The sequence below is a fragment of the Lathyrus oleraceus genome, chromosome 3, assembly GCF_024323335.1.
Source record: "Lathyrus oleraceus cultivar Zhongwan6 chromosome 3, CAAS_Psat_ZW6_1.0, whole genome shotgun sequence".
Taxonomy (NCBI): Eukaryota; Viridiplantae; Streptophyta; class Magnoliopsida; order Fabales; family Fabaceae; genus Lathyrus; species Lathyrus oleraceus.
The window spans coordinates 168,026,781-168,098,869 of record NC_066581.1 but is presented as its reverse complement, the minus strand read 5'-3'; the positions used below and the strand labels follow the sequence as shown (position 1 = coordinate 168,098,869).

The following is a 72,089-nucleotide window of genomic DNA, read 5'->3' as shown; positions in this document are numbered from 1 at the left end:
ATAGGACTAATCAATTGTGCACTGTAGCCAATCGATTGACATCAGCAAAATTCATCTTTTTTCTTCACAGAATCGTGAACCAATCCATTGGTTCTGCAACTTTTCTGCAACCAATCGATTGACACCTGCATAATCTCCAAAAATACCTCTTCTAAACACTCTTCCTTCCAAATTTAATTATACCCAACCATTCTAAAACATATATTATCATGAATTCATGTGATTAACCTCCATAATTTCAACAGCAAAACACATAAACATCAAGCACTCAAAGATAAAAACTTCAACAACAACAACATGGTACCAACACATAACATCAATGAGAAGTATGAACAACAATAATTTCATCATAGATTCACACAAATCCTAACTCCAAAAACATAGATTATATTCCCCCAAAGGCTAATTCCTATCTAGAACTCACCTCATATGGAGAGGATGATGAAGTTGGTGAAGAGGATGGTGGGTAATGATGAAGATGAGATGATGGTGGTGATGATGAAGATGACACCAATCTTCTTGTTACTCCATGAGTTTCTTCTTCTTCTTCCCTTTATTTATCCACCTTTCTCTTCTCTCTTCTCTTCCTATTTTCTTTCTTTTCTTTCTGATAACTCTCTTTCTCTCTTAACTACTATCTCTCTTTTCCTTCATTCTTATCCACTTCTTCTTTTCCTTCTACCGCACAATATTATATACATATATACATAATATCTAAATATATAATATAATATTATATAATGGTACAAAATATTCTTAAGTGATATTTTTATCTTCTAGTACCAATTGACCAATTATTAATGTTACCAAAATATTCCTTCTTATACTTATTAATAATGATCCTTCTATTTTAATAAGGATTTATCTCTTCAGAGTCCACTAGTTACCCTATTGGTCCCAACTGACAACTTTTAGAGCACATAGGAGCTCAAATTGTTCCAATTGACAAGAGATAGAGTACATAGGAACTCAGTTGGTTTAATTAACAACCAATTGAGTATTTAAGGGTATATGAGATATTACATTATATGTATGTGATCAGTTTGGTTATAGTTGATTAAGTCCTTGTTGATAAGGCGAAATCACTTTAGCGGGTGGAGTAGAAGTTGCTTAGATAACAGCGAACCAAAATAAAAATAACGGTTTCATCTTTTTTTATTCTTTGTTTTACTGTTTGTTGTTATAGGTTGAAAAATCATTCATTTTTAGAAACCCAATTTAAACCCCCATTTCTTGTGTTTCTTGCCACCTTCATAAGATAGGGATTAGCAGAAAGAAAATATACTCTTAGATAACATGTATAGCACATCTCTTTTAATATTAAAGTGTTACATATATTTAACATAAGACATGACTTCTACCATAAAGAGTTGTCTAAAGTTGACATAAGAAAGTGTTTTTACATAAAAATAATCTTGAAAGTTGGCATAAGAAATAGCTCTCACATAGAAGTGTTGTCCAAAGTTGACATAAGTAAGATATTTCCCATAAAAATATTTTCTAAAGTTATATGAAAGAGATCTTTCACATATAAATATCATTTAAAGAGGTATAAGGCAACATTTCTACATGATTAAGAATTGATGTTTATATTTACAGCACACCAGAATAAACAATGCTTAAAAGTGTTGTCTAAATAGAACATAAGACAATAGTTCCACATAAAAACATCGTCTAAAGAGGATATATGATAACACTTTTACATGATAAAAAATGTTGATTTAACTTACACCAACGCCAAAATAAACGACAATAAAAAGCATTGTCTAAAGTATAAAAACAAAACATTGTTTTAAGTATTTTTAAACGAATGTTATGTATTTTTTTGTTCCAAAAGATCCATCAGAAAAATTTACACACTAAATATTGAGAAGTGGGTGGTTGAGGGTTTAAACACTTTATAATTCAGCAGATAATTATTTTTACATATTTTAATATATGAAAAGTACTTACATGATTAGATTATATGTATACGTTTTTAGCAAACAAACATAATTATGTGTTTGTAAATTATTTTTAAATCTTGTGATAGTGTTTTATAAAGGTGTGATATTTTTTTTAATCTGAAAATAGGTGTGATGATGTTATTAATACAAAAATAGGCATGTACAATGTCATATATTTGTATACATTTTCTTGAACAACTAATAACCTTGCAAGATAGCATATATTATACTATATTATCTATAAATAGTTATATAATTGTTCAAAATCTACTTAATACAAATTTAAAAAGTCTCAAACTTAATACAGACAAGAATTCAATTTTAATATTGATCAACTGGCACCAAGTCATGTTAGATTAACTATATTATTCATAATTTGTATATTATAAAAGAAGCAAAATCAACATTCATATGCACAAAACTTTATCACCGTAGCAAATAAAATATCTTTACTATGAGGTTTATATGTCAAAGGGTGATATCTTTATCATTAGTGTTGGCGTTTTTATTCACCTCATCTTGTGCAATTTATACCGAGGGTGAATTTGAAAATAAAAATATAAAATCAGCTACTTTTATTTCTGAAATGTTTGAAATAGGTCCCGGAAAAGTTGCGGCTAAAACTTTTTTTGATGTTGAGTTTCCAAAGGGCCATGTTGGAATAAAGAGCTTTGATGCTGAATTAGTTGATGAAGAAGGGAATTCTGTCCCATTATATGAAGCATACCTACATCATTGGTTTGCGATTAAATACCATGCGAAAGATTGGAATATGTTAAAAATAGTTCCTAAGAATCCATTAGAAGGTGCTATTTATATTAGAAATGAAGGAACATGTAATAGTTACATTCTTCCTGCTTATTGGGGTTTGGGAGGTGAATCACGAGGAACAAAATCAAATATACCAGATCCTTATGCTGTAGAACAAGGAAACCCTTCGTATGTTCCAATTGGATATGAAGAAAAGTGGCTCCTCAATCTCATGGTTATTGACACACGTGGCACAAAACATAGAAAACATTGCACAGAATGTAGGTGTAACCGTTTTAATTTGCCAAAGAATTTTTATAATGTCACACTTGGCATTGATGGAAAACCGTTGAGCTCAAATTATAAAGGAGGAATTTTTTGTTGCCAAGATAATTTACAATGCAAATTAAAAAAGGATTTTGAAGCACCTACAAGAAAACTTGCCCTAAGATACAAAATAACATGGGTTGATTGGAGCCAACAACAAATTCCTGTTAGATTTTATATACTTGATTCAACCGATCGAGTTAGAAAAAATGGTTCCCAAATAATTCACGATTGCCAGGTAAATAATTATTTTTTTTCTTTCATATTTTCAACAAATTTCCATTTGTAATATTTAATTATATATTTAATATTTTTTTTAAGAAATGACAATAAAAAAGAAAAAATACTCTTACATCAATAAAAAAACAATTTGTAAATATTTTGTTTAATTTCTATTAAGTAAAAAAGTTATATATTAGTATTAACTATTTTTATTCAATTATATTACAGTCAGAGTTTACAATTCCACCAAATAATGGTAAAAAACACTCTCATCCTCATATTGAGAAAGCAAACATTCCAATTGAAAAAGGTGGTTATCTTATATATGGCACTTCTCATATGCATACAGGTGTAATTAATGCAACATTATATGGACAGGTAATGTTCTCCATATATAATACTACCGCTTTCTTATTTCAATGTAATCTTTATGGTTACGTATTCAAGTTTTAATAAACTATGAGTAGTTGACATGTTTCTTAAGTGATACATTTTATTCCCTTTATATTATTGTAATTTATATACTCTAAATCATCTTAAATCACTTCTAAATATTATAGCATTTTTATTAATTTAGGATGGAAGAATTTTGTATACTTCGAAACCAACATATGGAGATGGAAAGGAACCAGGTAATGAGAAAGGTTATGTTGTGGGAATGTCAGGAAGTTATCCCAAACCAGGTTCAATCAAGATAAAAGATGGAGAAACTCTGACAGTAGAAACAAGATATAAAAGTGGATTTCTCACCGGAGCTATGGGACACATGTATATCTATTTGGCAGATCGATTAGCATAAATTATATATGCACCTTCTCAAACATAAACAATCTATATTGTACACGATATCAATTGATTATGATATTGAAATAAATAATTTAAAAATTTTAAAAATTATTAATTGAATTATTTTTCAACAAATCCTTTACTAAATAATCAAATATAATGTTGTTGAAGCATGAAGTTATTAGATAAAATTTAATTATATTAGTTAGTTATTACTACTATAACATAATAACATTTTTTAATATCACCCGCTTACATCCAACACTTTATAAACTTATTATTAATCTTATCTCTCTTCTGTTTTAAACTTGAGTTTTTTTAATACACTCGTTTATCTAAGTTATTCGTGTAAAAAATAACTTTTAAAACCAGAACTATTATGTTTTTATAAACTTATTTCAATTACTTTTAATGCATGTGAGGTTTTAGTTTACCAATAGGAATTTAAATTAGTGGTAAAATACTGACCTTCTAAATTTAAGTAAGAGTCTTAATGCCGATAAGACCAAATAATTTCCACTTTACCAATAATATTTATAAGAGAAAATCATAGATTTATCACAAATTGATTATTTGACTAAAATAATTTATAAAAAAATTTAATCCCTAAATTTAATAATTAGACGACAATACACGGACTCGGAGAGTAATTCATAGTTACTCTATTTAATAACTCATTATAAACAATAACTTTATTAAATTCAACAATTAATTAAATTGAGAGACAGAAAGGAACTTTTTAAGATGAAGATTAAGAAGCTTAAAGAAAACATGTTTGAATATGTTGAAGGAAAGCAAAAAGAGAGTTATGCTGTTTTTATTGAAAATATGAGATAAGTGAGTCGTTCAGTCGTGTGTGAACGAGAGTGTTGTATTTATATATAAATTGAAAAGAATTAGAAACATAGTAGACTCATAAATGCATATAAACATTATGAACAACATAGTCAACATTAAAAAAATAATCTATTAACTTATAGTCAAATTGGTTTCTTTCATAACAAATCCAAGTTATCATTTCCTTTTAGATATCAAAATATTTTCTTAACGATATAATATCTAGTCTTGAGGCATTGAGATAAAGAAGTGGTTCTATTATACCTATCCATATCTTTTGATCTACCTGAACTAGTCTCATCCACAACATGAAAAATAAAGGATTAGCTACCATATATTTGCTACCAATTACTTTCATGGCTAATCTCAATTTAAAAATCAATTAATTAACTTAAATTACCCAAACTAATTATATTTTTTGACAACTAATAACAAATTGATTAAGCCCATCGTCCTCCTCACTATCCAATTATCATCCTCTCTCCGTGTCTCATGGATCTTGCGCCCTCTCTTTCACATTCACTCTTCGAATTTCTGAACTATCTCTAATCTCAAGCCCTAAATCAAAACCCTAGAGCTTATTTTTCATCTTCTTCGTGTTTATTTGAGCGTCGATGTTGATGAATTAGGATTTGATTTTTATAGTTTTCTTTTCTCTTCTACTTCAATTTTTTATTTTAATTTTAGTTTTCCTTTTTCTCGTTACATATCTTCTAAAAGTAATTTAATCTTTAATTTATGAAATCATATAGAATCAGCTTGTTGCATTTATGTAATTTTGTTCAATTTCATATTCTAGAGTAATTATTGACTTCAGTATATTATTACATTTGGCTTTTAAACTTTATCTAATTTTGATTTATTTATTTTGAAATTTCCATATTTAGATTGTTGCATTTATTCAATTTCATTGAATTTTATTTGAATTTTATTTCCAAAAATGTTGAAGTCAGAGTGATTGAATTTGACAATTATTGAAGAATCACCTGTAATCTATTGATCTGATTTTGATTTTACTTGATTTCTAAAGTTGTCTAGTGTACCTCTCTATAAAACGTTTTACATGATAACTTATTTTATTAAACAAAAAATTTATTAAGGCAAATGATACTGCTGATATTATTCCCGATTACAACAAGCTAAATTTACAATTCCAATATAATTTAATGAATAACTAAATAAGTATATCTTACAAGAGTTGAATTTAATTTAAATGAATAACTAAATATGTATATCTTATAATAGAACTCTGCAATTTTCTTAACTAGAATTGGAATACAAATTTCATCAATGTCATTGACAACATATTTCTTCTATATACTAGTTAAAACCTTACAATATTAGTAATATATTGTTACATTAAATTTTATGATACACTATTTACATTTGAATTTCTATTTTGCTTCATACCTACTTTTCTTTTGTTTATTCCTCAAATTTGGAAAGTCTTTACAATTTGCAGAACATACTTTCACAAAGGTGTATGTTTTTATTAGTGGATATCTTTTTGTGATTTTACTTAATAAATTTTTTGCGTTGAGATGTATTGAATTACATCAATGGGTCGATTGACTCAAATGGTAACTCAACCCAATAGTTTAGATCTCAAAATATTATGGAGAAAAATATGAATTTGACCAATTTATCTATATTTGGTCCGGTTTGGGTCGACTGACTTGAAATACTGGTCTGGTTTTTCATTCAAACCACTTCACTTAGTTAATCGAATTTGTTTCTAAAATCTAAATTAGTTCCAATATTGTTATTTTGTTTTAGGAAAAAAAAAGATCCCAAATATAATTGATTAAGATATTCTTGCATGGAAGCTATCGAATAATCATTACTTAGAGCTTCATATATGGGTGATGGTTCAATATGGAATAATCAATTTGAATGATGATGTGGTTTTCATTATTTTTCTTGTTTTATAAATTTCGATCTTTTGGATGAAATGACTTGTACTTTCATTGATTAATTGGAATAAATCCATTGACATTTTGTGGCTCACCAAAAACTTCTTGTCAAAAAGTCTTCTTCACCATAGGCATTATTGCCTTATGTATTTTCTCCCGATGATTATTGCTTTGGCTTTCTAATATCTAGATTTTTGAAAATGTTTCAACTTGCTTTAATGTATTATTGTTAAGCACTTTATCATTAAACATAACATATTAAATTATTCTTCAAAAATTAAGGAATCTTTGTTTTAAACTTTGTATGCTCTTTGGTGTTTAGAGTCTCCCCACAATATGCACTTTTGCCATTTTAAACCAAATTTATTATGGTGTTCCTTAAGGTTAACATATAACAGGTACATTCAAATTAATGAAAATATAAAATGTTGGTTTTTATATTTCTATAATTCATAAGAACTCCTATTCAATAAAGGTCTTATATAAATGATATTCGAAATATAATATGTTGTGTTTATAACTTTTTTACATATGTATTAAGTTTCATTTTTCTCATTGATCCCGATTCTTTCCATCTATAGAAAATGTTTATTTTATATTTATACAAGTCTATTTTTGTTGTAGAGTATGATAAGAGGATAAATCATGGTAAATGTTATTTTTTCACTTTTTTCTAAAGGTTTGTTTTGAAATCTCCACATGATTATTTCTAATGGTTGCAATTTTCAAATCTTTTTCGACTTTAGAAATCAACCTTTCACACTCTCCTTTTTTTCTCTTAAATTTGACATATAAACTTTTCTATTAATGTTTGTATGACATATGAATTACACATGTTATTTATTAAAGTTAGTATTATAAATGACATCGAGTGTGATTTGATTTTAAATGAACCATCAACAAATATTATTCTTTAAAATGGATGGAAAAAAATACACAACATTAACTAAATAAAATTAAATTCACAAATTTTATTTTAATCTAATAAATTAAACCAAAGCGTGTAAATTCAAATTAAAAAGAAAATTATATTAAAAAACAATGTTAATTAATAAGTCAATATAATTTCTTATAAAACATCATTTTTTATGTAACTCCTTATTTCTTTCTCTTTAAGTTGATGTTGTTCTTCGACTATTTGCAAAAAGAATTGAACCCAAAGTTATCGGATATTATTAATAACATATTTGTCAAATGATGGTGGATAAGCATATATCTACAAATCTAAACAATAAAATAAATTAAATGAAAACATGTTAAAACATGAAGTGATATGATTTACATATTAAACAATTAAATCTTTTGTTATTATCTCATGTAATCCTTGAAACCTACCCGTTTGGACAATGTCAAAGATATTTTTCAAAACATAAGAACCACAAGTCCAACTATTATCTTGTTGATGTGCCTACAACTTAAATGAATAAAAAACATATAATCATATATATATATATATATATATATATATATATATTATATATAATATATAATATATAATATATATATATATATATATATAATATATATATATATATATATATTATATATATATGTGTGTGTGTGGGTGTGTGTGTGTGATATCAATAAATTTAAGAAAATTTAGTTATCTTGATAGATATAAAATTATATTTCTTTTATTCCTAATACAACCTCTTAGGATGTTATACCTCACACCACAAATTTCGCCGGACTAATCAAAATCACAAAAACCTTTACGTGATCATAACAAAGGTACAACACGATTATTTTTTAAATCCATAGTGTGTAGCCATTATAATGCTACAAATAAAGTATCTTATATTAAACAAATTTATTTATTTTAAAAGTAACATACATTAGACATTTGTTTTTCTAAAAATTTGTTATAATTTGATTTCATATTTATAAGTTTGTTTTTCTTAGTTGGTTTAGGAATATATTTATTTTTTTCAAATAAGGTACACAATTTAATTTTGCTCTCACATTTAATATTTTAATATCAAATATTGTTTTCTAAAAAAGAAAAGCACTATAGAAGACTCGCCATCGAATTTTATTTAATTTCCTTATAAAAGAGAGAAGAGATAAAATAGTCAATAAAACCCTCTAAAAGAAAAAGAAAAGGATAAGGATTGGTCTCGCAACCAAATATGGGTTCAAAAGTCGATTACGCAAGGGGAAGGTATTAGCACCCCTCACGTCCATGGTACTCCATGGGAACCATTTAAGTTGTTTGCATGTTGGCATCATCTAAATCTAACTGCATCATCACTTTAACTTGGAACCTCTTGCATCGTGCTTCCCATTTCTGCCATTGTTGACCTTCGAAGCTTCAATTGGAAATGTAGCTACGAGTTAAATCCTTGATCAAACAAGTTTCAAGTCTCTTCATATTGTTTCACTAATCAAAAGCCATCTATTATCTTTCATTATATTTTGTATTAGTCATTTAATTTTACTTTGAACACTTAGGGTTTTTTGTGTTCTTGAGCAAAATTCTCCCTGCTCATAGCCAATCAATAGCTCGGATGCAGGGAGATATGAATGATAATGTGTTACGAAGCTAACTCCATGCTCGTATGTTCCTAAAAAATATGAGTTCATGGATCTACAAAATCGAGCTGAAGGTTGAATTGAAGTTGATGATGCGAGTGCTATGGTGCCAAATTCGAAACTCATTAACGGATCATTCTAACCTAATCGGGATTCTAGGTTAAAACACACACAAAGTCATATAAATCGACCGATTAATGTTAATCTAATGCATACACATCATGGTATAAGTTATAATACATCCAAGGTGGTTTAGAAACACAGAAGGAGTGGTTTTAGGCAAAACACCATTGAACCAATCGATTGAGCTAAGAGCCAATCGATTGCATGAAGTTTCTGTAAAGTATTTTTCACAAAATTGATAGGACTAATCAATTGTGCACTGTAGCCAATCGATTGACATCAGCAAAATTCATCTTTTTTCTTCACAGAATCGTGAACCAATCGATTGGTTCTGCAACTTTTCTGCAACCAATCGATTGACACCTGCATAATCTCCAAAAATACCTCATCTAAACACTCTTCCTTCCAAATTTAATTATACCCAACCATCCTAAAACATATATTATCATGAATTCATGTGATTAACCTCCATAATTTCAACAGCAAAACACATAAACATCAAGCACTCAAAGATGACAACTTCAACAACAACAACATGGTACCAACACATAGCATCAATGAGAAGTATAAACAACAATAATTTCATCATAGATTCACACAAATCCTAACTCCCAAAACATAGATTATAATCCCCCAAAGGCTAATTCCTATCTAGAACTCACCTCATATGGAGAGGATGATGAAGTCGGTGAAGAGGATGGTGGGTAATGATGAAGATGAGATGATGGTGGTGATGATGAAGATGACACCAATATTCTTGTAACTCCATGAGTTTCTTCTTCTTCTTCCCATTATTTCTCCTCCTTTCTCTTCTCTCTTCTCTTCCTATTTTCTTTCTTTTCTTTCTGATAACTCTCTTTCTCTCTTAACTACTATCTCTCTTTTCCTTCATTCTTATCCACTTCTTCTTTTCCTTCTACCGCACAATATTATATACATATATACATAATATCTAAATATATAATATAATATTATGTAATGGTACAAAATATTCTCAAGTGATATTTTTATCTTCTAGTACCAATTGACCAATTATTAATGTTACCAAAATATTCCTTCTTATACTTATTAATAATGATCCTTCTATTTTAATAAGGATTTATCTCTTCAGAGTCCACTAGTTACCCTATTGGTCCCAACTGACAACTTTTAAAGCACATAGGAGCTCAAATTGTTCCAATTGACAAGAGATAGAGTACATAGGAACTCAGTTGGTTAACTAACAACCAATTGAGTATTTAAGGGTATATGAGATATTACATTATATGTATGTGATCAGTTTGGTTATAGTTGATTAAGTCCTTGTTGATAAGGCGAAATCACTTTGGCGGGTGGAGTAGAAGTTGCTTAGATAACAGCGAACCAAAATAAAAATAACGGTTTCATCTTTTTTTATTCTTTGTTTTACTGTTTGTTGTTATAGGTTGAAAAATCATTCATTTTTAGAAACCCAATTTAAACCCCCATTTCTTGTGTTTCTTGCCACCTACATAAGATAGGGATTAGCAGAAGGAAAATATACTCTTAGATAACATGTATAGCACATCTCTTTTACTATTAAAGTGTTACATATATTTAACATAAGACATGACTTCTACCATAAAGAGTTGTCTAAAGTTGACATAAGAAAGTGTTTTTACATAAAAATAATCTTGAAAGTTGGCATAAGAAATAGCTCTCACATAGAAGTGTTGTCCAAAGTTGACATAAGTAAGATATTTCCCATAAAATATTTTCTAAAGTTATATGAAAGAGATCTTTCACATATAAATATCATTTAAAGAGGTATAAGGCAACATTTCTACATGATTAAGAATTGATGTTTATATATACAGCACACCAGAATAAACAATGCTTAAAAGTGTTGTCTAAATAGAACATAAGACAATAGTTCCACATAAAAACATCGTCTAAAGAGGACATATGATAACACTTTTACATGATAAAAAATGTTGATTTAACTTACACCAACGCCAAAATAAACGACAATAAAAAGCATTGTCTAAAGTATAAAAACAAAACATTGTTTTAAGTATATTTAAACGTATGTTATGTATTTTTTTGTTCTAAAAGATCCATCAGAAAAATTTACACACTAAATATTGATAAGTGGGTGGTTGAGGGTTTAAACACTTTATAATTCAGCAGATAATTATTTTTACATATTTTAATATATGAAAAGTACTTACATGATTAGATTATATGTATATTTTTTTAGCAAACAAACATAATTATGTGTTTGTAAATTATTTTTAAATCTTGTGATAGTGTTTTATAAAGGTGTGATATTTTTTTTAATCTGAAAATAGGTGTGATGATGTTATTAATACAAAAATAGGTATGTACAATGTCATATATTTGTATACATTTTCTTGAACAACTAATAACCCTGCAATATAGCATATATTATACTATATTATCTATAAATAGTTATATAATTGTTCAAAATCTACTTAATACAAATTTAAAAAGTCTCAAACTTAATACAGACAAGAATTCAATTTTAATATTGATCAACTGGCACCAAGTCATGTTAGATTAACCATATTATTCATAATTTGTATATTATAAAAGAAGCAAAATCAACATTCATATGCACAAAACTTTATCACCGTAGCAAATAAAATATCTTTACTATGAGGTTTATATGTCAAAGGGTGATATCTTTATCATTAGTGTTGGCGTTTTTATTCACCTCATCTTGTGCAATTTATACCGAGGGTGAATTTGAAAATAAAAATATAAAATCAGCTACTTTTATTTCTGAAATGTTTGAAATAGGTCCCGGAAAAGTTGCGGCTAAAACTTTTTTTGATGTTGAGTTTCCAAAGGGCCATGTTGGAATAAAGAGCTTTGATGCTGAATTAGTTGATGAAGAAGGGAATTCTGTCCCATTATATGAAGCATACCTACTGTAGCACCTCAAATTTGCACCTCCCATTTGTACATTCATTTCATTTTTTTAGGTCACTAACATCACATTAACATTGCATTAACATTGCATTCACATTGCATAGTCCATTGCATTGCATCAGTCAAAACTGATCAGGGGAATCCATCAGTGCAAGAGAGGAAGGGTTCTTCTACGAAATAAAGGCTCTGCGGGTGTTCTAGAGAGCTTACCCGATCCAAGGTTCATTTTGATGCAATTTGGCCAAGTGTTGAAGGCTCAAAGTCCACAGTGCATGACCAAGTCATCTGAGGACCATAAGAGTCAACTGTAAGTCAACTGAGGGCTAGGAAGTGGAGAGATGGTTTGAGACGCTTCCTGCATGTCCCACAGAAGGTCATTTGTCATTACAAACACTTATCTGGTTAGAAATCATTGCGTTCGTTTCTCGAATCAATCTTGGAAATTCAAGTTGAGTTGGATGATCCTAGTTGATTACTGGAGAGTTGATTTGGTTGTGGAAATTTAGTCGTGGTCGCATTGAGCCCGTTCATTTCTTTTTATTAAGCCCATAATTTTAGCCTATTAACCATTTTTCAAATAATTCCATTTCATTATCCAAATCATAATCATAATCCAATTAGTTTAATTTTAATACAATCCAATTTGACCATGATCCATGTTAATACCCATCAAGTCCTTTTTCATTTTTTATACCCATTTAAACCATTTCATTGTTTTAACCAATTATCCAACACTTTTCCTATTCATTTAGAAAATCCATTCATAAACCAATCCAAGTTCTTTCTTATTTACTAATCCAAATATCCCTTTATCCATTTTAAACCATATCCAATTAGGAAACAATTATCCATTTTTCATAATCTATTTCGCTAACTCCATTTCCATAATCAATTTCCATCGAACCATGCAAGAAGTCGCCAATAGCATTCATTCATAACATTCATTTCATCCATAATTAACCAAATTCCAAACACTGCCATATTACATACATTCCAAAACCATTATCAAAATTCTACAAGCAAATTCAAATAACCATTCTTACTAATGACAGTAGCATTACATATTCATTCTATTTTATCCTAATTCTTCAAATTACACTGAAACAGTACCATGGGAATTAAGTCAATGCCATCCCAACCGTTACATAATGCAATCCTTGATATGTTATCCAAACAGTGGTTTACATGAGCCAAGGAATTGAAAAAAGGAAAGCATAAGCTGCCAGTGCTGCCGAGAGAACCGCAAGCTGCCACAGGATAAGCTGAAAGCTCTTTGTCCGGAATGCCGACCACCTCAATAACAGAGCTTCAGAACTGAGCTAAACGCCGCAATTCCGACAACCTGCTAGCAAACCAACATGCATCAAGCCAAGAGCATAATTAATCCAACAGAAAAATAATGCATGTGACCGAAATGAAATGCAAACAAAGAACCTAACCAAGTCAGCATTGCAATACCCACTGGCAAAACCATCCCACCAGCCAACGCATCCTATCTGTGCGGGCCATGAACCTAAGGCCGTAGTCGTATCGCAGAATGACAGCGATTACCTGCTGGTTGCAGACCTGCTATGCCGTTAGTCTCGATCACTAATCGGGCCTTCAAACACCATCATGATCCTTGAATCAATTGCATGAGCGCCAAGCTGCCTGCGAGCCAACAGTACAGGGTGTCAATAGTTGGCAATGTGCAACAAGGCAAGGGAGATATCAATAATCATTTTGAGTAATCCTCAATGCTAAGAAAATCCTGCAATACAGCATCCAATACAACAAGCCTTGTTACAGGCCAAAAGCCGGAGTCAAGAAGTAATTGGCTTACTATAAAATGTACTCTGGAGCTTGTGGTTGAAGATACCGATACAACCAACCCCCAATGATGTTGTTCATGTCTTCTCCGGATACGCACCACTTAGCCTTCGTCTTGTCCAGCATGCCATTCGACCTGGATGGCGTCCTGTTGAAGGAAGTTTGAAACTGCTACGTCTGCTTTTGCTGAAAAGCTTACAACTGAATCACCTTACGAGAATCCTTTGCGAGTAATCAGCAATTGGAACCGAGACTGAATTGCTCCGAGCCCTGCCATCAGATGGGAACACGATGCCTGCAGCAAGGCCATCTCAACCCGAATGCAACCGGCAATGAGGCTTCAAAGCCTAACCTTTGTAATCCTTGGCTTGACCGCTGTAGTGCAAAGCGGACGATGTGCAATACCAATTCCATGACAGCATGTGTCCTGCGAAATTCAAATCAACAATCATCCAAATGACAGTCCAATTCAAATCAGTGATTATTCAAGCAACAAACCAGTTCTTGAATATAAGCTAGTTTGGTTCAATACGGATATCCACAGTTAGATCAAAGATTGAAGGAAAATGCAATTAGAAAATGAGTAAACTTGTGAAAAATAACACGTGACTTAATTCACGATGTAGAAACTCACCTTCTCGTTCACTCAGGTGCCAGCTGGATGATTCATACTTAATTCTCCAATTTGCCCTTGGGATCGTGCTATATAAGCTGCAATCATTGCCAATCATTGGGTTCGAACGATTTTCCCCTGATTCCCAGAAGCTTCTGCACTCAATCCTCACCTTCAGCACACGCTCATCCTCCATTGTTGTGGGAGCTTCATCATTCGAAGCTCCACACGGCAGAGCTAAGCCACCACTTCAACCTCCTCTTCCACCTCGGTTCTTCAACCACATTCACTGTACCAACCTCCGATCATCCTCGTAGAATCTTCAACCACCGTAACCGATTCACGACACCTTCACCGTCAACAATCAACATCTCACCGAAATCGCTCCAAGAAAGGAAGAAGAAGAAGAGTTGACTGAAGATCCAACCGTCGCTTCATACGGTAAGTCCCTAATTCGATTCAGATATCACTTGTTACTGTTTGTTCATATGGAGACGAATGGAGTCGAATTTAATAGTATGAGCTTCGCCGATAATGGATCGATTCGAATTCGAATCCGATAACTGATTAAAGAACGAATCCTCTGTCGAATGATTATTGAGCCGTCGCGAGATGTGGATGAGAGCGCGCATTGATCGTATTCGTTTTTCTCTTCGCTTGGACCGAGCCATCACCTATGGCGATTACGATGACAAATCGGATTCATCTTCTTCCTCCTAGAGCCACGACGACGGCGCGATCAGTGATATGGCGGAGAACGCGACGGTGGCTCTGGCTTTTGTTCCATTTGCGTTTTGTGGAATCTTCTTTTCTACCATGCATGTGTCCTCTGTTTCCGATCGTTGAAGATCCTGCTTGGGCCCAGACCATAGCGAGTTTCTCCCATACACCATCCAATGACCAGTACACCCCCATGCGATTGGGCTTATTATTTTCCAGTTAGGTCCATCCTGATTTGCTGTGTAGATTTAATTGTTAATCTTGATTTAGAAGTTTAATAGGTGATGTTTGATTAGGAGTTTTTAGAGACTTATTAGAAATGTTGATTTTAGGATTAAGTATGTAGAATATTAGATAATGATTTAGAAAAAAACTGAAAATATTAGAGTTAATTAGATAGAGATTTTAGTTAGACATTGTTATAAGCATTTCTAGAGATAATTAGGATTAGAATATCTTTAGATATGCTGTTAGAATTAGAAATAATTTTAGAATTAATTTTAGAAATACTAGGATTCAAACGACTTTAGGATTAGAGATTAATTGTGAAAATATTAAAAAGAAATATTAGGTAATCTCTTGGTTTTTCTAAATTGTTAAATCTAGTTTAGATTTTAGTTGACTTTTAATTAGAATGTTGTAAATAGATTTTAATCCAATATTAATCCATTAACTGTGAAATGACCATTCTACCCCTAGGCTTAGAGATAATTCGATCTTGCATGCTCCCTTAAGTTTAGGACATGTCATCTCTTGATTAAATGAGTTTCATGTGGAGTATCAGCTTCTGTTCTGGATTTTTTCCCTCTGTTGACCCTAGGCTTCGACCTAGTGGTTTGGACTTATCATTTGAATTGTGATTTCAGGTTCAAGAATGCATCTACATGAGTGATGATGCTCCTCCATTTGAGCTTAACCATTTGTTGTTGTTGGCTAACAATTGTGTGTTTTGTAGGCCTTAATGGGGGATTCCCTTGTGTTCATGGATCGCTCATTGTTGTCTGATTGGATTTGTCTGTTTGTGTGATATTGACTGTTGATTGTTTGTTTGAATTGTGTACTGACTGGTTAGCTATTTACACAGGTACCCTTAGTTGCTCAGTTCTCTTAAGAACTTGCATTGCTTTGCTTATAAGCAATTGGCATTGAGGTATAGAACTTTCTTCTTCATGTAGTCTGGAGACCCGGCTGTTACCGGGCCGGGCAAACTGTCTGAAGTCCTCCTTAAGAGGCAATGCTTGTGTATGTTTATATTTGTCCCAAGCAGGAAAAGTCCTCATTTGAGGCAATTGGTGGAAGGTAGGGATAAGCAATCTGTCCCCCACTATTCTGTGAGTCTTCTCCTTGCTCCCATTACATGGTTGTAGCATTGAGATCCAAGCCCAAGATCTTGTACATTGGACAGTCGAGTCTATGTCCTGAGCGTAGAAGGGTCCCCCCATTCTGGACCCACGCTCCCTTGTCTGATGCTCTCTCTGACTTGAGATAGAAGCAATGAGGCACACCCCTCATCACCTTTCATCTAGCTTCACCTTAGCCCCTCAATGGCAAGGTTAAGAGCTAACCTGACCCCGATACAGAGGCTTGTTTGTTGAGGTTGATATGACCCCTCGACTAAAGCCTAGCCTTGATGTTTGAGCCCCTTGTTGGTGTGTTTATTTCATGCTGTATATGTTTGTGTGATGTGATTGTATCCCCTAGGTTTGCTAGACTCCGCGTAGTCTCGTTTGCATGACAATTAAGGTAGCACGGTTCCTTCGTATAGGACTTCCTTTTTGCTTGAGCTTTCCTAAAACACAAACAAACATTATCCCCTCTTAAGGATACGTCAACTCCTTCTACTACAGGTGAGTAAGTCTCCAAAGGTCGAGCATCCGGTAGATTGCGTAGTGACGTTGTCCACTTAAAAAAAAAACCAACCAACAGGAATAGTTTAGCCGAACTACGGCAACTCTGATTCTCACGTTCAGGTGAGATACGTAGGCACGAGATGCGATGTCTTGTCGAGTTTGACTAACAACTAACGCTGACCCTTTTCTCTCGCCCTCGTTGCGATTGAGACCTTCCCCTTCTCTTGCCCTAGTTGCAATCGAGACCCTTCTTCTTGTTGCATGTTGTTGTGTGTTTTGGGTTCGGATGCCGACATAATCCCATCAATTGGTTGTCGGGCTCCATGTTTGCCCTTGTGTGTGTTTTGGTTCGGATGCCGACATAATCCCATCAATTGGTTGTCGGGCTCCATGTTTGCCCTTGTGTGTGTTTTGGTTCGGATGCTGATGTAAGTCCAGTGATTGGCATTCAGGCTCCACGTTTGCCTTTGCCTGTGTTTGTTTGTGTGCGTGTTAGCCGAGCTACGAATGCTCTGATTCTCCTTCGTCCAAGGAGATACGTATGCATAGGATGCGACATCCTAGCGAGCATGTGTCGTTTCCCCAGTCCGAACTACTTTGACTCTGATGTCTATGCTTGATAGACTAAGTAGGCCCAGGATGCGATATCCTGCCGAGTCAGTCTCAGTCTTGTTTGTTTCCTCGTGTCTCTTTCAGCCTGTATAGATGTTTATTTGAGCAGTGTTTTAGCAACCAATTTCCCTTCCTATTGTGCGTGGATCCCGTCGAGTACGACGGATGCGTAGGGGTGCTAATACCTTCCCTTCGCATAACCGACTCCCGATCCCATTCTCTTTGGTCGCGAGACCATGTCTTTTCCAGGTTTACTCTGAGCGTTTCCTTTCCCTCTTTTGGGATAAATAACGCACGGTGGCGGCTCTGTTGTCTTGTTTTCCCGCCGGTTTTTTCGCGTAATGCGACAGCTGGCGACTCTGCTGGGGAAACCTAGAGAAGTTGACCTGTGCTGGTCCTTCTTCCCTAAGCGAGTCTCTCCTAGCGCTCTCTAGGTTAGGGCCTCGGTTGCTTTTTGCTGTTATTTATTGCATTCATTTCATTTATTGTTTGCATTTATTGTTTGCATTTATGTTTGCATGCATCATACTATCATTGAGCTGTTCTCTGTGCAGGTGGTTCCTCTGTTTGGGGTGGGTGTTCTGAGTGGGGCTAAAACCCAGGCCCGAGTATACACCTAGGATTAGCGTGGTCTCGCGTCGCTCACATGTCGGTTGGGCATGATGTTGCGACGTGACATACCACAAGCCGGACGAGGTTCATCTGAGAAATGCTCTTCCAGTGGGATTTTCCACTTTGGTTGGGTTATCTCTTTTGGGCTGTTGACTCTGGTGACCGATCATTTCCCGGATCTTTGGTCTAGACGATCTCAAGGGAGCTACAATGGCACACCCGAAAGGGCAAACCCATTGAGTATCTCTGCCCGATTGTTGAGACTATTATCCGCCTTAGGATGACCTGATTAGAATTTACCTGTGAGGGGAGGGTGATTCTTACAGATGCATGTTCTGATGGTGACTTTGATGGTGACTTTTGGTTTCGTTGATCAGAGTCATATTTATAAGTCGGATTTATGGATCGTTATTTCTGGACGCCGGAGGTTTGACCTTGGCCAGTATCAGAGGGTTCCGTTTATTTCGGATCCCTGGGCTGAGTTTGAGGTTGCACAGATGTAGGTTTGGTTCTTCAGATTGGGCTCAGATGACAGTTGACCAGTTGACTTTGGGGTTTCAGATGATTGTGATCAGAATTCGAGCCGAAGCTTCGATCCTGTGTTCAGAGATGCACAGCTTGCCAGTCGTGTCTGCATCATGTGCATCATAGCATGTTTATTTTTCAAAAGAAACGCAATCAACAAAAAAAAAGAATCAATAAAAAAAAAATTGAAAAAAAAAGAGAAGAGAAAATGATCTCTGCATGCATATCATTTCTCAGGTACATTCCAGAGTCTGTGCACTGATAGATCCGGGTGATCATTTACAGATGAAATTGTTGGTTTCACTCGGTACTCATTGCTCTGGTATACTGTGCCGTTGCTGCAGATTGCTTTTTTCGAAGATGAATCAGACTCTTTGAAGGCCTGAGAAATGATCATTATCATGTGCATCATATGCATTAACATCATAATCATAACATGTTGCATAACAGGTGTTCTGGTTCGGACTTCTCACTCTGGTTCCTGTGTCAGGCAGGATAGCTGATCAGAGACCGCACCGGTATTCTACAAGACTCAATCAGCGAAGAAGCATGGATCAGGTTCAGGCTGAGATGGCTGAGATGAGGGTGAACATGGCCCAATTTTTGACGATGATGCAAGGGGTTGCTCAGGGTCAGGAGGAGCTCCGTGCTTTGGTTCAGAGACAGGAAACGGTTATTCAGGCGTCTAACCACGGTTCACCTATTGCTCCACCTGGTTTCGAAAATGCCAACGTTGCTGCTGCTCCTGTTTATGGTTATGCCACTGGAGAAGAACTCAGGGGTATAAGGGTTGATGGTCAGCCTCTTGCTGCAGAGGTTAATGCCAGAGCTACCAGGGCTCCGGCGCGTCATCCAGCTCCTTTTGTTGATAGACAAGAGGACATGTTCACAATGATGGGAGAGGACGATGGTGATGTTGCCAGAATGGAAGATAGAGATCGTAAAGTCGATGCCCTGGCTGAAAAAATTAGGGCGATGGAATGCCAGAATTCTCTTGGGTTCGATGTCACGAACATGGGGTTGGTCGAAGGTCTGAGGATTCCCCACAAATTCAAAGCGCCCACCTTTGACAAGTACAATGGTACTTCTTGCCCTCGCACCCACGTGCAGGCTTACTATCGGAAGATCTCGGCATATACAGATGACGAGAAAATGTGGATGTACTTCTTTCAAGATAGCCTATCTGGGGCATCTCTGGATTGGTACATGGAACTCAAACAAGACTCTATCCGATGCTGGAGGGATCTGGGAGAAGCTTTTCTCAGACAATACAAACACAACATGGACATGGCACCGAGCAGGACTCAGCTGCAGAGTCTGTGTCAGAAGAATAATGAAAGCTTCAAAGAATACGCCCAGAGGTGGCGTGAGCTTGCTGCCAGAGTCCAACCCCCTATGCTGGAGAGGGAGTTGACTGATATGTTCATTGGCACACTGCAGGGAGTGTTCATGGACCGAATGGGGAGTTGCCCATTCGGAAGCTTCTCTGATGTGGTAATCTGCGGTGAGAGAACCGAGAGTTTGATCAAAGCTGGAAGGATCAACGATGCGGGTTCCTCTTCATCAAAGAAACCTTTCTCTGGGGCACCTCGCCGTAGAGAAGGTGAAACTAGCGCTGTTCAGCACCGCCGAGGGCCGAACAGAAATCAGCATCAGTATAGACAGGTTGCTGCAGTGACCATCCCTGCACCGCAACAACGTCCACCTCCTCAACAACCAAGACAACAACAACAACAGCAACAACGTCCCTATCAGCCAAGGCAGAGGCTGCAGCCTGACAGAAGGTTTGACCCGTTGCCCATGACATATGCGGAGCTCCTGCCTGAGTTGCTCAGATTGGGTTTCGTAGAATTGAGAACGATGGCTCCACCAACCGTCTTGCCACCTGGGTACGATGCAAATGTCCGGTGCGATTTCCATTCTGGGGCACCAGGACATCATATAGAGAAATGTCGGGCTTTCCAGCACAAAGTCCAAGATTTGATCGATTCTAAGACGATCAATTTCTCCCCTGTGCCGAATGTTGTGAACAACCCTATGCCTGCGCATGGTGCTCATAAGGTAAATTATATTGAAGGGGTTGAATCTGAAGATCTGGTAATCAGTGTGGATGAGATTCAGACCTCTCTGTTGGTAATTAAAGACCGTCTGCTGAATAGTGGAGTTCATCCGGGCTGTGATAGAGACTGTTTGGGCTGTGAAGAGTCAGAGGATGGGTGTGAATTACTGAGGGCTAGTATCCAGGGTTTGATGGATCAGGGCCGTGTTCAGTTTGGTAGGGCCGATGACAAAGATCAAGGGGCAGTGTCTACTGTCACTATTTTCTTCAAGCCAGCTGAAGGGCGTGCGCCTACAACCAGTGGTAATCCAGTTACCATCTCCACACCAGTTTCCACCAATATTCCTACAACAATCGTCGCTCCGGTTAGAAGGGCCGAGAATAATAATGCTGTGCCTTGGAGGTATGACAATGCCTACCGAAGCAACAGGAGGGCTGAGAACAGGGTCAAGCCTTCAAATCAAGCACCTGTGACAATTTTTGCACCTGCCAGTAAAGCTCCGGCCGTTGTGAGTCCTGCTGTGGACAACGTGGGTGGACCCGGAGGCTTTACCCGGAGTGGTCGGCTGTTTGCGCCTCAACAGTTGAGGGATGCCAATGCTGAGGCATCTGTTAAAGCAAAGGGCAAACAGGCCGTGGTCGATGAAGTTCCTACTCAAGCGAATGTGCCTGGTGGCTCGTTCGAGAAGGATGTGGAGGAATTCATGCGGATAATAAAGAAGAGTGACTACAAGATTGTAGATCAGCTCAATCAAACTCCCTCCAAAATCTCTATCCTTTCTCTGCTGTTGTGCTCTGAGGCACATAGAGACGCCTTGCTGAAGATGTTAAATATGGCGTATGTACCTCAAGAGATTTCGGTCAATCAACTGGAAGGTGTAATCGCTAATGTGACTACCCGACACGGTGTAGGGTTCACAGATCTTGATTTGACACCTGAGGGGCGGAATCACAACAAGGCCTTGCACATCACCATGGAGTGCAAGGGGGCTGTGCTGTCTCATGTCCTAGTGGACACCGGTTCTTCGTTGAACGTGCTGCCGAAGCAAATCCTGAAGAAGATACCGATTGAAGGGGTTGTGCTGACGCCGAGTGACCTAGTTGTTCGTGCATTTGATGGATCCAAGCGTTCTGTCTTTGGTGAAATCACTTTGCCTATAAGGATAGGTCCGGAGGAGTTTGACATTGTCTTCTATGTCATGGACATCCAGCCTGCTTACAGTTGTCTTCTGGGACGTCCATGGATACATGCAGCAGGAGCGGTCTCGTCGACTCTCCACCAGAAGCTCAAATACGTCTGGAACGGTCAGATTGTGACCGTGTGTGGCGAAGAGGACATTCTGGTGAGTCATCTGTCCTCATTCAAATATGTTGAGGTGGATGGCGAGATCCACGAAACTCTGTGCCAGGCGTTCGAGACGGTGGCTATTGAGAAGGTGGCCTACGCTGAGCAGAAGAAGCCAGGTGCCTCTATCACTTCCTACAAGCAAGCTAAGGAGGTTGTGGACTCGGGTAAGGCCGAAGGCTGGGGCAAGATGGTGGACTTGCCTGTCAAAGAAGATAAGTTTGGCATCGGTTATGAGCCTCTACGAGCAGAGCAGGGGGCAACAGGTCCGAGTACCTTCACCAGCGCTGGGCTGATGAATCATGGTGATGTCTTTGTTACTGAGGGTGAAGATGTCGACAGCGATTATGATCTCGACTGCTGGGTTCGCCCGAGTGCGCCAGGGGAAGTGATTAACAACTGGACGACAGAGGATATAGTCCAAGTTACTCTTCAGACAGAGTAATTTTCTTTTGTTTTTTCATTCTGCACATAACCCTACGTTCTGCCCAAGACGTAGTGGTTCATTGTAGGGCCACATGTTTTCATTGTTTATCACTAATAAAGGACGTTTTGCAAACAATTTTGTGATCTCTGTCTTTCTATTTTGTTTTTCATTTTTCAAAAAAATAAAAATGGCAATGTTTTGTTTTTGTGACTTTCTTGAACTCTTTTTCTAAAATAAAACATCAACATGCAGAATTGATCTTATGGCATCCACTATGAACAAATCTGTTATGGCTCAGTATGATTTCGACAATCCCATCTACCAAGCCGAAGAGGAGAGTGATGAAGACAGTGAACTCCCGAAAGAATTGGCTAGATTGTTGAAGCAGGAGGAAAGGGTCATCCAACCTCATCAGGAGGAATTGGAGATTGTGAATCTTGGTACTGAGGACGCCAAAAGGGGAGATCAAGATTGGGGCTGCTTTGAAACCTGAGGTCAAGAGCAGGTTGATTGAAATGCTGAGAGAGTATATGGAGATATTCGCCTGGTCTTATCAAGATATGCCTGGGCTGAATACTGATATTGTGGTTCATAGGCTACCTCTCAGAGATGATTGTCCTTCGGTCAAGCAGAAGCTTCGTAGAACGAGTCCTGATATGGCAGTGAAGATCAAGGAAGAGGTTCAGAAGCAGTTCGATGCTGGTTTCTTGTCAGTAACAACATACCCGCCGTGGGTAGCTAACATCGTTCCTGTGCCGAAGAAGGATGGCAAAGTCAGGATGTGTGTCGATTACCGGGATTTGAACAGAGCGAGTCCGAAAGATGATTTCCCATTACCTCACATCGATGTATTGGTGGATAATACGGCTCAATCCTCGGTATTCTCTTTCATGGATGGGTTCTCGGGCTATAATCAGATTAAGATGGCGCCAGAAGACATGGAAAAGACGACATTCATTACACCTTGGGGCACATTCTGCTACAAAGTGATGCCATTTGGGCTGAAGAATGCCGGTGCTACCTATCAGAGGGCCATGACGACTCTCTTTCATGACATGATGCATAAAGAGATTGAAGTGTATGTGGATGATATGATTGCGAAGTCGCAGACAGAAGAGGAGCACCTGGTAAATTTGCAGAAGTTATTTGACAGGTTGGTCAAGTTCAAACTGAGGCTGAACCCAAACAAGTGTACGTTTGGAGTGAGATCAGGGAAGCTGTTAGGCTTCATTGTCAGTGAAAAGGGGATTGAGGTTGATCCAGCGAAAGTCAAAGCTATTCAGGAGATGCCTGAACCGAAAACCGAAAAGCAGGTTCGTGGGTTTTTAGGGAGATTGAATTATATCGCAAGGTTCGTATCTCACCTAACTGCCACGTGTGAACCGATTTTCAAATTGCTTAGAAAGAATCAGGCGATCAAGTGGAATGATGATTGCCAGAAAGCTTTTGACAAGATTAAAGAGTATCTACAGAAACCCCCAATCCTGATCCCTCCAGTTCCAGGGAGGCCACTGATAATGTACCTGTCAGTTACCGAGAATTCAATGGGGTGTGTATTGGGACAGCATGACGAGTCTGGTCGAAAAGAGCATGCCATATACTACCTTAGCAAAAAGTTTACCGACTGTGAAACAAGATATTCACTGCTCGAGAAAACTTGCTGCGCTTTGGCCTGGGCTGCTCGCCGACTGAGGCAGTATATGCTGAACCATACTACCTTATTGATTTCTAAGATGGATCCAGTCAAGTATATCTTTGAGAAGCCAGCTCTCACCGGACGTGTTGCCCGTTGGCAAATGATCTTAACTGAGTATGATATCCAGTACACGTCGCAGAAAGCTATCAAAGGTAGTGTTTTGTCAGACTATCTCGCCGAACAACCGATCGACGACTATCAGCCTATGATGTTTGAATTCCCTGATGAAGACATCATGTATCTAAAGATGAAAGATTGCGACGAGCCTCTTGTCGAGGAAGGACCGGATCCTGATGACAAGTGGACCTTGATGTTTGATGGGGCTGTAAATGTGAATGGTAATGGTGTTGGTGCAGTACTGATCAATCCTAAAGGTGCTCATATACCTTTTTCTGCCAGATTGACTTTTGATGTCACCAACAACGAAGCCGAGTATGAGGCTTGTATCATGGGGATAGAAGAAGCCATTGATTTGAGAATCAAAACGCTTGACATATTTGGAGATTCCGCTCTAGTGATCAATCAGGTCAATGGAGATTGGAATACGAACCAGCCGCATTTGATTCCGTATAGAGATTACACCAGAAGAATACTGACGTTCTTCAAGAAGGTGAAATTGTATCATGTCCCCCGGGATGAGAATCAGATGGCTGACGCTTTGGCTACTTTATCTTCCATGATAAAAGTTCATTGGTGGAATCATGTGCCACATATTGCTGTGAATCGACTCGAGAGGCCTGCGTATGTGTTTGCAGCCGAGTCTGTTGTTGCGATTGATGAGAAACCGTGGTACTATGATATCAAGAACTTCCTCAAGACTCAGGAGTATCCTGAAGGTGCATCAAAGAATGATAAGAAGACCCTGAGAAGGCTGGCTGGAAGCTTTTATCTGAATCAGGATGACGTGTTGTACAAGAGGAACTTTGACATGGTCTTGCTCAAATGCGTGGATAGACACGAAGCAGACATGTTGATGCAAGAAGTGCACGAGGGTTCGTTTGGTACCCACGCTGGTGGTCATGCAATGTCCAAGAAATTGTTGAGAGCCGGTTATTACTGGATGACTATGGAATCCGATTGCTTCAAATATGCTCGGAAATGTCATAAGTGTCAAATATATGCTGATAAGGTGCATGTACCACCAAGCCCGTTGAATGTCATGAACTCGCCTTGGCCGTTTGCTATGTGGGGCATTGATATGATCGGGAAGATTGAGCCTACTGCTTCGAATGGACATCGCTTCATTTTGGTTGCGATTGATTACTTCACCAAATGGGTAGAAGCAGTTTCATATGCTAATGTTACCAAACAAGTGGTTGCCCGGTTCATCAAGAAGGAAATCATCTGTCGTTATGGGGTTCCCGAGAGAATCATTACTGACAATGGTTCGAATCTCAATAACAAGATGATGAAAGAACTTTGCAGAGATTTCAAGATTGAACATCACAACTCTTCTCCTTACAGACCAAAGATGAATGGTGCTGTAGAGGCGGCAAACAAGAATATCAAGAAGATTGTGCAAAAGATGGTCGTGACGTACAAGGATTGGCATGAGATGTTGCCTTTCGCTTTGCATGGGTACCGTACCTCAGTGCGTACGTCGACCGGGGCAACCCCGTACTCCCTTGTGTATGGTATGGAAGCAGTCCTACCAGTTGAAGTGGAGATCCCTTCTCTGAGGGTATTATTGGATGTCAAGCTGGACGAAGCCGAGTGGATTCGTACAAGGTTTAATGAGTTAAGCCTTATCGAAGAGAGACGGCTAGCAGCTGTGTGCCATGGGCAGTTATATCAGAGAAGGATGAAGCGAACCTTTGATCAGAAAGTGCGTCCTCGGACATTTCAGACTGGCGATCTAGTTTTGAAGAGGATCCTTCCTCCCGGTACAGATAACAGGGGCAAGTGGACCCCTAATTACGAAGGTCCATATGTTGTGAAGAAGGTCTTCTCCGGTGGAGCCTTGATGCTTACAACAATGGACGGTGAAGATTTTCCGTCCCCTGTTAACTCAGATGTAGTCAAAAAATACTTCGCGTAAATTGACCCGCTGGACAAAAAGAACAAAAGAGTCCAGGCAAAAAAGGGCATCCCGGCGAACCAAAAACAGAAAGAAAAGGTTCGGGCAAAAATTAGGGATATAAATGAAAAGAATTTGTACACCCGGTAAGTCGAAAACCCGCAAGGGCGACTTAGGCAAAAATGGGTATCCTGGTGGATTGAAAACCTGAAAGGGCGATCCAGCCAAAAGAGGGATTAAAGCGAAGGCTACAGGCTGAGTTATCTGTACATCATCTCGCTTTGTCAGCTGCCATCTCGAAAGATGTGATCGGTCCAGTCGTTCTTCTCAGAAAGCAAGGAGTTGGGAGGAAAACTGATGATCTGTGGGTTATAACAGAATTGGGAAATAGTGGATGCCGTATTCACATTGCCATTAGGATAGTTTATTTTCCTTTTGTGCGCGATTACCTCTTTCTAGGAATTGCTTCCCGATGTATTCGCCTTCTCAGGCACATTTTCAATCAATAAAAGTCGTTATTCAGATAAATAGCTCTCTTGTTTTTATTTTTACTGTTTTGTTTGCAAAAACGTCCGAATTTTTGATAAACATTGCATATAATAAAACATGAAGGCTTAACAATAACTTGCAGAAGGATAAAACGTTTGAAAATCATTTTGAATATTGAGGACACTTGGGCATATCTTGTCCATGTGCCCTTGGGGCATTGTGTTGTGCTGTATTGCAGGTCGACATCTGTAAGCTTTTCCCCAGCAAGTTCTTCTCGGAGCAAGTTTGATATCTGTCAGAGTTGTATTCCCCTGCAGAGGTGTCTGTGGATGGTATCTTCTTTCCCCAGCAGATCTAAGGATTGCCTACCTCTAGCAGGCTTGTGTTGGCAGGTTCCCCAGCTAAGATCCCCGCTGAGTGCCTGGCGGACGTTTCCCCAGGAATTCCCCCGGCGGAGTTTGTCATGAGAATGTTGTTCCCCAGCAGTTGGGTTTGTGATACATTATCCCCAGCACGGCCGTGAGTGCTTCTCCCCAGCAGGGTTGTGAAGGTCTGTCTCCAGTATGATATGATGTGCTATCATCCCCACCAGAGTTGTTCTCCTCAGCAGAGTGGTGTGGGTTCGTTCTTCAGCAAGTTCCCCGAGCGGAGCGGGTTTCAAAGAAATATTTCTCCAGCAGAGTTCATCCTACTTGTGGATTGGACGGGTTCCCGCGGCAGATCAGTATTGGCATCCCCAACTGAGCTTAGTCTACCTGTGGATTGGGTGGATCGTCCCCAGGGGAGTAGTGGTTATTCCCCGAAGCAGAGCTGTTCTACCTAAGGTTTGGTGGAATCTTCCCCAGTGAAGTCGCTTTATCAATCTCTGGTAAAGTGATCTTGTTACTCCTCAATGAGTATCATCCCTGAAGAGCTGCTTAGTGTCTACTTCCCCAGCGGAGTATTGAGTGCTTCCCAAGCGGAGTCCCCGAGTGGATTGGATCCTGCGAAGGATGTCCCCAGCGAGGTCTATCCCGTTCCCGGCAACAGTTTTGTTTCTCCAGCATGAGTGAGAAGTCGGTACTTTCTCCGCAAAGCATCCCCAGATGAAGGCTCTCCCCGCAGAGCATTCCTCAGTCAGAGTCTCCCCGCCAAGTTGGAGTACCTGATCCTTTGGCTCCGTAGCCAGGATGCATTTGCATTTTGCATATAGTAATCATTGCATCCTCAAAACGCGTAGCATTTCCATTCAATATGGAGCATTACGCCATAGAAAAATTCAAACATATGCATTCATGTGTTCGAAACCAATCAGACAGTATCCCCGGCAGAGGCGGATGTTTGTTTAACTTGTACAGCACGTTTGCTACAGTTGCTCCTGATGGCATTCAGGATTAATCCCCACCGAGGTTTATTTCCTCATCCGTTGGTGAAAGGAAAATATGTTTCTCCCCAGTGAGACCCCCTGCCAGTATGTGGCCTTGCCCAGACATGTAGATGTCACTATCCTGTCAGCACCCGCGTGTGTTGTTTCTTTGGTGTCGGTAAACACCATCTTTCGGTGCTTTCCCAGTCATGCGTAGTGTCTGGTATTCTTTGGTGTCTGTAAACATCATCTTTCGATGTTCATAACGTCGTCCCTTCCCTAGTGAAGTTCCTCCTCTCCGTTGGTGTCGATAAACGTCGAGTTTTTCCCGATCATCCGTTGATGATTTGGTTGTGTTCACTCTTCCCTAGTGAAGTTTCCTCCTCTCCGTTGGTGTCGATAAACGTCGAGTTTTTCCTACGCGTCCGTTGGCGTATAGTTGATATCTTTCCCCACAGGGTCGTCCCCAGAAGTTTCCTCCTCTCCGTTGGTGTCGATAAACGTCGAGTTTTTCCTGTGCGTCCTATGACGTATAGTTGATTGTTCCCCGCAGATCATTTGGTAATACCATATGATTCCCCTCAGAGTTTCCTCCTCTCCGTTGGTGTCGATAAACGTCGAGTTTTTCCTAGTCGTCCTATGATGTCTAGCTGTACCCATCCCCAAGTGGATTTACCTCCCCGTTGGTTTCGATAAACGTTGTGTTTTTCTCATTCGTCCGATGACGTCTGATTGTATACCCTATTCCCAGTCATTCATTAATGTCTGGTTGATTTCCCAGCCAGAATCCCCAGTAGACGTCCTATTTGGTGTCCGGTTGTGGTCTCCCTTTCGTCCTATGACGTCTGGCTGAGTTTTCTCCTTCTCCGTTGGTGTCGATAAACGTTGAGTCTCCCTTTCGTCCTATGACGTCTGGCTGAGTTTCCTCCTTCTCCGTTGGTGTCGATAAACGTTGAGTCTCCCTTTCGTCCTATGACGTCTGGCTGAGTTTCCTCCTTCTCCGTTGGTGTCGATAAACGTTGAGTCTCCCTTTCGTCCTATGACGTCTGGCTGAGTTTCCGCCTTCTCCGTTGGTGTCGATAAACGTCGAGCTTCTCCCTTTCGTCCTATGACGTCTGGCTGAGTTTTCTACCTCTCCGTTGGTCTTGGTAAACGTTGAGTTTTTCCCATTTCGTCCGCTGACGTATGGTTGTATCACTATCCTTCCAGTCATTCATTAATGATTGGTTACCTCTCCGTTGGTCTTGGTAAACATTGAGTTTTTCCCCATTACGTCCGCTGACGTATGGTTGTATCCTTTCCTGGTTATCCCCAGTAGAGTTGAGTTACCTCTCCGTTGGTTTTGGTAAACGTTGAATGTTTCCTAGTTGTCCGTTGGCATCTAGTTGAGATGATTTCTGTTCCCATGCATCGTGTGTCGATGTCTGGATGTGCTTTACCCTGAAAAGAAAGAAGAAAACAAAAAAAATTCCCAGCAGTGTGCAAATTCTACGGTACTTGGTATTCAATCCCTGTTTACCCTGAAAGTCTGACAGCCGTTGCTCTCATCCATTCGGGTTCCCAGTTGATTGAATAGGGGCAGCTGTAGCACCTCAAATTTGCACCTCCCATTTGTACATTCATTTCATTTTTTTAGGTCACTAACATCACATTAACATTGCATTAACATTGCATTCACATTGCATAGTCCATTGCATTGCATCAGTCAAAACTGATCAGGGGAATCCATCAGTGCAAGAGAGGAAGGGTTCTTCTACGAAATAAAGGCTCTGCGGGTGTTCTAGAGAGCTTACCCGATCCAAGGTTCATTTTGATGCAATTTGGCCAAGTGTTGAAGGCTCAAAGTCCACAGTGCATGACCAAGTCATCTGAGGACCATAAGAGTCAACTGTAAGTCAACTGAGGGCTAGGAAGTGGAGAGATGGTTTGAGACGCTTCCTGCATGTCCCACAGAAGGTCATTTGTCATTACAAACACTTATCTGGTTAGAAATCATTGCGTTCGTTTCTCGAATTAATCTTGGAAATTCAAGTTGAGTTGGATGATCCTAGTTGATTACTGGAGAGTTGATTTGGTTGTGGAAATTTAGTCGTGGTCGCATTGAGCCCGTTCATTTCTTTTTATTAAGCCCATAATTTTAGCCTATTAACCATTTTTCAAATAATTCCATTTCATTATCCAAATCATAATCATAATCCAATTAGTTTAATTTTAATACAATCCAATTTGACCATGATCCATGTTAATACCCATCAAGTCCTTTTTCATTTTTTATACCCATTTAAACCATTTCATTGTTTTAACCAATTATCCAACACTTTTCCTATTCATTTAGAAAATCCATTCATAAACCAATCCAAGTTCTTTCTTATTTACTAATCCAAATATCCCTTTATCCATTTTAAACCATATCCAATTAGGAAACAATTATCCATTTTTCATAATCTATTTCGCTAACTCCATTTCCATAATCAATTTCCATCGAACCATGCAAGAAGTCGCCAATAGCATTCATTCATAACATTCATTTCATCCATAATTAACCAAATTCCAAACACTGCCATATTACATACATTCCAAAACCATTATCAAAATTCTACAAGCAAATTCAAATAACCATTCTTACTAATGACAGTAGCATTACATATTCATTCTATTTTATCCTAATTCTTCAAATTACACTGAAACAGTACCATGGGAATTAAGTCAATGCCATCCCAACCGTTACATAATGCAATCCTTGATATGTTATCCAAACAGTGGTTTACATGAGCCAAGGAATTGAAAAAAGGAAAGCATAAGCTGCCAGTGCTGCCGAGAGAACCGCAAGCTGCCACAGGATAAGCTGAAAGCTCTTTGTCCGGAATGCCGACCACCTCAATAACAGAGCTTCAGAACTGAGCTAAACGCCGCAATTCCGACAACCTGCTATCAAACCAACATGCATCAAGCCAAGAGCATAATTAATCCAACAGAAAAATAATGCATGTGACCGAAATGAAATGCAAACAAAGAACCTAACCAAGTCAGCATTGCAATACCCACTGGCAAAACCATCCCACCAGCCAACGCATCCTATCTGTGCGGGCCATGAACCTAAGGCCGTAGTCGTATCGCAGAATGACAGCGATTACCTGCTGGTTGCAGACCTGCTATGCCGTTAGTCTCGATCACTAATCGGGCCTTCAAACACCATCATGATCCTTGAATCAATTGCATGAGCGCCAAGCTGCCTGCGAGCCAACAGTACAGGGTGTCAATAGTTGGCAATGTGCAACAAGGCAAGGGAGATATCAATAATCATTTTGAGTAATCCTCAATGCTAAGAAAATCCTGCAATACAGCATCCAATACAACAAGCCTTGTTACAGGCCAAAAGCCGGAGTCAAGAAGTAATTGGCTTACTATAAAATGTACTCTGGAGCTTGTGGTTGAAGATACCGATACAACCAACCCCAATGATGTTGTTCATGTCTTCTCCGGATACGCACCACTTAGCCTTCGTCTTGTCCAGCATGCCATTCGACCTGGATGGCGTCCTGTTGAAGGAAGTTTGAAACTGCTACGTTTGCTTTTGCTGAAAAGCTTACAACTGAATCACCTTACGAGAATCCTTTGCGAGTAATCAGCAATTGGAACCGAGACTGAATTGCTCCGAGCCCTGCCATCAGATGGGAACACGATGCCTGCAGCAAGGCCATCTCAACCCGAATGCAACCGGCAATGAGGCTTCAAAGCCTAACCTTTGTAATCCTTGGCTTGACCGCTGTAGTGCAAAGCGGACGATGTGCAATACCAATTCCATGACAGCATGTGTCCTGCGAAATTCAAATCAACAATCATCCAAATGACAGTCCAATTCAAATCAGTGATTATTCAAGCAACAAACCAGTTCTTGAATATAAGCTAGTTTGGTTCAATACGGATATCCACAGTTAGATCAAAGATTGAAGGAAAATGCAATTAGAAAATGAGTAAACTTGTGAAAAATAACACGTGACTTAATTCACGATGTAGAAACTCACCTTCTCGTTCACTCAAGTGCCAGCTGGATGATTCATACTTAATTCTCCAATTTGCCCTTGGGATCGTGCTATATAAGCTGCAATCATTGCCAATCATTGGGTTCGAACGATTTTCCCCTGATTCCCAGAAGCTTCTGCACTCAATCCTCACCTTCAGCACACGCTCATCCTCCATTGTTGTGGGAGCTTCATCATTCGAAGCTCCACACGGCAGAGCTAAGCCACCACTTCAACCTCCTCTTCCACCTCGGTTCTTCAACCACATTCACTGTACCAACCTCCGATCATCCTCGTAGAATCTTCAACCACCGTAACCGATTCACGACACCTTCACCGTCAACAATCAACATCTCACCGGAATCGCTCCAAGAAAGGAAGAAGAAGAAGAGTTGACTGAAGATCCAACCGTCGCTTCATACGGTAAGTCCCTAATTCGATTCAGATATCACTTGTTACTGTTTGTTCATATGGAGACGAATGGAGTCGAATTTAATAGTATGAGCTTCGCCGATAATGGATCGATTCGAATTCGAATCCGATAACTGATTAAAGAACGAATCCTCTGTCGAATGATTATTGAGCCGTCGCGAGATGTGGATGAGAGCGCGCATTGATCGTATTCGTTTTTCTCTTCGCTTGGACCGAGCCATCACCTATGGCGATTACGATGACAAATCGGATTCATCTTCTTCCTCCTAGAGCCACGACGACGGCGCGATCAGTGATATGGCGGAGAACGCGACGGTGGCTCTGGCTTTTGTTCCATTTGCGTTTTGTGGAATCTTCTTTTCTACCATGCATGTGTCCTCTGTTTCCGATCGTTGAAGATCCTGCTTGGGCCCAGACCATAGCGAGTTTCTCCCATACACCATCCAATGACCAGTACACCCCCATGCGATTGGGCTTATTATTTTCCAGTTAGGTCCATCCTGATTTGCTGTGTAGATTTAATTGTTAATCTTGATTTAGAAGTTTAATAGGTGATGTTTGATTAGGAGTTTTTAGAGACTTATTAGAAATGTTGATTTTAGGATTAAGTATGTAGAATATTAGATAATGATTTAGAAAAAAACTGAAAATATTAGAGTTAATTAGATAGAGATTTTAGTTAGACATTGTTATAAGCATTTCTAGAGATAATTAGGATTAGAATATCTTTAGATATGCTGTTAGAATTAGAAATAATTTTAGAATTAATTTTAGAAATACTAGGATTCAAACGACTTTAGGATTAGAGATTAATTGTGAAAATATAAAAAGAAATATTAGGTAATCTCTTGGTTTTTCTAAATTGTTAAATCTAGTTTAGATTTTAGTTGACTTTTAATTAGAATGTTGTAAATAGATTTTAATCCAATATTAATCCATTAACTGTGAAATGACCATTCTACCCCTAGGCTTAGAGATAATTCGATCTTGCATGCTCCCTTAATTTTAGGACATGTCATCTCTTGATTAAATGAGTTTCATGTGGAGTATCAGCTTCTGTTCTGGATTTTTCCCTCTGTTGACCCTAGGCTTCGACCTAGTGGTTTGGACTTATCATTTGAATTGTGATTTCAGGTTCAAGAATGCATCTACATGAGTGATGATGCTCCTCCATTTGAGCTTAACCATTTGTTGTTGTTGGCTAACAATTGTGTGTTTTGTAGGCCTTAATGGGGGATTCCCTTGTGTTCATGGATCGCTCATTGTTGTCTGATTGGATTTGTCTGTTTGTGTGATATTGACTGTTGATTGTTTGTTTGAATTGTGTACTGACTGGTTAGCTATTTACACAGGTACCCTTAGTTGCTCAGTTCTCTTAAGAACTTGCATTGCTTTGCTTATAAGCAATTGGCATTGAGGTATAGAACTTTCTTCTTCATGTAGTCTGGAGACCCGGCTGTTACCGGGCCGGGCAAACTGTCTGAAGTCCTCCTTAAGAGGCAATGCTTGTGTATGTTTATATTTGTCCCAAGCAGGAAAAGTCCTCATTTGAGGCAATTGGTGGAAGGTAGGGATAAGCAATCTGTCCCCCACTATTCTGTGAGTCTTCTCCTTGCTCCCATTACATGGTTGTAGCATTGAGATCCAAGCCCAAGATCTTGTACATTGTACAGTCGAGTCTATGTCCTGAGCGTAGAAGGGTCCCCCCATTCTGGACCCACGCTCCCTTGTCTGATGCTCTCTCTGACTTGAGATAGAAGCAATGAGGCACACCCCTCATCACCTTTCATCTAGCTTCACCTTAGCCCCTCAATGGCAAGGTTAAGAGCTAACCTGACCCCGATACAGAGGCTTGTTTGTTGAGGTTGATATGACCCCTCGACTAAAGCCTAGCCTTGATGTTTGAGCCCCTTGTTGGTGTGTTTATTTCATGCTGTATATGTTTGTGTGATGTGATTGTATCCCCTAGGTTTGCTAGACTCCGCGTAGTCTCGTTTGCATGACAATTAAGGTAGCACGGTTCCTTCGTATAGGACTTCCTTTTTGCTTGAGCTTTCCTAAAACACAAACAAACATTATCCCCTCTTAAGGATACGTCAACTCCTTCTACTACAGGTGAGTAAGTCTCCAAAGGTCGAGCATCCGGTAGATTGCGTAGTGACGTTGTCCACTTAAAAAACACAAACCAACAGGAATAGTTTAGCCGAACTACGGCAACTCTGATTCTCACGTTCAGGTGAGATACGTAGGCACGAGATGCGATGTCTTGTCGAGTTTGACTAACAACTAACGCTGACCCTTTTCTCTCGCCCTCGTTGCGATTGAGACCTTCCCCTTCTCTTGCCCTAGTTGCAATCGAGACCCTTCTTCTTGTTGCATGTTGTTGTGTGTTTTGGGTTCGGATGCCGACATAATCCCATCAATTGGTTGTCGGGCTCCATGTTTGCCCTTGTGTGTGTTTTGGTTCGGATGCCGACATAATCCCATCAATTGGTTGTCGGGCTCCATGTTTGCCCTTGTGTGTGTTTTGGTTCGGATGCTGATGTAAGTCCAGTGATTGGCATTCAGGCTCCACGTTTGCCTTTGCCTGTGTTTGTTTGTGTGCGTGTTAGCCGAGCTACGAATGCTCTGATTCTCCTTCGTCCAAAGGAGATACGTATGCATAGGATGCGACATCCTAGCGAGCATGTGTCGTTTCCCCAGTCCGAACTACTTTGACTCTGATGTCTATGCTTGATAGACTAAGTAGGCCCAGGATGCGATATCCTGCCGAGTCAGTCTCAGTCTTGTTTGTTTCCTCGTGTCTCTTTCAGCCTGTATAGATGTTTATTTGAGCAGTGTTTTAGCAACCAATTTCCCTTCCTATTGTGCGTGGATCCCGTCGAGTACGACGGATGCGTAGGGGTGCTAATACCTTCCCTTCGCATAACCGACTCCCGATCCCATTCTCTTTGGTCGCGAGACCATGTCTTTTCCAGGTTTACTCTGAGCGTTTCCTTTCCCTCTTTTGGGATAAATAACGCACGGTGGCGGCTCTGTTGTCTTGTTTTCCCGCCGGTTTTTTCGCGTAATGCGACACCTACATCATTGGTTTGCGATTAAATACCATGCGAAAGATTGGAATATGTTAAAAATAGTTCCTAAGAATCCATTAGAAGGTGTTATTTATATTAGAAATGAAGGAACATGTAATAGTTACATTCTTCCTGCTTATTGGGGTTTGGGAGGTGAATCACGAGGAACAAAATCAAATATACCAGATCCTTATGCTGTAGAACAAGGAAACCCTTCGTATGTTCCAATTGGATATGAAGAAAAGTGACTCCTCAATCTCATGGTTATTGACACACGTGGCACAAAACATAGAAAACATTGCACAGAATGTAGGTGTAACCGTTTTAATTTGCCAAAGAATTTTTATAATGTCACACTTGGCATTGATGGAAAACCGTTGAGCTCAAATTATACAGGAGGAATTTTTTGTTGCCAAGATAATTTACAATGCAAATTAAAAAAGGATTTTGAAGCACCTATAAGAAAACTTGCCCTAAGATACAAAATAACATGGGTTGATTGGAGCCAACAACAAATTCCTGTTAGATTTTATATACTTGATTCAACCGATCGAGTTAGAAAAACTGGTTCCCAAATAATTCACGATTGCCAGGTAAATAATTATTTTTTTTCTTTCATATTTTCGACAAATTTCCATTTGTAATATTTAATTATATATTTAATATTTTTTTAAGAAATGACAATAAAAAAGAAAAAAATACTCTTACATCAATAAAAAACAATTTGTAAATATTTTGTTTAATTTCTATTAAGTAAAAAAGTTATATATTAGTATTAACTATTTTTATTCAATTATATTACAGTCAGAGTTTACAATTCCACCAAATAATGGTAAAAAACACTCTCATCCTCATATTGAGAAAGCAAACATTCCAATTGAAAAAGGTGGTTATCTTATATATGGCACTTCTCATATGCATACAGGTGTCATTAATGCAACATTATATGGACAGGTAATGTTCTCCATATATAATACTACCGCTTTCTTATTTCAATGTAATCTTTATGGTTACGTATTCAAGTTTTAATAAACTATGAGTAGTTGACATGTTTCTTAAGTGATACATTTTATTCCCTTTATATTATTGTAATTTATATACTCTAAATCATCTTAAATCACTTCTAAATATTATAGCATTTTTATTAATTTAGGATGGAAGAATTTTGTATACTTCGAAACCAACATATGGAGATGGAAAGGAACCAGGTAATGAGAAAGGTTATGTTGTGGGAATGTCAGGAAGTTATCCCAAACCAGGTTCAATCAAGATAAAAGATGGAGAAACCCTGACAGTAGAAACAAGATATAAAAGTGGATTTCTCACCGGAGCTATGGGACACATGTATATCTATTTGGCGGATCGATTAGCCTAAATTATATATGCACCTTCTCAAATATAAAAAATCTATATTGTACACGATATCAATTGATTATGATATTGAAATAAATAATTTAAAATTTTTAAAAATTATTAATTGAATTATTTTTCAACAAATCCTTCACTAAATAATCAAATATAATGTTGTTGAAGCATGAAGTTATTAGATAAAATTTAATTATATTAGTTAGTTATAACTACTATAACATAATAACATTTTTTAATATCACCCGCTTACATCCAACACTTTATAAACTTATTATTAATCTTATCTCTCTTCTGTTTTAAACTTGAGTTTTTTTAATACACCCGTTTATCTAAGTTATTCGTATAAAAAATAACTTTTAAAACCAGAACTATTATGTTTTTATAAACTTATTTCAATTACTTTTAATGCATGTGAGGTTTCAGTTTACCAATAGGAATTTAAATTAGTGGTAAAATACTGACCTTCTAAAATTAAGTAAGAGTCTTAATGCCGATAAGACCAAATAATTTTCACTTTACCAATAATATTTATAAGAGAAAATCATAGATTTATCACAAATTGATTATTTGACTAAAATAATTTATAAAAAAATTTAATCCATAAATTTAATAATTAGGCGACAATACACGGACTCGGAGAGTAATTCATAGTTACTCTATTTAATAACTCATTATAAACAATAACTTTATTAAATTCAACCATTAAATAAATTGAGAGACAGAAGTTGCAAGGAACTTTTTAAGATGAAGATTAAGAAGCTTAAAGAAAACATGTTTGAATATGTTGAAGGAAAGCAAAAAGAGAGTTATGTTGTTTTTATTGAAAATATGAGATAAGTGAGTCGTTCAGTCGTGTGTGAACGAGAGTGTTGTATTTATATATAAATTGAAAAGAATTAGAAACATAGTAGACTCATAAATGCATATAAACATTATCAACAACATAGTTAACATTAAAAAAATAATCTATTAACTTATAGTCAAATTGGTTTCTTTCATAACAAATCAAAGTTATCATTTCCTTTTAGACATCAAAATATTTTCTTAACGATATAATATCTAGTTTTGAGGCATTGAGATAAAGAAGTGGTTCTATTATACCTATCCATATCTTTTGATCTACCTGAACTAGTCTCATCCATAACAAGAAAAATAAAGGATTAGCTACCATATTTTTGCTACCAATTATTTTCATGGCTAATCTCAATTTAAAAATCAATTAATTAACTTAAATTACACAAACTAATTATATTTTTTGACAACTAATAACAAATTGATTAAGCCCATCGTCCTCCTCACTGTCCAATTATCATCCTCACTTCGCGTCTCATGGATCTTGCGCCCTCTCTTTCACATTCACTCTTCAAATTTCTGAACTATCTCTAACCTCAAGTCCTAAATCAAAACCCTAGAGCTTATTTTTCATCTTCTTCGTGTTTATTTGAGCGTCGATGTTGATGAATTAGGATTTGATTTTTATAGTTTTCTTTTCTCTTCTCCTTCAATTTTTTATTTTAATTTTAGTTTCCCTTTTTCTCGTTACATATCTTCTAAAAGTAATTTAATCTTTAATTTATGAAATCATATAGAATCAGCTTGTTGCATTTATGTAATTTTGTTCAATTTCATATTCTAGAGTAATTATTGACTTCAGTATATTATTACATTTGGCTTTTAAACTTTATCTAATTTTGATTTATTTATTTTGAAATTTCCATATTTAGATTGTTGCATTTATTCAATTTCATTGAATTTTATTTGAATTTTATTTCCAAAAATGTTGAAGTCAGAGTGATTGAATTTGACAATTATTGAAGAATCACCTGTAATCTATTGATCTGATTTTGAGTTTACTTGATTTCTAAAGTTGTCTAGTGTACCTCTCTATAAAACGTTTTACATGATAACTTATTTTATTAAATAAAAAATTTATTAAGGCAAATGATACTGCTGATATTATTCCCGATTACAACAAGCTAAATTTACAATTCCAATATAATTTAATGAATAACTAAATAAGTATATCCTACAAGAGTTGATTTTAATTTAAATGAATAACTAAATATGTATATCTTATAATAGAACTCTGCAATTTTCTTAACTAGAATTGGAATACAAATTTCATCAATGTCATTGACAACATATTTCTTCTATATACTAGTTAAAACCTTACAATATTAGTAATATATTGTTACATTAAATTTTATGATACACTATTTACATTTGAATTTCTATTTTGCTTCATACCTACTTTTCTTTTGTTTATTCCTCAAATTTGGAAAGTCTTTACAATTTGCAGAACATACTTTCACAAAGGTGTATGTTTTTATTAGTGGATATCTTTTTGTGATTTTACTTAATAAATTTTTTGCGTTGAGATGGATTGAATTACATCAATGGGTCGAATGACTCAAATGGTAACTCAACCCAATAGTTTAGATCTCAAAATATTATGGAGAAAAATATGAATTTGACCAATTTATCTATATTTGGTCCGGTTTGGGTCGACTGACTTGAAATACTGGTCTGGTTTTTCATTCAAACCACTTCACTTAGTTAACTGAATTTGTTTCTAAAATCTAAATTAGTTCCAATATTGTTATTTTGTTTTAGGAAAAAAAGAACATCCCAAGTATAATTGATTAAGATATTCTTGCATGGAAGCTATCGAATAATCATTACTTAGAGCTTCATATATGGGTGATGGTTCTATATGGAATAATCAATTTGAATGATGATATGGTTTTCATTGTATTTTTCTTGTTTTATAAATTTCGATCTTTTGGATGAAATGACTTGTACTTTCATTGATTAATGGGAATAAATCCATTGACATTTTGTGGCTCACCAAAAACTTCTTGTCAAAAAGTCTTCTTCACCATAGGCATTATTGCCATATGTATTTTCTCCCGAGGATTATGTCTTTGGCTTTCTAATATCTAGATTTTTGAAAATGTTTCAACTTGCTTTAATGTATTATTGTTAAGCACTTTATCATTAAACATAATATATTAAATTATTCTTCAAAAATTAAGGAATCTTTGTTTTAAACTTTGTATGCTCTTTGGTGTTTAGAGTCTCCCCACAATATGCACTTTTGTCATTTTAAACCAAACTTATTATGGTGTTCCTTAATGTTAACATATAACAGGTACGTTCAAATTAATGAAAATATAAAATGTTGGTTTTTATATTTCTATAATTCATAAGAACTCCTATTCAATAAAGGTCTTATATAAATGATATTCGAAATATAATATGTTGTGTTTATAACTTTTTTACATATGTATTAAGCTTCATTTTTCTCATTGATCCCGATTCTTTCCATCTATAGAAAATGTTTATTTTATATTTATACAAGTCTATTTTTGTTGTAGAGTATGATAAGAGGATAAATCATGGTAAATGTTATTTTTTCACTTTTTTTCTAAAGGTTTGTTTTGAAATCTCCACCATGATTATTTCTAATGGTTGCAATTTTCAAATCTTTTTCGACTTTAGAAATCAACCTTTCACCTCTCCTTTTTTTCTCTTAAATTTGACATATAAACTTTTCTATTAATGTTTGTATGACATATGAATTACACATGTTATTTATTAAAGTTAGTATTATAAATGACATCGAGTGTGATTTGATTTTAAATGAACCATCAACAAATATTATTCTTTAAAATGGATGGAAAAAAATACACAACATTAACTAAATAAAATTAAATTCACAAATTTTAGTTTTAATCTAATAAATTAAACCAAAGCGTGTAAATTCAAATTAAAAAGAAAATTATATTAAAAAACAATGTTAATTAATAAGTCAATATAATTTCTTATAAAACATCATTTTTTATGTAACTCCTTGTTTTTTTCTCTTTAAGTTGATGTTGTTCTTCGACTATTTGCAAAAAGAATTGAACCCAAAGTTATCAGATATTATTAATAACATATTTGTTAAATGATGATGGATAAGCATATATCTACAAATCTAAACAATAAAATAAATTAAATGAAAACATGTTAAAACATGAAGTGATATGATTTACATATTAAACAATTAAATCTTTTGTTATTATCTCATGTAATCCTTGAAACCTACCCGTTTGGACAATGTCAAAGATATTTTTCAAAACATAAGAACCACAAGCCCAACTATTATCTTGTTGATGTGCCTACAACTTAATGTTAAAAGGAACAACCTAGCTATAATATATATATATATAGGTATATATAATATATATATAGATTATAATATATATATAAAAAAATATTATAATATATATAAATATATATATAATATATATATATATATATATATATAAAATAACTATATATATATAAAAATATAATAATATATATATATATATATATATATATATATATATATATATATATATATATATATATATATATATATATATATCTATATAATATATATATATATATATATATCTGTGTGGGTGTGTGTGTGATATCAATAAATTTAAGAAAATTTAGTTATCTTGATAGATATAAAATTATATTTTTTTTATTCCTAATACAACCTCTTAGGATGTTATACCTCACACCACAAATTTCGCCGAACTAATCAAAATCACAAAAACCTTTACGTGATCATAACAAAGGTACAACACGATTATTTTTTAAATCCATAGTGTGTAGCCATTATAATGCTACAAATCAAGTATCTTATATTAAACAAATTTATTTATTTTAAAAGTAACATACATTAGACATTTGTTTTTCTAAAAATTTGTTATAATTTTGATTTCATATTTATAAGTTTGTTTTTCTTAGTTGGTTTAGGAATATATTTATTTTTTTCAAATAAGGTACACAATTTAATTTTGCTCTCACATTTAATATTTTAATATCAAATATTGTTTTCTAAAAAAGAAAAGCACTATAGAAGACTCGCCATCGAATTTTATTTAATTTCCTTATAAAAGAGAGAAGAGATAAAATAGTCAATAAAACCCTCTAAAAGAAAAAGAAAAGGATAAGGATTGGTCTCGCAACCAAATATGGGTTCAAAAGTCGATTACGCAAGGGGAAGGTATTAGCACCCCTCACGTCCATGGTACTCCATGGGAACCATTTAACTTGTTTGCATGTTGGCATCATCTAAATCTAACTGCATCATCACTTTAACTTGGAACCTCTTGCATCGTGCTTCCCATTTCTGCCATTGTTGACCTTCGAAGCTTCAATTGGAAAGGTAGCTACGAGTTAAATCCTTGATCAAACAAGTTTCAAGTCTCTTCATATTGTTTCACTAATCAAAAGCCATCTATTATCTTTCATTATCTTTTGTATTAGTCATTTAATTTTACTTTGAACACTTAGGGTTTTTTGTGTTCTTGAGCAAAATTCTCCCTGCTCATAGCCAATCAATAGCTCGGATGCAGGGAGATATGAATGATAATGTGTTACGAAGCTAACTCCATGCTCGTATGTTCCTAAAAAACATGAGTTCATGGATCTACAAAATCGAGCTGAAGGTTGAATTGAAGTTGATGATGCGAGTGCTATGGTGCCAAATTCGAAACTCATTAACGGATCATTCTAACCTAATCGGGATTCTAGGTTAAAACACACACAAAGTCATATAAATCGACCGATTAATGTTAATCTAATGCATACACATCATGGTATAAGTTATAATACATCCAAGGTGGTTTAGAAACACAGAAGGAGTGGTTTTAGGCAAAACACCATTGAACCAATCGATTGAGCTAAGAGCCAATCGATTGCATGAAGTTTCTGTAAAGTATTTTTCACAAAATTGATAGGACTAATCAATTGTGCACTGTAGCCAATCGATTGACATCAGCAAAATTCATCTTTTTTCTTCACAGAATCGTGAACCAATCGACTGGTTCTGCAACTTTTCTGCAACCAATCGATTGACACCTGCATAATCTCCAAAAATACCTCATCTAAACACTCTTCCTTCCAAATTTAATTATACCCAACCATCCTAAAACATATATTATCATGAATTCATGTGATTAACCTCCATAATTTCAACAGCAAAACACATAAACATCAAGCACTCAAAGATGACAACTTCAACAACAACAACATGGTACCAACACATTGCATCAATGAGAAGTATAAACAACAATAATTTCATCATAGATTCACACAAATCCTAACTCCCAAAACATAGATTATAATCCCCCAAAGGCTAATTCCTATCTAGAACTCACCTCATATGGAGAGGATGATGAAGTCGGTGAAGAGGATGGTGGGTAATGATGAAGATGAGATGATGGTGGTGATGATGAAGATGACACCAATATTCTTGTAACTCCATGAGTTTCTTCTTCTTCTTCCCATTATTTCTCCTCCTTTCTCTTCTCTCTTCTCTTCCTATTTTCTTTCTTTTCTTTCTGATAACTCTCTTTCTCTCTTAACTACTATCTCTCTTTTCCTTCATTCTTATCCACTTCTTCTTTTCCTTCTATCGCACAATATTATATACATATATACATAATATCTAAATATATAATATAATATTATGTAATGGAACAAAATATTCTCAAGTGATATTTTTATCTTCTAGTACCAATTGACCAATTATTAATGTTACCAAAATATTCCTTCTTATACTTATTAATAATGATCCTTCTATTTTAATAAGGATTTATTTCTTCAGAGTCCACTAGTTACCCTATTGGTCCCAACTGACAACTTTTAAAGCACATAGGAGCTCAAATTGTTCCAATTGACAAGAGATAGAGTACATAGGAACTCAGTTGGTTTAACTAACAACCGATTGAGTATATAAGGGTATATGAGATATTACATTATATGTATGTGATCAGTTTGGTTATAGTTGATTAAGTCCTTGTTGATAAGGCGAAATCACTTTGGCGGGTGGAGTAGAAGTTGCTTAGATAACAGCGAACCAAAATAAAAATAACGGTTTCATCTTTTTTTATTCCTTGTTTTACTGTTTGTTGTTATAGGTTGAAAAATCATTCATTTTTAGAAACCCAATTTAAACCCCCATTTCTTGTGTTTCTTGCCACCTACATAAGATAGGGATTAGCAGAAAGAAAATATACTCTTAGATAACATGTATATCACATCTCTTTTACTATTAAAGTGTTACATATATTTAACATAAGACATGACTTCTACCATAAAGAGTTGTCTAAAGTTGACATAAGAAAGTGTTTTTACATAAAAATAATCTTGAAAGTTGGCATAAGAAATAGCTCTCACATAGAAGTGTTGTCCAAAGTTGACATAAGTAAGATATTTCCCATAAAATATTTTCTAAAGTTATATGAAAGAGATCTTTCACATATAAATATCATTTAAAGAGGTATAAGGCAACATTTCTACATGATTAAGAATTGATGTTTATATATACAGCACACCAGAATAAACAATGCTTAAAAGTGTTGTCTAAATAGAACATAAGACAATAGTTCCACATAAAAACATCGTCTAAAGAGGACATATGATAACACTTTACATGATAAAAAATTTGATTTAACTTACACCAACGCCAAAATAAACGACAATAAAAAGCATTGTCTAAAGTATAAAAACAAAACATTGTTTTAAGTATTTTTAAACGTATGTTATGTATTTTTTTGTTCTAAAAGATCCATCAGAAAAATTTACACACTAAATATTGAGAAGTGGGTGGTTGAGGGTTTAAACACTTTATAATTCAGCAGATAATTATTTTTACATATTTTAATATATGAAAAGTACTTACATGATTAGATTATATGTATATTTTTTTAGCAAACAAACATAATTATGTGTTTGTAAATTAATTTTAAATCTTGTGATAGTGTTTTATAAAGGTGTGATATTTTTTTTTAATCTGAAAATAGGTGTGATGATGTTATTAATACAAAAATAGGTATGTACAATATCATATATTTGTATACATTTTCTTGAACAACTAATAACCTTGCAAGATAGCATATATTATACTATATTATCTATAAATAGTTATATAATTGTTCAAAATCTACTTAATACAAATTTAAAAAGTCTCAAACTTAATACAGACAAGAATTCAATTATAATATTGATCAACTGGCACCAAGTCATGTCAGATTAACCATATTATTCATAATTTGTATATTATAAAAGAAGAAAAATCAACATTCATATGCACAAAACTTGATCACTGTAGCAAATAAAATATCTTTACTATGAGGTTTATATGTCAACGGGTGATATCTTTATCATTAGTGTTGGCGTTTTTATTCACCTCATCATGTGCAATTTATACCGAGGGTGAATTTGAAAATAAAAATATAAAATCAGCTACTTTTATTTCTGAAATGTTTGAAATAGGTCCCGGAAAAGTTGCGGCTAAAACTTTTTTTGATGTTGAGTTTCCAAAGGGCCATGTTGGAATAAAGAGCTTTGATGCTGAATTAGTTGATGAAGAAGGGAATTCTGTCCCATTATATGAAGCATACCTACATCATTGGTTTGCGATTAAATACCATGCGAAAGATTGGAATATGTTAAAAATAGTTCCTAAGAATCCATTAGAAGGTGCTATTTATGTTAGAAATGAAGGAACATGTAATAGTTACATTCTTCCTGCTTATTGGGGTTTGGGAGGTGAATCACGAGGAACAAAATCAAATATACCAGATCCTTATGCTGTAGAACAAGGAAACCCTTCATATGTTCCAATTGGATATGAAGAAAAGTGGCTCCTCAATCTCATGGTTATTGACACACGTGGCACAAAACATAGAAAACATTGCACAGAATGTAGGTGTAACCGTTTTAATTTGCCAAAGAATTTTTATAATGTCACACTTGGCATTGATGGAAAACCGTTGAGCTCAAATTATAAAGGAGGAATTTTTGTTGCCAAGATAATTTACAATGCAAATTAAAAAAGGATTTTGAAGCACCTACAAGAAAACTTGCCCTAAGATACAAAATAACATGGGTTGATTGGAGCCAACAACAAATTCCTGTTAGATTTTATATACTTGATTCAACCGATCGAGTTAGAAAAAATGGTTCCCAAATAATTCACGATTGCCAGGTAAATAATTATTTTTTTCCTTTCATATTTTCGACAAATTTCCATTTGTAATATTTAATTATATATTTAATATTTTTTTAAGAAATGACAATAAAAAAGAAAAAAATACTCTTACATCAATAAAAAAAACAATTTGTAAATATTTTGTTTAATTTCTATTAAGTAAAAAAGTTATATATTAGTATTAACTATTTTTATTCAATTATATTACAGTCAGAGTTTACAATTCCACCAAATAATGGTAAAAAACACTCTCATCCTCATATTGAGAAAGCAAACATTCCAATTGAAAAAGGTGGTTATCTTATATATGGCACTTCTCATATGCATACAGGTGTCATTAATGCAACATTATATGGACAGGTAATGTTCTCCATATATAATACTACCGCTTTCTTATTTCAATGTAATCTTTATGGTTACGTATTCAAGTTTTAATAAACTATGAGTAGTTGACATGTTTCTTAAGTGATACATTTTATTCCCTTTATATTATTGTAATTTATATACTCTAAATCATCTTAAATCACTTCTAAATATTATAGCGTTTTTATTAATTTAGGATGGAAGAATTTTGTATACTTCGAAACCAACATATGGAGATGGAAAGGAACCAGGTAATGAGAAAGGTTATGTTGTGGGAATGTCAGGAAGTTATCCCAAACCAGGTTCAATCAAGATAAAAGATGGAGAAACTCTGACAGTAGAAACAAGATATAAAAGTGGATTTCTCACCGGAGCTATGGGACACATGTATATCTATTTGGCGGATCGATTAGCATAAATTACATATGCACCTTCTCAAACATAAAAAATCTATATTGTACACGATATCAATTGATTATGATATTGAAATAAATAATTTAAAAATTTTAAAAATTATTAATTGAATTATTTTTCAACAAATCCTTCACTAAATAATCAAATATAATGTTGTTGAAGCATGAAGTTATTAGATAAAATTTAATTATATTAGTTAGTTATAACTACTATAACATAATAACATTTTTTAATATCACCCGCTTACATCCAACACTTTATAAACTTATTATTAATCTTATCTCTCTTCTGTTTTAAACTTGAGTTTTTTTAATACACCCGTTTATCTAAGTTATTCGTATAAAAAATAACTTTTAAAACCAGAACTATTATGTTTTTATAAACTTATTTCAATTACTTTTAATGCATGTGAGGTTTCAGTTTACCAATAGGAATTTAAATTAGTGGTAAAATACTGACCTTCTAAATTTAAGTACGAGTCTTAATGCCGATAAGATCAAATAATTTCCACTTTATCAATAATATTTATAAGAGAAAATCATAGATTTATCACAAATTGATTATTTGACTAAAATAATTTATAAAAAAATTTAATCCATAAATTTAATAATTAGGCGACAATACACGGACTCGGAGAGTAATTCATAGTTACTCTATTTAATAACTCATTATAAACAATAACTTTATTAAACTCAACCATTAAATAAATTGAGAGACAGAAGTTACAAGGAACTTTTTAAGATGAAGATTAAGAAGCTTAAAGAAAACATGTTTGAATATGTTGAAGGAAAGCAAAAAGAGAGTTATGCTGTTTTTATTGAAAATATGAGATAAGTGAGTCGTTCAGTCGTGTGTGAACGAGGGTGTTGTATTTATATATAAATTGAAAAGAATTAGAAACATAGTAGACTCATAAATGCATATAAACATTATCAACAACATAGTCAACATTAAAAAAATAATCTATTAAGTTATAGTCAAATTGGTTTCTTTCATAACAAATCAAAGTTATCATTTCCTTTTAGATATCAAAATATTTTCTTAACGATATAATATCTAGTCTTGAGGCATTGAGATAAAGAAGTGGTTCTATTATACCTATCCATTTCTTTTGATCTACCTGAACTAGTCTCATCCACAACAAGAAAAATAAAGGATTAGCTACCGTATTTTTCTACCAATTATTTTCATGGCTAATCTCAATTTAAAAATCCATTCATTAACTTAAATTACCAACTTTAATTATATTTTTGACAACTAATAACAAATTGATTAAGTCCATCGTCCTCCTCACTATCCACTTATCATCCTCTCTTCGTGTCTCATGGATCTTGCGCCCTCTCTTTCACATTCACTCTTCGAATTTCTGAACTATCTCTAACCTCAAGCCCTAAATCAAAACCCTAGAGCTTATTTTTCATCTTCTTCATGTTTATTTGATCGTCGATGTTGAGATGAATTAGGATTTGATTTTTATAGTTTTCTTTTTTCTTTCTACTTCAATTTTTTATTTAATAATTTTTTATCTATTTTCTCGTTACATATCTTCTAAAATTAATCTTTCTATAATTTATGAAATCATATAGAATCAGCTTGTTGATCATTTATGTGATTTTGTTCAATTTCATATTCTAGAGTGATTATTGACTTCAGTATATTATTACATTTGGTTTTTAAACTTTATCTAATTTCGATTTATTTTTTTGAAATTTCCATATTTAGATTGTTGCATTTATTCAATTTCATTGAATTTTATTTGAATTTTATTTCCAAAAATGTTATTTTAAGTCAGAGTGATTGAATTTGATAATTATTGAAGAATCACTTGTAATCTATTGATCTGATTTTGAGTTTACTTGATTTCTAAAGTTGTCTAGTGTACCTCTCTGTAAAACGTTTTACATGATAACTTATTTTATTCAAAAAAATTTATTACAGGCAAATGATACAGCTGATATTATTCCCGATTACAACAAGCTAAATTTACAATTCCAATATAATTTAATGAATAACTAAATAAGTATATCTTACAAGAGTTGAATTTAATTTAAATAAATAAATAAATATGTATATCTTATAATAGAACTCTGCAATTTTCTTAACTAGAATTGGAATACAAATTTCATCAATGTCATTGACAACATATTTCTTTTATATACTAGTTAAAATCTTACAATATTAGTAATATATTGTTACATTAAATTTTATGATACACTATTTACATTTGAATTTCTATTTTGCTTCATACCTACTTTTCTTTTGTTTATTCCTCAAATTTGAAAAGTCGTTACAATTTGCAGAACATACTTTCACAAAGGTGTATGTTTTTATTAGTGGATATCTTTTTGTGATTTTACTTAATAAATTTTTTGCGTGGAGATGGATTGAATTACATCAATGGGTCGATTGACTCAAATGGTAACTCAACCCAATAGTTTAGATCTCAAAATATTATGGAGAAAAATATGAATTTGACCAATTTATCTATATTTGGTCCGGTTTGGGTCGACTGACTTGAAATACCGGTCTGGTTTTTCATTCAAACCACTTCACTTAGTTAATTGAATTTGTTTCTAAAATCTAAATTAGTTCCAATATTGTTATTTTGTTTTAGGAAAAAAAAAGATCCCAAGTATAATTGATTAAGATATTCTTGCATGGAAGCTATTGAATAATCATTACTTAGAGCTTCATATATGGGTGATGGTTCTATATGGAATAATCAATTTGAATGATGATGTGGTTTTCATTGTATTTTTCTTGTTTTATAAATTTCGATCTTTTGGATGAAATGACTTGTACTTTCATTGATTAATGGGAATAAATCCATTGACATTTTGTGGCTCACCAAAAACTTCTTGTCAAAAAGTCTTCTTCACCATAGGCATTATTGCCATATGTATTTTCTTCCGAGGATTATGTCTTTGGCTTTCTAATATCTAAATTTTTGAAAATGTTTCAACTTGCTTTAATGTATTATTGTTAAGCACTTTATCATTAAACATAACATATTAAATTATTCTTCAAAAATTAAGGAATCTTTGTTTTAAACTTTGTATGCTCTTTGGTGTTTAGAGTCTCCCCACAATATGCACTGTTGTCATTTTAAACCAAACTTATTACGGTGTTCCTTAAGGTTAACATATAAGAGGTACATTCAAATTAATGAAAATATAAAATGTTGGTTTTTATATTTCTATAATTCATAAGAACTCCTATTCAATAAAGGTCTTATATAAATGATATTCGAAATATTTATAACTTTTTTACGTATGTATTAAGCTTCATGTTTCTCATTGATCCCGATTCTTTCCATCTATAGAAAATGTTTATTTTATATTTATACAAGTCTATTTTTGTTGTAGAGTATGATAAGAGGATAAATCATGCTAAATGTTATTTTTTCACTTTTTTTCTAAAGGTTTGTTTTGAAATCTCCACCATGATTATTTCTAATGGTTGCAATTTTCAAATCTTTTTCGACTTTAGAAATCAACCTTTCACCTCTCCTTTTTTTCTCTTAAATTTGACATATAAACTTTTCTATTAATGTTTGTATGACATATGAATTACACATGTTATTTATTAAAGTTAGTATTATAAATGACATCGAGTGTGATTTGATTTTAAATGAACCATCAACAAATGTTATTCTTTAAAATGGACGGAAAAAATAACACAACATTAACTGAATAAAATTAAATTCACAAATTTTAGTTTTAATCTAATAAATTAAACCAAAGCGTGTAAATTCAAATTAAAAAGAAAATTATATTAAAAAACAATGTTAATTAATAAGTCAATATAATTTCTTATAAAACATCATCTTTTATGTAACTCCTTGTTTCTTTCTCTTTAAGTTGATGTTGTTATTCGACTATTTGCAAAAAGAATTGAACCCAAAGTTATCGGATATTATTAATAACATATTTGTCAAATGATGATGGATAAGCATATATCTACAAATCTAAACAATAAAATAAATTAAATGAAAACATATTAAAACATGAAGTGATATGATTTACATATTAAACAATTAAATCTTTTGTTATTATCTCATTTAATCCTTGAAACCTACCCGTTTGGACAATGTCAAACATATTTTTCAAAACATAAGAACCACAAGCCCAACTATTATCTTGTTGATGTGCCTACATCTTAAATGAATATAAAAAACATATAATATATATTATATATATATATATATTAAAAATATATATATATATATATATATATATATATTATATATATATTATATATTGTGTGTGTGTGTGTGTGTGTGTGTGTGTGTGTCTGGTGTGTGTGTGATATCAATAAATTTAAGAAAATTTAGTTATCTTGATAGATATAAAATTATATTTTTTTTATTCCTAATACAACCTCTTAGGATGTTATACCTCATACCACAAATTTCGCCGGACTAATCAAAATCGCAAAAACCTTTACGTGATCGTAACAAAGGTACAACACGATTATTTTTTAAATCCATAGTGTGTAGCCATTATAATGCTACAAATCAAGTATCTTATATTAAACAAATTTATTTATTTTAAAAGTAACATACATTAGACATTTGTTTTTCTAAAAATTTGTTATAATTTAGATTTCATATTTATAAGCTTGTTTTTCTTAGTTGGTTTAGGATATATTTATTTTTTTTTTCAAATAAGGTACACAATTTAATTTTGCTCTCACATTTAATATTTTAATATCAAATATTGTTTTCTAAAAAAGAAAAGCACTATAGAAGACTCGCCATCGAATTTTATTTAATTTCCTTATAAAAGAGAGAAGAGATAAAATAGTCGATAAAACCCTCTAAAAGAAAAAGAAAAGGATAAGGATTGGTCTCGCAACCAAATATGGGTTCAAAAGTCGATTACGCAAGGGGAAGGTATTAGCATCCCTCACGTACATGGTATTCCATGGGAACCATTTAAGTTGTTTGCATGTTGGCATCATCTGAAGCTAACTGCATCATCACTTTAACTTGGAACCTCTTGCATCGTGCTTCCCATTTCTGCCATTGTTGACCTTCGAAGCTTCAATTGGAAAGGTAGCTACGAGTTAAATCCTTGATCAAACAAGTTTCAAGTCTCTTCATATTGTTTCACTAATCAAAAGCCATCTATTATCTTTCATTTTCTTTTGTATTAGTCATTTAATTTTACTTTGAACACTTAGGGTTTTTTGTGTTCTTGAGCAAAATTTTCCCTGCTCATAGCCAATCAATAGCTCGGATGCAGGGAGATATGAATGATAATGTGTTACGAAGCTAACTCCATGCTCGTATGTTCCTAAAAAACATGAGTTCATGGATCTACAAAATCGAGCTGAAGGTTGAATTGAAGTTGATGATGCGAGTGCTATGGTGCCAAATTCGAAACTCATTAACGGATCATTCTAACCTACTCGGGATTCTAGGTTAAAACACACACAAAGTCATATAAATCGACCGATTAATGTTAATCTAATGCATACACATCATGGTATAAGTTATAATACATCCAAGGTGGTTTAGAAACACAGAAGGAGTGGTTTTAGGCAAAACACCATTGAACCAATCGATTGAGCTGAGAGCCAATCGATTACATGAAGTTTCTGTAAAGTATTTTTCACAAAATTGATAGGACTAATCAATTGTGCATTGTAGCCAATCGATTGACATCAGCAAAATTCATCTTTTTTCTTCACAGAATCGTGAACCAATCGATTGGTTCTGCAACTTTTCTGCAACCAATCGATTGACACCTGCATAATCTCCAAAAATACCTCATCTAAACACTCTTCCTTCCAAATTTAATTATACCCAACCATCCTAAAACATATATTATCATGAATTCATGTGATTAACCTCCATAATTTCAACAGCAAAACACATAAACATCAAGCACTCAAAGATGACAACTTCAACAACAACAACATGGTACCAACACATAGCATCAATGAGAAGTATAAACAACAATAATTTCATCATAGAGTTACACAAATCCTAACTCCCAAAACATAGATTATAATCCCCCAAAGGCTAATTCCTATCTAGAACTCACCTCATATGGAGAGGATGATGAAGTTGGTGAAGAGGATGGTGGGTAATGATGAAGATGAGATGATGGTGGTGATTATGAAGATGACACCAATATTCTTGTTACTCCATGAGTTTCTTCTTCTTCTTCCCATTATTTCTCCTCCTTTCTCTTCTCTCTTCTCTTCCTATTTTCTTTCTTTTCTTTCTGATAACTCTCTTTCTCTCTTAACTACTATCTCTCTTTTCCTTCATTCTTATCCACTTCTTCTTTTCCTTCTACCGAACAATATTATATACATATATACATAATATCTAAATATATAATATAATATTATGTAATGGTACAAAATATTCTCAAGTGATATTTTTATCTTCTAGTACCAATTGACCAATTATTAATGTTACCAAAATATTCCTTCTTATACTTATTAATAATGATCCTTCTATTTTAATAAGGATTGATCTCTTCAGAGTCCACTAGTTACCCTATTGGTCCCAACTGACAACTTTTAGAGCACATAGGAGCTCAAATTGTTCCAATTGACAAGAGATAGAGTACATAGGAACTCAGTTGGTTTAACTAACAACCAATTGAGTATTTAAGGGTATATGAGATATTACATTATATGTATGTGATCAGTTTGGTTATAGTTGATTAAGTCCTTGTTGATAAGGCGAAATCACTTTGGCGGGTGGAGTAGAAGTTGCTTAGATAACAGCGAACCAAAATAAAAATAACGGTTTCATCTTTTTTTATTCTTTGTTTTACTGTTTGTTGTTATAGGTTGAAAAATCATTCATTTTTAGAAACCCAATTTAAACCCCCATTTCTTGTGTTTCTTGCCACCTTCATAAGATAGGGATTAGCAGAAAGAAAATATACTTTTAGATAACATGTATAGCACATCTCTTTTAATATTAAAGTGTTACATATATTTAACATAAGACATGACTTCTACCATAAAGAGTTGTCTAAAGTTGACATAAGAAAGTGTTTTTACATAAAAATAATCTTGAAAGTTGGCATAAGAAATAGCTCTCACATAGAAGTGTTGTCCAAAGTTGACATAAGTAAGATATTTCCCATAAAAATATTTTCTAAAGTTATATGAAAGAGATCTTTCACATATAAATATCATTTAAAGAGGTATAAGGCAACATTTCTACATGATTAAGAATTGATGTTTATATTTACAGCACACCAGAATAAACAATGCTTAAAAGTGTTGTCTAAATAGAACATAAGACAATAGTTCCACATAAAAACATCGTCTAAATAGGACATATGATAACACTTTTACATGATAAAAAATGTTGATTTAACTTACACCAACGCCAAAATAAACGACAATAAAAAGCATTGTCTAAAGTATAAAAACAAAACATTGTTTTAAGTATTTTTAAACGTATGTTATGTATTTTTTTGTTCTAAAAGATCCATCAGAAAAATTTACACACTAAATATTGAGAAGTGGGTGGTTGAGGGTTTAAACACTTTATAATTCAGCAGATAATTATTTTTACATATTTTAATATATGAAAAGTACTTACATGATTAGATTATATGTATATTTTTTTAGCAAACAAACATAATTATGTGTTTGTAAATTACTTTTAAATCTTGTGATAGTGTTTTATAAAGGTGTGATATTTTTTTTTAATCTGAAAATAGTTGTGATGATGTTATTAATACAAAAATAGGTATGTACAATGTCATATATTTGTATACATTTTCTTGAACAACTAATAACCTTGCAAGATAGCATATATTATACTATATTATCTATAAATAGTTATATAATTGTTCAAAATCTACTTAATACAAATTTAAAAAGTCTCAAACTTAATACAGACAAGAATTCAATTTTAATATTGATCAACTGGCACCAAGTCATGTTAGATTAACCATATTATTCATAATTTGTATCTTATAAAAGAAGAAAAATCAACATTCATATGCACAAAACTTGATCACTGTAGCAAATAAAATATCTTTACTATGAGGTTTATATGTCAAAGGGTGATATCTTTATCATTAGTGTTGGCGTTTTTATTCACCTCATCATGTGCAATTTATACCGAGGGTGAATTTGAAAATAAAAATATAAAATCAGCTACTTTTATTTCTGAAATGTTTGAAATAGGTCCCGGAAAAGTTGCGGCTAAAACTTTTTTTGATGTTGAGTTTCCAAAGGGCCATGTTGGAATAAAGAGCTTTGATGCTGAATTAGTTGATGAAGAAGAGAATTCTGTCCCATTATATGAAGCATACCTACATCATTGGTTTGCGATTAAATACCATGCGAAAGATTGGAAAATGTTAAAAATAGTTCCTAAGAATCCATTAGAAGGTGCTATTTATATTAGAAATGAAGGAACATGTAATAGTTACATTCTTCCTGCTTATTGGGGTTTGGGAGGTGAATCACGAGGAACAAAATCAAATATACCAGATCCTTATGCTGTAGAACAAGGAAACCCTTCGTATGTTCCAATTGGATATGAAGAAAAGTGGCTCCTCAATCTCATGGTTATTGACACACGTGGCACAAAACATAGAAAACATTGCACAGAATGTAGGTGTAACCGTTTTAATTTGCCAAAGAATTTTTATAATGTCACACTTGGCATTGATGGAAAACCGTTGAGCTCAAATTATAAAGGAGGAATTTTTTGTTGCCAAGATAATTTACAATGCAAATTAAAAAAGGATTTTGAAGCACCTACAAGAAAACTTGCCCTAAGATACAAAATAACATGGGTTGATTGGAGCCAACAACAAATTCCTGTTAGATTTTATATACTTGATTCAACCGATCGAGTTAGAAAAAATGGTTCCCAAATAATTCACGATTGCCAGGTAAATAATTATTTTTTTTCTTTCATATTTTCAACAAATTTCCATTTGTAATATTTAATTATATATTTAATATTTTTTTTAAGAAATGACAATAAAAAAGAAAAAAATACTCTTACATCAATAAAAAAACAATTTGTAAATATTTTGTTTAATTTCTATTAAGTAAAAAAGTTATATATTAGTATTAACTATTTTTATTCAATTATATTACAGTCAGAGTTTACAATTCCACCAAATAATGGTAAAAAACACTCTCATCCTCATATTGAGAAAGCAAACATTCCAATTGAAAAAGGTGGTTATCTTATATATGGCACTTCTCATATGCATACAGGTGTAATTAATGCAACATTATATGGACAGGTAATGTTCTCCATATATAATACTACCGCTTTCTTATTTCAATGTAATCTTTATGGTTACGTATTCAAGTTTTAATAAACTATGAGTAGTTGACATGTTTCTTAAGTGATACATTTTATTCCCTTTATATTATTGTAATTTATATACTCTAAATCATCTTAAATCACTTCTAAATATTATAGCATTTTTATTAATTTAGGATGGAAGAATTTTGTATACTTCGAAACCAACATATGGAGATGGAAAGGAACCAGGTAATGAGAAAGGTTATGTTGTGGGAATGTCAGGAAGTTATCCCAAACCAGGTTCAATCAAGATAAAAGATGGAGAAACTCTGACAGTAGAAACAAGATATAAAAGTGGATTTCTCACCGGAGCTATGGGACACATGTATATCTATTTGGCGGATCGATTAACATAAATTATATATGCACCTTCTCAAACATAAAAAATCTATATTCTACACGATATCAATTGATTCTGATATTGAAAGAAATAATTTAAAAATTTTAAAAATTATTAATTGAATTATTTTTCAACAAATCCTTCACTAAATAATCAAATATAATGTTGTTGAAGCATGAAGTTATTAGATAAAATTTAATTATATTAGTTAGTTATTACTACTATAACATAATAACATTTTTTAATATCACCCGCTTACATCCAACACTTTACAAACTTATTATTAATCTTATCTCTTTGTTTTAAACTTGAGTTTTTTTAATACACCCGTTTATCTAAGTTATTCGTACAAAAAATAACTTTTAAAACCAGAACTATTATGTTTTTATAAACTTATTTCAATTACTTTTAATGCATGTGAGGTTTCAGTTTACCAATAGGAATTTAAATTAGTGGTAAAATACTGACCTTCTAAATTTAAGTAAGAGTCTTAATGCCGATAAGACCAAATAATTTCCACTTTACCAATAATATTTATAAGAGAAAATCATAGATTTATCACAAATTGATTATTTGACTAAAATAATTTATAAAAAAATTTAATCCATAAATTTAATAATTAGGCGACAATACACGGACTCGGAGAATAATTCATAGTTACTCTATTTAATAACTCATTATAAACAATAACTTTATTAAATTCAACCATTAAATAAATTGAGAGACAGAAGTTGCAAGGAACTTTTTAAGATGAAGATTAAGAAGCTTAAAGAAAACATGTTTGAATATGTTGAAGGAAAGCAAAAAGAGAGTTATGTTGTTTTTATTGAAAATATGAGATAAGTGAGTCGTTCAGTCGTGTGTGAACGAGAGTGTTGTATTTATATATAAATTGAAAAGAATTAGAAACATAGTAGACTCATAAATGCATATAAACATTATCAACAACATAGTCAATATTAAAAAAATAATCTATTAACTTATAGTCAAATTGGTTTCTTTCATAACAAATCAAAGTTATCATTTCCTTTTAGATATCAAAATATTTTCTTAACGATATAATATCTAGTCTTGAGGCATTGAGATAAAGAAGTGGTTCTATTATACCTATCCATATCTTTTGATCTACCTGAACTAGTCTCATCCACAACAAGAAAAATAAAGGATTAGCTACCGTATTTTTGCTACCAATTATTTTCATGGCTAATCTCAATTTAAAAATCAATTAATTAACTTAAATTACACAAACTAATTATATTTTTTGACAACTAATAACAAATTGATTAAGCCCATCGTCCTCCTCACTATCCAATTATCATCCTCTCTTCGTGTCTCATGGATCTTGCGCCCTCTCTTTCACATTCACTCTTCGAATTTCTGAACTATCTCTAACCTCAAGCCCTAAATCAAAACCCTAGAGCTTATTTTTCATCTTCTTCGTGTTTATTTGAGCGTCGATGTTGATGAATTAGGATTTGATTTTTATAGTTTTCTTTTCTCTTTTACTTCAATTTTTTATTTTAATTTTAGTTTCTATTTTCTCGTTACATATCTTCTAAAAGTAATTTAATCTTTAATTTATGAAATCATATAGAATCAGCTTGTTGCATTTATGTGATTTTGTTCAATTTCATATTCTAGAGTAATTATTGACTTCAGTATATTATTACATTTGGCTTTTAAACTTTATCTAATTTTGATTTATTTATTTTGAAATTTCCATATTTAGATTGTTGCATTTATTCAATTTCATTGAATTTTATTTGAATTTTATTTCCAAAAATGTTAATTTGAAGTCAGAGTGATTGAATTTGACAATTATTGAAGAATCACTTGTAATCTATTGATCTGATTTTGAGTTTACTTGATTTCTAAAGTTGTCTAGTGTACCTCTCTGTAAAACGTTTTACATGATAACTTATTTTATTAAACAAAAAAATTTATTAAGGCAAATGATACTGCTGATATTATTCCCGATTACAACAAGCTAAATTTACAATTCCAATATAATTTAATGAATAACTAAATAAGTATATCTTACAAGAGTTGAATTTAATTTAAATGAATAACTAAATATGTATATCTTATAATAGAACTCTGCAATTTTCTTAACTAGAATTGGAATACAAATTTCATCAATGTCATTGACAACATATTTCTTCTATATACTAGTTAAAATCTTACAATATTAGTAATATATTGTTACATTAAATTTTATGATACACTATTTACATTTGAATTTCTATTTTGCTTCATACCTACTTTTCTTTTGTTTATTCCTCAAATTTGAAAAGTCGTTACAATTTGCAGAACACACTTTCACAAAGGTGTATGTTTTTATTAGTGGATATCTTTTTGTGATTTTACTTAATAAATTTTTTGCGTGGAGATGGATTGAATTACATCAATGGGTCGATTGACTCAAATGGTAACTCAACCCAATAGTTTAGATCTCAAAATATTATGGAGAAAAATATGAATTTGACCAATTTATCTATATTTGGTCCGGTTTGGGTCGACTGACTTGAAATACCGGTCTGGTTTTTCATTCAAACCACTTCACTTAGTTAATTGAATTTGTTTCTAAAATCTAAATTAGTTCCAATATTGTTATTTTGTTTTAGGAAAAAAAGAAGATCCCAAGTATAATTGATTAAGATATTCTTGCATGGAAGCTATCGAATAATCATTACTTAGAGCTTCATATATGGGTGATGGTTCTATATGGAATAATCAATTTGAATGATGATGTGGTTTTCATTGTATTTTTCTTGTTTTATAAATTTCGATCTTTTGGATGAAATGGCTTGTACTTTCATTGATTAATGGGAATAAATCCATTGACATTTTGTGGCTCACCAAAAACTTCTTGTCAAAAAGTCTTCTTCACCATAGGCATTATTGCCATATGTATTTTCTTCCGAGGATTATGTCTTTGGCTTTCTAATATCTAGATTTTTGAAAATGTTTCAACTTGCTTTAATGTATTATTGTTAAGCACTTTATCATTAAACATAACATATTAAATTATTCTTCAAAAATTAAGGAATCTTTGTTTTAAACTTTGTATGCTCTTTGGTGTTTAGAGTCTCCCCACAATATGCACTTTTGTCATTTTAAACCAAACTTATTACGGTGTTCCTTAAGGTTAACATATAACAGGTACATTCAAATTAATGAAAATATAAAATGTTGGTTTTTATATTTCTATAATTCATAAGAACTCCTATTCAATAAAGGTCTTATATAAATGATATTCGAAATATTTATAACTTTTTTACATATGTATTAAGCTTCATGTTTCTCATTGATCCCGATTCTTTCCATCTATAGAAAATGTTTATTTTATATTTATACAAGTCTATTTTTGTTGTAGAGTATGATAAGAGGATAAATCATGGTAAATGTTATTTTTTCACTTTTTTTCTAAAGGTTTGTTTTGAAATCTCCACCATGATTATTTCTAATGGTTGCAATTTTCAAATCTTTTTCGACTTTAGAAATCAACCTTTCACCTCTCCTTTTTTTCTCTTAAATTTGACATATAAACTTTTCTATTAATGTTTGTATGACATATGAATTACACATGTTATTTATTAAAGTTAGTATTATAAATGACATCGAGTGTGATTTGATTTTAAATGAACCATCAACAAATGTTATTCTTTAAAATGGATGGAAAAAATAACACAACATTAACTAAATAAAATTAAATTCACAAATTTTAGTTTTAATCTAATAAATTAAACCAAAGCGTGTAAATTCAAATTAAAAAGAAAATTATATTAAAAAACAATGTTAATTAATAAGTCAATATAATTTCTTATAAAACATCATCTTTTATGTAACTCCTTGTTTCTTTCTCTTTAAGTTGATGTTGTTCTTCGACTATTTGCAAAAAGAATTGAACCCAAAGTTATCGGATATTATTAATAACATATTTGTCAAATGATGATGGATAAGCATATATCTACAAATCTAAACAATAAAATAAATTAAATGAAAACATATTAAAACATGAAGTGATATGATTTACATATTAAACAATTAAATCTTTTGTTATTATCTCATTTAATCCTTGAAACCTACCCGTTTGGACAATGTCAAACATATTTTATAAAATAATATAAGAATTATATAATATATATATATATATATATATATATATATATATATAATATATATATATATATATATATATATATATATATATATATATATATATATATGTGTGTGTGTGTGTGTCTGTGTGTGTGTGTGATATCAATAAATTTAAGAAAATTTAGTTATCTTGATAGATATAAAATTATATTTTTTTTATTCCTAATACAACCTCTTAGGATGTTATACCTCATCCCACAAATTTCGCCGGACTAATCAAAATCGCAAAAACCTTTACGTGATCGTAACAAAGGTACAACACGGTTATTTTTTAAATCCATAGTGTGTAGCCATTATAATGCTACAAATCAAGTATCTTATATTAAACAAATTTATTTATTTTAAAAGTAACATACATTAGACATTTGTTTTTCTAAAAATTTGTTATAATTTTGATTTCATATTTATAAGCTTGTTTTTCTTAGTTGGTTTAGGAATATATTTATTTTTTTCAAATAAGGTACACAATTTAATTTTGCTCTCACATTTAATATTTTAATATCAAATATTATTTTCTAAAAAAGAAAAGCACTATAGAAGACTCGCCATCGAATTTTATTTAATTTCCTTATAAAAGAGAGAAGAGATAAAATAGTCGATAAAACCCTCTAAAAGAAAAAGAAAAGGATAAGGATTGGTCTCGCAACCAAATATGGGTTCAAAAGTCGATTACGCAAGGGGAAGGTATTAGCATCCCTCACGTACATGGTACTCCATGGGAACCATTTAAGTTGTTTGCATGTTGGCATCATCTGAAGCTAACTGCATCATCACTTTAACTTGGAACCTCTTGCATCGTGCTTCCCATTTCTGCCATTGTTGACCTTCGAAGCTTCAATTGGAAAGGTAGCTATGAGTTAAATCCTTGATCAAACAAGTTTCAAGTCTCTTCATATTGTTTCACTAATCAAAAGCCATCTATTATCTTTCATTTTCTTTTGTATTAGTCATTTAATTTTACTTTGAACACTTAGGGTTTTTTGTGTTCTTGAGCAAAATTCTCCCTGCTCATAGCCAATCAATAGCTCGGATGCAGGGAGATATGAATGATAATGTGTTACGAAGCTAACTCCATGCTCGTATGTTCCTAAAAAACATGAGTTCATGGATCTACAAAATCGAGCTGACGGTTGAATTGAAGTTGATGATGCGAGTGCTATGGTGCCAAATTCGAAACTCATTAACGGATCATTCTAACCTACTCGGGATTCTAGGTTAAAACACACACAAAGTCATATAAATCGACCGATTAATCTTAATCTAATGCATACACATCATGGTATAAGTTATAATACATCCAAGGTGGTTTAGAAACACAGAAGGAGTGGTTTTAGGCAAAACACCATTGAACCAATCGATTGAGCTGAGAGCCAATCGATTACATGAAGTTTCTGTAAAGTATTTTTCACAAAATTGATAGGACTAATCAATTGTGCACTGTAGCCAATCGATTGACATCAGCAAAATTCATCTTTTTTCTTCACAGAATCGTGAACCAATCGATTGGTTCTGCAACTTTTCTGCAACCAATCGATTGACACCTGCATAATCTCCAAAAATACCTCATCTAAACACTCTTCCTTCCAAATTTAATTATACCCAACCATCCTAAAACATATAATATCATGAATTCATGTGATTAACCTCCATAATTTCAACAGCAAAACACATAAACATCAAGCACTCAAAGATGACAACTTCAACAACAACAACATGGTACCAACACATAACATCAATGAGAAGTATAAACAACAATAATTTCATCATAGATTTACACAAATCCTAACTCCCAAAACATAGATTATAATCCCCCAAAGGCTAATTCCTATCTAGAACTCACCTCATATGGAGAGGATGATGAAGTTGGTGAAGAGGATGGTGGGTAATGATGAAGACGAGATGATGGTGGTGATGATGAAGATGACACCAATATTCTTGTTACTCCATGAGTTTCTTCTTCTTCTTCCCATTGTTTCTCCTCCTTTCTCTTCTCTCTTCTCTTCCTATTTTCTTTCTTTTCTTTCTGATAACTCTCTTTCTCTCTTAACTACTATCTCTCTTTTCCTTCATTCTTATCCACTTCTTCTTTTCCTTCTACCGAACAATATTATATACATATATACATAATATCTAAATATATAATATAATATTATGTAATGGTACAAAATATTCTCAAGTGATATTTTTATCTTCTAGTACCAATTGACCAATTATTAATGTTACCAAAATATTCCTTCTTATACTTATTAATAATGATCCTTCTATTTTAATAAGGATTGATCTCTTCAGAGTCCACTAGTTACCCTATTGGTCCCAACTGACAACTTTTAGAGCACATAGGAGCTCAAATTGTTCCAATTGACAAGAGATAGAGTACATAGCAACTCAGTTGGTTTAACTAACAACCTATTGAGTATTTAAGGGTATATGAGATATTACATTATATGTATGTGATCAGTTTGGTTATAGTTGATTAAGTCCTTGTTGATAAGGCGAAATCACTTTGGCGGGTGGAGTAGAAGTTGCTTAGATAACAGCGAACCAAAATAAAAATAACGGTTTCATCTTTTTTTATTCTTTGTTTTACTGTTTGTTGTTATAGGTTGAAAAATCATTCATTTTTAGAAACCCAATTTAAACCTCCATTTCTTGTGTTTCTTGCCACCTTCATAAGATAGGGATTAGCAGAAAGAAAATATACTCTTAGATAACATGTATAGCACATCTCTTTTAATATTAAAGTGTTACATATATTTAACATAAGACATGACTTCTACCATAAAGAGTTGTCTAAAGTTGACATAAGAAAGTGTTTTTACATAAAAATAATCTTGAAAGTTGGCATAAGAAATAGCTCTCACATAGAAGTGTTGTCCAAAGTTGACATAAGTAAGATATTTCCCATAAAAATATTTTCTAAAGTTATATGGAAGAGATCTTTCACATATAAATATCATTTAAAGAGGTATAAGGCAACATTTCTACATGATTAAGAATTGATGTTTATATTTACAGCACACCAGAATAAACAATGCTTAAAAGTGTTGTCTAAATAGAACATAAGACAATAGTTCCACATAAAAACATCGTCTAAAGAGGACATATGATAACACTTTTACATGATAAAAAATGTTGATTTAACTTACACCAACGCCAAAATAAACGACAATAAAAAGCATTGTCTAAAGTATAAAAACAAAACATTGTTTTAAGTATTTTTAAACGCATGTTATGTATTTTTTTGTTCTAAAAGATCCATCAGAAAAATTTACACACTAAATATTGAGAAGTGGGTGGTTGAGGGTTTAAACACTTTATAATTCAGCAGATAATTATTTTTACATATTTTAATATATGAAAAGTACTTACATGATTAGATTATATGTATATTTTTTTAGCAAACAAACATAATTATGTGTTTGTAAATTATTTTTAAATCTTGTGATAGTGTTTTATAAAGGTGTGATATTTTTTTTTAATCTGAAAATAGGTGTGATGATGCTATTAATACAAAAATAGGTATGTACAATGTCATATATTTGTATACATTTTCTTGAACAACTAATAACCTTGCAAGATAACATATATTATACTATATTATCTATAAATAGTTATATAATTGTTCAAAATCTACTTAATACAAATTTAAAAAGTCTCAAACTTAATACAGACAAGAATTCAATTTTAATATTGATCAACTGGCACCAAGTCATGTTAGATTAACCATATTATTCATAATTTGTATATTATAAAAGAAGCAAAATCAACATTCATATGCACAAAACTTGATCACCCTAGCAAATAAAATATCTTTACTATGAGGTTTATATGTCAACGGGTGATATCTTTATCATTAGTGTTGGCGTTTTTATTCACCTCATCATGTGCAATTTATACCGAGGGTGAATTTGAAAATAAAAATATAAAATCAGCTACTTTTATTTCTGAAATGTTTGAAATAGGTCCCGGAAAAGTTGCGGCTAAAACTTTTTTTGATGTTGAGTTTCCAAAGGGCCATGTTGGAATAAAGAGCTTTGATGCTGAATTAGTTGATGAAGAAGGGAATTCTGTCCCATTATATGAAGCATACCTACATCATTGGTTTGCGATTAAATACCATGCGAAAGATTGGAATATGTTAAAAATAGTTCCTAAGAATCCATTAGAAGGTGCTATTTATATTAGAAATGAAGGAACATGTAATAGTTACATTCTTCCTGCTTATTGGGGTTTGGGAGGTGAATCACGAGGAACAAAATCAAATATACCAGATCCTTATGCTGTAGAACAAGGAAACCCTTCGTATGTTCCAATTGGATATGAAGAAAAGTGGCTCCTCAATCTCATGGTTATTGACACACGTGGCACAAAACATAGAAAACATTGCACAGAATGTAGGTGTAACCGTTTTAATTTGCCAAAGAATTTTTATAATGTCACACTTGGCATTGATGGAAAACCGTTGAGCTCAAATTATAAAGGAGGAATTTTTTGTTGCCAAGATAATTTACAATGCAAATTAAAAAAGGATTTTGAAGCACCTACAAGAAAACTTGCCCTAAGATACAAAATAACATGGGTTGATTGGAGCCAACAACAAATTCCTGTTAGATTTTATATACTTGATTCAACCGATCGAGTTAGAAAAAATGGTTCCCAAATAATTCACGATTGCCAGGTAAATAATTATTTTTTTTCTTTCATATTTTCGACAAATTTCCATTTGTAATATTTAATTATATGTTTAATATTTTTTTAAGAAATGACAATAAAAAAGAAAAAAATACTCTTACATCAATAAAAAAACAATTTGTAAATATTTTGTTTAATTTCTATTAAGTAAAAAAGTTATATATTAGTATTAACTATTTTTATTCAATTATATTACAGTCAGAGTTTACAATTCCACCAAATAATGGTAAAAAACACTCTCATCCTCATATTGAGAAAGCAAACATTCCAATTGAAAAAGGTGGTTATCTTATATATGGCACTTCTCATATGCATACAGGTGTCATTAATGCAACATTATATGGACAGGTAATGTTCTCCATATATAATACTACCGCTTTCTTATTTCAATGTAATCTTTATGGTTACGTATTCAAGTTTTAATAAACTATGAGTAGTTGACATGTTTCTTAAGTGATACATTTTATTCCCTTTATATTATTGTAATTTATATACTCTAAATCATCTTAAATCACTTCTAAATATTATAGCATTTTTATTAATTTAGGATGGAAGAATTTTGTATACTTCGAAACCAACATATGGAGATGGAAAGGAACCAGGTAATGAGAAAGGTTATGTTGTGGGAATGTCAGGAAGTTATCCCAAACCAGGTTCAATCAAGATAAAAGATGGAGAAACTCTGACAGTAGAAACAAGATATAAAAGTGGATTTCTCACCGGAGCTATGGGACACATGTATATCTATTTGACGGATCGATTAGCATAAATTATATATGCACCTTCTCAAACATAAAAAATCTATATTCTACACGATATCAATTGATTCTGATATTGAAAGAAATAATTTTAAAATTTTAAAAATTATTAATTGAATTATTTTTCAACAAATCCTTCACTAAATAATCAAATATAATGTTGTTGAAGCATGAAGTTATTAGATAAAATTTAATTATATTAGTTAGTTATAACTACTATAACATAATAACATCTTTTAATATCACCCGCTTACATCCAACACTTTACAAACTTATTATTAATCTTATCTCTCTTTTGTTTTAAACTTGAGTTTTTTTAATACACCCGTTTATCTAAGTTATTCGTACAAAAAATAACTTTTAAAACCAGAACTATTATGTTTTTATAAACTTATTTCAATTACTTTTAATGCATGTGAGGTTTCAGTTTACCAATAGGAATTTAAATTAGTGGTAAAATACTGACCTTCTAAATTTAAGTAAGAGTCTTAATGCCGATAAGACCAAATAATTTCCACTTTACCAATAATATTTATAAGAGAAAATCATAGATTTATCACAAATTGATTATTTGACTAAAATAATTTATAAAAAAATTTAATCCATAAATTTAATAATTAGGCGACAATACACGGACTCGGAGAATAATTCATAGTTACTCTATTTAATAACTCATTATAAACAATAACTTTATTAAATTCAACCATTAAATAAATTGAGAGACAGAAGTTGCAAGGAACTTTTTAAGATGAAGATTAAGAAGCTTAAAGAAAATATGTTTGAATATGTTGAAGGAAAGCAAAAAGAGAGTTATGTTGTTTTTATTGAAAATATGAGATAAGTGAGTCGTTCAGTCGTGTGTGAACGAGAGTGTTGTATTTATATATAAATTGAAAAGAATTAGAAACATAGTAGACTCATAAATGCATATAAACATTATCAAAAACATAGTCAACATTAAAAAAATAATCTATTAACTTATAGTCAAATTGGTTTCTTTCATAACAAATCAAAGTTATCATTTCCTTTTAGATATCAAAATATTTTCTTACCGATATAATATCTAGTCTTGAGGCATTGAGTCAAAGTGGTTCTATTATACCTATCCATATCTTTTGATCTACCTGAACTAGTCTCATCCACAACAAGAAAAATAAAGGATTAGCTACCGTATTTTTGCTACCAATTATTTTCATGGCTAATCTCAATTTAAAAATCAATTAATTAACTTAAATTACACAAACTAATTATATTTTTTGACAACTAATAACAAATTGATTAAGCCCATCGTCCTCCTCACTATCCAATTATCATCCTCTCTTCGTGTCTCATGGATCTTGCGCCCTCTCTTTCACATTCACTCTTCGAATTTCTGAACTATCTCTAACCTCAAGCCCTAAATCAAAACCCTAGAGCTTATTTTTCATCTTCTTCGTGTTTATTTGAGCGTCGATGTTGATGAATTAGGATTTGATTTTTATAGTTTTCTTTTCTCTTTTACTTCAATTTTTTATTTTAATTATAGAGTAATTATTGACTTCAGTATATTATTGCATTTGGCTTTTAAACTTTATCTAATTTTGATTTATTTATTTTGAAATTTCCATATTTAGATTGTTGCATTTATTCAATTTCATTGAATTTTATTTGAATTTTATTTCCAAAAATGTTAATTTGAAGTCAGAGTGATTGAATTTGACAATTATTGAAGAATCACTTGTAATCTATTGATCTGATTTTGAGTTTACTTGATTTCTAAAGTTGTCTAGTGTACCTCTCTGTAAAACGTTTTACATGATAACTTATTTTATTAAACAAAAAAATTTATTAAGGCAAATGATACTGCTGATATTATTCCCGATTACAACAAGCTAAATTTAAAATTCCAATATAATTTAATGAATAACTAAATAAGTATATCTTACAAGAGTTGAATTTAATTTAAATGAATAACTAAATATGTATATCTTATAATAGAACTCTGCAATTTTCTTAACTAGAATTGGAATACAAATTTCATCAATGTCATTGACAACATATTTCTTCTATATACTAGTTAAAATCTTACAATATTAGTAATATATTGTTACATTAAATTTTATGATACACTATTTACATTTGAATTTCTATTTTGCTTCATACCTACTTTTCTTTTGTTTATTCCTCAAATTTGAAAAGTAGTTACAATTTGCAGAACACACTTTCACAAAGGTGTATGTTTTTATTAGTGGATATCTTTTTGTGATTTTACTTAATAAATTTTTTGCGTGGAGATGGATTGAATTACATCAATGGGTCGATTGACTCAAATGGTAACTCAACCCAATAGTTTAGATCTCAAAATATTATGGAGAAAAATATGAATTTGACCAATTTATCTATATTTGGTCCGGTTTGGGTCGATTGACTTGAAATACCGGTCTGGTTTTTCATTCAAACCACTTCACTTAGTTAATTGAATTTGTTTCTAAAATCTAAATTAGTTCCAATATTGTTATTTTGTTTTAGGAAAAAAAGAAGATCCCAAGTATAATTGATTAAGATATTCTTGCATGGAAGCTATCGAATAATCATTACTTAAAGCTTCATATATGGGTGATGGTTCTATATGGAATAATCAATTTGAATGATGATGTGGTTTTCATTGTATTTTTCTTGTTTTATAAATTTCGATCTTTTGGATGAAATGACTTGTACTTTCATTGATTAATGGGAATAAATCCATTGACATTTTGTGGCTCACCAAAAACTTCTTGTCAAAAAGTCTTCTTCACCATAGGCATTATTGCCATATGTATTTTCTTCCGAGGATTATGTATTTGGCTTTCTAATATCTAGATTTTTGAAAATGTTTCAACTTGCTTTAATGTATTATTGTTAAGCACTTTATCATTAAACATAACATATTAAATTATTCTTCAAAAATTAAGGAATCTTTGTTTTAAACTTTGTATGCTCTTTGGTGTTTAGAGTCTCCCCACAATATGCACTTTTGTCATTTTAAACCAAACTTATTACGGTGTTCCTTAAGGTTAACATATAACAGGTACATTCAAATTAATGAAAATATAAAATGTTGGTTTTTATATTTCTATAATTCATAAGAACTCCTATTCAATAAAGGTCTTATATAAATGATATTCGAAATATTTATAACTTTTTTACATATGTATTAAGCTTCATGTTTCTCATTGATCCCGATTCTTTCCATCTATAGAAAATGTTTATTTTATATTTATACAAGTCTATTTTTGTTGTAGAGTATGATAAGAGGATAAATCATGGTAAATGTTATTTTTTCACTTTTTTTCTAAAGGTTTGTTTTGAAATCTCCACCATGATTATTTCTAATGGTTGCAATTTTCAAATCTTTTTCGACTTTAGAAATCAACCTTTCACCTCTCCTTTTTTTCTCTTAAATTTGACATATAAACTTTTCTATTAATGTTTGTATGACATATGAATTACACATGTTATTTATTAAAGTTAGTATTATAAATGACATCGAGTGTGATTTGATTTTAAATGAACCATCAACAAATGTTATTCTTTAAAATGGATGAAAAAAATAACACAACATTAACTGAATAAAATTAAATTCACAAATTTTAGTTTTAATCTAATAAATTAAACCAAAGCGTGTAAATTCAAATTAAAAAGAAAATTATATTAAAAAACAATGTTTATTAATAAGTCAATATAATTTCTTATAAAACATCATCTTTTATGTAACTCCTTGTTTCTTTCTCTTTAAGTTGATGTTGTTCTTCGACTATTTGCAAAAAGAATTGAACCCAAAGTTATCGGATATTATTAATAACATATTTGTCAAATGATGATGGATAAGCATATATCTACAAATCTAAACAATAAAATAAATTAAATGAAAACATATTAAAACATGAAGTGCCTACATCTTTTGTTATTATCTCATTTAATCCTTGAAACCTACCCGTTTGGACAATGTCAAACATATTTTTCAAAACATAAGAATCACAAGCCCAACTATTATCTTGTTCATGTGCCTACATCTTAAATGAATAAAAAACATATAATCATATATATAATATATATATATATATATATATATATATATATATATATATATATATATATATGTGTGTGTGTGTGTGTGTGTGTGTGTGATATCAATAAATTTAAGAAAATTTAGTTATCTTGATAGATATAAAATTATATTTTTTTTATTCCTAATACAACCTCTTAGGATGTTATACCTCATACTACAAATTTCGCCGGACTAATCAAAATCGCAAAAACCTTTACGTGATCGTAACAAAGGTACAACACGATTATTTTTTAAATCCATAGTGTGTAGCCATTATAATGCTACAAATCAAGTATCTTATATTAAACAAATTTATTTATTTTAAAAGTAACATACATTAGACATTTGTTTTTCTAAAAATTTGTTATAATTTTGATTTCATATTTATAAGCTTGTTTTTCTTAGTTGGTTTAGGAATATATTTATTTTTTTCAAATAAGGTACACAATTTAATTTTGCTCTCACATTTAATATTTTAATATCAAATATTGTTTTCTAAAAAAGAAAAGCACTATAGAAGACTCGCCATCGAATTTTATTTAATTTCCTTATAAAAGAGAGAAGAGATAAAATAGTCGATAAAACCCTCTAAAAGAAAAAGAAAAGGATAAGGATTGGTCTCGCAACCAAATATGGGTTCAGAAGTCGATTATGCAAGGAGAAGGTATTAGCATCCCTCACGTACATGGTACTCTATGGGAACCATTTAAGTTGTTTGCATGTTGGCATCATCTGAAGCTAACTGCATCATCACTTTAACTTGGAACCTCTTGCATCGTGCTTCCCATTTCTGCCATTGTTGACCTTCGAAGCTTCAATTGGAAAGGTAGCTACGAGTTAAATCCTTGATCAAACAAGTTTCAAGTCTCTTCATATTGTTTCACTAATCAAAAGCCATCTATTATCTTTCATTTTCTTTTGTATTAGTCATTTAATTTTACTTTGAACACTTAGGGTTTTTTGTGTTCTTGAGCAAAATTCTCCCTGCTCATAGCCAATCAATAGCTCAGATGCAGGGAGATATGAATGATAATGTGTTACGAAGCTAACTTCATGCTCGTATGTTCCTAAAAAACATGAGTTCATAAATCTACAAAATCGAGCTGAAGGTTGAATTGAAGTTGATGATGCGAGAGCTATGGTGCCAAATTCGAATCTCAGCCAATCACATTGCGGCAACACATTTTTTTTAACTTTCTGACCATTGGCGCCTTATTTAATTTTATTTTCCTTTTATTTTATTTCATTTCTTTTCCAATTATGTTCTCACTCATTTTTAACTCAATTTGATCCAAAAAATTTACACAAAGTCTCTAAAAATATTTTCCATCTCATATATTTTTTTCATAATTTTTAAAATCATTTTTGCATTTATTAATATTTTTATTTCATTTTATTTTTAATTTTCATTTCCAATTTATTTATCTTTATCATTTTTCAAACCTTTTTGCCTCCAATTTTGAAATCCCTTCATGAGTAATAGTTGGGATTTTGTGTATTTTTCTTAGCCGTTTATTCATTGTTTTGATTATGATTTGGAATCTTCTATTTATTTTTGTAAGACCCCAATTTTGA

General features: G+C 33.0%; 3 protein-coding genes, 2 long non-coding RNA genes and 2 pseudogenes across 5 annotated transcripts; 5 read left to right on the top strand and 2 right to left on the bottom strand.

The window, feature by feature from the left end:
- Positions 1-2,400: 2,400 nt before the first annotated feature.
- On the top strand, positions 2,401-4,044 carry LOC127130262 (uncharacterized). The gene is made up of 3 exons (XM_051059302.1): positions 2,401-3,261; positions 3,474-3,623; positions 3,823-4,044. The coding sequence occupies exons 1-3, from the start codon at positions 2,401-2,403 to the stop codon at positions 4,042-4,044; spliced, it is 1,233 nt and encodes a 410-aa protein (XP_050915259.1).
- An 8,028-nt stretch (positions 4,045-12,072) lies between these two features.
- LOC127130261 (uncharacterized) lies at positions 12,073-37,371 on the top strand (annotated as a pseudogene).
- On the bottom strand, positions 13,270-14,437 carry LOC127126035 (uncharacterized). The gene is made up of 3 exons (XR_007804877.1): positions 14,172-14,437; positions 13,789-13,999; positions 13,270-13,691 (listed from the first exon to the last, which is right to left on the bottom strand). It is a non-coding gene; the product is annotated as an uncharacterized LOC127126035 (long non-coding RNA).
- Positions 30,972-32,014, bottom strand: LOC127126036 (uncharacterized). The gene is made up of 3 exons (XR_007804878.1): positions 31,874-32,014; positions 31,491-31,701; positions 30,972-31,393 (listed from the first exon to the last, which is right to left on the bottom strand). It is a non-coding gene; the product is annotated as an uncharacterized LOC127126036 (long non-coding RNA).
- An 8,170-nt stretch (positions 37,372-45,541) lies between the features above and the next one.
- LOC127130258 (uncharacterized) lies at positions 45,542-47,185 on the top strand (annotated as a pseudogene).
- Positions 47,186-55,208: 8,023 nt separating this feature from the next.
- Positions 55,209-56,853, top strand: LOC127130257 (uncharacterized). The gene is made up of 3 exons (XM_051059301.1): positions 55,209-56,069; positions 56,283-56,432; positions 56,632-56,853. The coding sequence occupies exons 1-3, from the start codon at positions 55,209-55,211 to the stop codon at positions 56,851-56,853; spliced, it is 1,233 nt and encodes a 410-aa protein (XP_050915258.1).
- A 7,962-nt stretch (positions 56,854-64,815) lies between these two features.
- Positions 64,816-66,459, top strand: LOC127130256 (uncharacterized). Its single transcript, XM_051059300.1, has 3 exons — positions 64,816-65,676; positions 65,889-66,038; positions 66,238-66,459. Exons 1-3 carry the CDS (start codon positions 64,816-64,818, stop codon positions 66,457-66,459), a joined length of 1,233 nt encoding a protein of 410 aa, XP_050915257.1.
- The last annotated feature ends 5,630 nt before the right edge of the window (positions 66,460-72,089 follow it).

Excerpts from the sequence above, each read along its gene's own strand:
- LOC127130257 (XM_051059301.1), top strand. The coding sequence starts at position 55,209 with ATGAGGTTTATATGTCAAAGGGTGATATCTTTATCATTAGTGTTGGCG. Across the intron at positions 56,070-56,282 it reads AAATAATTCACGATTGCCAG|TCAGAGTTTACAATTCCACC; the intron begins GTAAATAATTAT and ends ATTATATTACAG. Across the intron at positions 56,433-56,631 it reads ATGCAACATTATATGGACAG|GATGGAAGAATTTTGTATAC; the intron begins GTAATGTTCTCC and ends TTATTAATTTAG.
- LOC127130256 (XM_051059300.1), top strand. The coding sequence starts at position 64,816 with ATGAGGTTTATATGTCAACGGGTGATATCTTTATCATTAGTGTTGGCG. Across the intron at positions 65,677-65,888 it reads AAATAATTCACGATTGCCAG|TCAGAGTTTACAATTCCACC; the intron begins GTAAATAATTAT and ends ATTATATTACAG. Across the intron at positions 66,039-66,237 it reads ATGCAACATTATATGGACAG|GATGGAAGAATTTTGTATAC; the intron begins GTAATGTTCTCC and ends TTATTAATTTAG.
- LOC127130262 (XM_051059302.1), top strand. The coding sequence starts at position 2,401 with ATGAGGTTTATATGTCAAAGGGTGATATCTTTATCATTAGTGTTGGCG. Across the intron at positions 3,262-3,473 it reads AAATAATTCACGATTGCCAG|TCAGAGTTTACAATTCCACC; the intron begins GTAAATAATTAT and ends ATTATATTACAG. Across the intron at positions 3,624-3,822 it reads ATGCAACATTATATGGACAG|GATGGAAGAATTTTGTATAC; the intron begins GTAATGTTCTCC and ends TTATTAATTTAG.